This window comes from Hordeum vulgare, chromosome 5H (assembly GCF_904849725.1).
Source record: "Hordeum vulgare subsp. vulgare chromosome 5H, MorexV3_pseudomolecules_assembly, whole genome shotgun sequence".
NCBI classification, from domain to species: Eukaryota; Viridiplantae; Streptophyta; class Magnoliopsida; order Poales; family Poaceae; genus Hordeum; species Hordeum vulgare.
Genome location: NC_058522.1, coordinates 8,598,939 through 8,671,027, shown reverse-complemented (window position 1 = coordinate 8,671,027; position 72,089 = coordinate 8,598,939). Strand labels below are relative to the sequence as shown.

The 72,089-nt window shown below is 45.5% G+C and overlaps 2 protein-coding genes and 2 long non-coding RNA genes across 4 annotated transcripts; 2 read left to right on the top strand and 2 right to left on the bottom strand.

The window, feature by feature from the left end:
* Nucleotides 1–17,692: 17,692 nt before the first annotated feature.
* On the bottom strand, nt 17,693–31,211 carry LOC123396162 (alpha-copaene synthase-like). Its single transcript, XM_045091211.1, has 6 exons — nt 30,953–31,211; nt 29,984–30,359; nt 29,591–29,809; nt 29,279–29,417; nt 18,281–18,529; nt 17,693–17,983 (listed from the first exon to the last, which is right to left on the bottom strand). Exons 1-6 carry the CDS (start codon nt 31,194–31,196, stop codon nt 17,693–17,695), a joined length of 1,518 nt encoding a protein of 505 aa, XP_044947146.1. The 5' UTR covers nt 31,197–31,211.
* A 13,409-nt stretch (nt 31,212–44,620) lies between these two features.
* LOC123396902 lies at nt 44,621–45,328 on the top strand. The gene is made up of 2 exons (XR_006609931.1): nt 44,621–44,900; nt 45,133–45,328. It is a non-coding gene; the product is annotated as an uncharacterized LOC123396902 (long non-coding RNA).
* A 2,646-nt stretch (nt 45,329–47,974) lies between these two features.
* On the bottom strand, nt 47,975–48,366 carry LOC123398363. The gene is made up of 3 exons (XR_006610141.1): nt 48,319–48,366; nt 48,152–48,215; nt 47,975–48,066 (listed from the first exon to the last, which is right to left on the bottom strand). It is a non-coding gene; the product is annotated as an uncharacterized LOC123398363 (long non-coding RNA).
* Nucleotides 48,367–48,976: 610 nt separating this feature from the next.
* Nucleotides 48,977–51,147, top strand: LOC123398237. The gene is made up of 3 exons (XM_045092731.1): nt 48,977–49,269; nt 49,766–50,158; nt 50,247–51,147. Exons 1-3 carry the CDS (start codon nt 49,143–49,145, stop codon nt 50,936–50,938), a joined length of 1,212 nt encoding a protein of 403 aa, XP_044948666.1. The 5' UTR covers nt 48,977–49,142; the 3' UTR covers nt 50,939–51,147.
* The last annotated feature ends 20,942 nt before the right edge of the window (nt 51,148–72,089 follow it).

Below are 72,089 nucleotides of genomic sequence, written 5' to 3'. Positions count from 1 at the left end.
ATGTCAGCTTTTCCTTGCGGAAGTTCTTCTCGGAGCCGAAAACGACGTCCAACGCGATCTGGCCGACTGACTTGGCCTTTCGTCCAGGGAAGACTCCGTGGAACTGCATGCTGCTCTCGCTAAGTTTGGACATCGGAATGCCCATCCCCTTGAGAGTGTCGGCGTACATGATGTTCAAGCCACTGCCGCCGTCCATGAGGACTTTGCGCAGTCGGACTCCTTCTACCACCGGGTCGACGACCAAAGCCTGCCTCCCTGGGGTGGGCACGTGTGCTGGATGATCTGACTTGTCAAAGGTGATCGCAGTCTGAGACCATTTGAGGAACGTGGGGTTGGTTGGGGTGGCCATGTTCACCTCCCTGTTCACCAGCTTCAGTCGACTCTTGCTTTCCACGTCAGCAAAAATCATCAGTGTTGCATGGACTTGGGGGAACGGATCCTCCTTGTCCTCATAATCTTGTTCATTGTCCTTTTCACTCGGTTGCCCTTCGCCGAACCCTTGGATCAGGAGGCGACATTGCCGAGTGGTATGCTTCGGGAATATGGCGTTGCCTTCTTCGTCCATCTTCGTGTGGATTGGACATGGCTGATCCAGGATGTGGTTTCCGAACTGCTTCTTCTTGGGGGTGAACTGAGCCTTCCCCTTGCCCTTGAACTTGGCATTGGTAACGGCTGCTGCCTCTGCCTGCGGAGTGGACGGAGCTTTCTGTTTCTGCTTTCGAGTGTTGTTCCCATCTCTATCGGCGACTGCTTTATGCTTGCCGCTACGTATGCGGTCCTCTTCTTCGCCATTTGCATAGCGTGCTGCTATCTCCATCATCTTGCTCATGGAGATGTCGCCTGTCCGACCGAACTTCAGGTACAGATCTCTGTACCGCATGCCTGCCTTGAAGGCGCAGACTGCTTGGTGCTCTGTGACGTTCTCCACTGTGTGGTAGAGGGTCATCCAACGCTGGATGAAATCGCGCAGGGGCTCATTCTGCTTCTGTACACAGTGCAGGAGCTCCACGAGACAAGCAGGGCATTTGCACGTGCCCTCGAAGTTCCTGATGAAGACTCGGGCCAGATCTGCCCAGCTGTAGATGCTTGAAGGAACCAACTGGTTCAGCCACGCTCGTGCCGAGCCGTCGAGCATCAGGGGGAGATGTTTCATGACGACCTGGTCATCTCCGCCACCGATCTGGACCGCCACTCGGTAGTCGTCCAGCCACGTTTCTGGCTTGGATTCTCCTGTAAACATGCTGATCCCCGTCGCCAATCGGAAGTTGGGAGGGATGTCAGCAGAACGGATGGCCCGACTGAAACACTCGGGGCCAGAGACGATGGTCCTGCTTCCACTTAGACGGTCTGTGTCATGACCATCACGGTGAGCTCGACTCCCGTCGACCTTCCTCTGGGCGATGTACCCTCTAGCGTCGGGCCTTGGATCATATGTGTCACCGACTGAACGCCGATCATCATGATGTTGGGGCCCGTAAGGCTCACCCCACGGAGGGGTGCGTGAACGGCGACGATCTTCGGGATTCATGGAACGGCTGCCTCCTCTGCATCGCTGATGAGAATCGGGGCTGAAAACCGACCGATGCGTGTTCGCGTGAACATAACTATTGTGGATCCTGTTGTGCGACTGGGAGACCGCCGAATTCTGCTGCTGCGCCGTGTGCAACAGGGCACGGATCTGCTCGATCTCTCTACCAGCCTCTGAATTAGTCGGTTGGAGGGAATCGGCTATCTTGGTGGCGGCAGCGAGGTTGAGGACGGGTGTGCGGAAAACCTCCACGTTGCTCTGACGAGTGCGTCGACTGGCAGAACGGCGGGGCTGACGGCGAGCGCCGGATGACTCACTGACCTCGTGCTCGTTCCGACCAGTCTGGCGGGGACTTTCATGGGAATTGGCCATGAGAACTTCGGCTGTAGGCCCGCGACCCAAGTACTCGGAAGGCAACTCAGTCGGAACTGAGTCCAAGCACTGGGACGGTGGCGCGACCACAACCGACTCGAGGACCGCCACTTGAGAGGACGCGTTCTGGCGCGCCTGGGCGTGTCGCACCCAACGCTGGAGCCGCGGACGGCGGGACCGCTTGTTGCGGCGCGTGACGGGGGCGACGATCGACATCGGAGCCGATTGCTGGAGAAGAAGGACGCCGCGGGCACCGGCACGGAAGTGTGTAGCCCCGCGACTGGGAAGCGCCTCGACGTCGAGAGGCGCGTCCCGATGCCATGCCGATTCTTCGGCGATGAAGGAGAGTGTGCCGAAGAGGATCTCATGACCCATGCACAAATCTCCACCAGACGACATGATGAAAAGATGAAGTCGCAAACTCGCTGGAAGTCGCTTAGACGCCTGCCCCACGGTGGGCGCCAACTGTCGTGGGTATAAGTGTGACAGTAGATGTGAAGGGTACGAAAGGATGGGCAGAGCCTTAGCTACGTCGAGGTTGTATGAGTTCAGGCCCCTCTACGGTGGAGGTAAAAGCCCTACGTCTCACTGCTCTTGGGAGCTTGATGTCGAGTGGAATATGGATTACAGTAAATGCCAACCCCTGCACCAGTTGGGAAGGGCGGCTTATATAGAGTGCGCTGCCCTTCACAACGGCCCGGTGGACAGGGGTGGAGTAGTGGCGAATAAATGCCTACGTTACAGGTAACGTATGCCTTAAATGCTAATAATGGTGTATGAAAACGTACGACCGTTGCCCTCCAGGGAGGTTACGATGTACAGAGTGGAATCCAGTCGGTACGTTTAATACGCTCCAAATGGTCGTCACCGACTGGATGATGGGAAGTCCTTAGTTCAGTCGGAACTGTCTAAGGGCCTTGTCTCTTATGAAGGGTAGTCCTTGGATAGGACCTATAGGGCAGGCCTATGACCCTACCCTGGGACTATAACCACATCAGGCGTTAAACAATAGCGCTTCTTAGGAGGCAACCCAATGAAAATATCTTTTTACTTTCTGTTTTGTTGCGTCCACACCATCATAATTCTGTTGTGATTGTCTTTTTTGTGTTTTTTTGTGTTTGAGCCAAGCAAAACCTTTATGACTAGTCTTGGTAATGGTTGTTTGATCCTGCTGGAAAAAGACAGAAACTTTTCGCTCACGAGATGATTTTTCATTTTTATTCAGAAAGATATTTTGAGTTGATTCTTTTTTATGCTGGTTGCTATGCCTTTTTCCCAGTCACTCGTAAGTTTCCAGAATTTTTGAGGTAACAGAAGTATATGAAGTATACAAATTGCTTGACACTGGTCTGTTTTTGACAGATTCTATTTTTGTTGAGTTGGTTGCTTGTTTTGATGAAACTATGGATAGTATCGGGGGTACTAGCCATGGAAAAGTGAGAATATAGTAGCCCAACACCAATATAAATAGAAATCTAGATTGCTACAGTACCTAAAGAGGTGGTAGTTTGTATCCTTGTGCTAATGCTATCACGAGTTTCTATTTAAGTTTTGTGTTGTGAAGTTTTCAAGTTTTTGGTGATGTTCTCATGGAAAAAGAGATAAGGAGTGGAAAGAACTAAAGCTTGGGGATGCCCAAGGCATCCCAAGACAAATTCAAGTACACCAAAAAGCCTAAGCTTGGGGATGCCCCGGGAAGGCATCCCCTCTTTTGTCTTCAATCCATCGGTAACATTACTTGGAGCTACATTTTTATTCACCACATGATATGTGTTTTGCTTGGAGCGTCTTGTGTCTTAGGAGTCTTTTATTTTTGTTGTGTTACAATCATCCTTGCTGCACACCTTTCTGAGAGAGAGCGACATGCACTCATCGTGATTTTGCTAGAATGCTCATAGTGCTTCACTTATATCTTTTGAGCTAGATAATTTTGCTCTATGTGCTTCATTTATATCTTTTAGAGCACGGCGGTGCGTGACTTGGTAGTTGGCTTATGCTATGAAAGTAGTCCCAAATGTGATAGGTACCCAAAGAGGATACAAAAACCTCCATCTTCTTGTGCGTTGAGTAGAAAGAGAAGTTTTGATTCATCTCAATTAGTTTTGAGACGTGGATTTGGTAATATTAAGAGTTATGTTAGTAGGATGTTGTGAATCTAGAAATACTTGTGTTGAAGTTAGTGATTCCCGTAGCATGCACGTATGGCGAACCGCTATGTTAGGAAGTCGGAGCATAATTGATCTATTGATTGTCATCCTTTGTGTTGAGGTCGGGATCGCGCGATGGTTAATACCTACCAACCCTTCCCCTAGGAGTATGCGTTTAGCACTTTGTTTCGATTACTAATAGAAACTTTCACAACAAGTATATGAGTTCTTCATGACTAATGTGAGTCCATGGTATAGATGAACTTTCACCTTCCACCATTGCTAGCCTCTCTAGTGCTGCGCAATTCTCGCCGGTGCACAAACCCACCATATGCCTTCCTCAAAACAGCCACCATACCTACCTACTATGGCAACCATTCCGAGATATATTGCCATGCAACTCCCACCGTTCCGTCTCATGACTTGTGTCGTCACTCTCATATTGCCATTGCATGATCGTAATATAACTAGCGAGATGTTTCAATGTCATACGCCAAGCTAGATCGTTGCACATCCCAGTACACTGCCGGAGGCATTTCCTATAGAGTCATCACCGTTCTAAGCTTTGAGCTGTGAGTAAATAAAAGTGTGATGATCATCATCATTAGAGCATTTTCCCAAGTGAGGAAATAAAAAAAGAGGCCAAAGAGCCCAAATAAAAAAAAGAGAAAAAAGAGGCCTAGGAGCCCAAATAAAAAAGAGAGAAAAAGAGAGAAGGGACAATGCTACTATCTTTTTCCACACTTGTGCTGATGGGGTTATAGTCCCAGAGTAGGGTCATAGGTCTGCCCTATAGGTCCTACCCAAGGACTACCCTTCATAGAGGACAAAGCCCTTAGACAGTTCCGACTGAACTAAGGGCGCCCCCATCATCCAGTCGGCGACGATCCACTCGGAGCGTATCTAACGTACCGACTGGAATTCACTCTGTGCATCGTAACCTCCCAGGAGGGCAACGGTCATACGTTTTCATACACCATTATTAGCATTTAAAGCTTACGTTACTTGTAACGTAAGCGTTTACTCGCCACTACTCCACCCCTGTCCACCGGGCCATTATGGAGGGCAGCGCACTCTATATAAGCCGCCCTTCACCACTGGTACGAGGGTTGGCACTTGTTGTAATCCCACAATACACTCGACACAAAGCTCCCAAGAGCACTGAGACGTAGGGGTTTTACCTCCACCGTAGAGGGGCCTGAACTCATACATCCTCGCCGTAGCTAAGGCTTTGCCCATATACTTTCGTACCCCATACTTCTACTGTCAGACTTATACCCACGACAGTTGGTGCCCACCGTGGGGCAGGCGTCTAAGCGACTTCCGGCGAGTTTGCGATTTCATCTTTTCGTCATGTCATCCGGCGGAGATCTATGCATGGGTCATGAGATCCTCTTCGGTGCACTCTCCTTCATCGCCGACGATTCGGCATGGCTTCGGGATGCGCCCCTCGATGTTGAGACGCTTCCGAGTCGCAGGGCTACGCACTTCTGTGCCAGTTCTTGCGGCGTTCTTCTTCTCCATCCATCGACCCCGGTGTCGATCTTCGCCCCCGTCACGCGCCGCAGCAGGTGATCCGGTCATTCGCGGCTCCGGCGTTGGGTGCGACATGCCCTAGCGCAACAAAACGCGTCCTCTCAAATTGCGGTGCTCGAATCGGTTGTGGTCCCGCCGTCATTCCAGTGCTTGGAGTCAGTTTTCACTGAACTACCTTCCGAGTATCCGGGTCACGGGCCTACAGCTGAAGTACTCATGGCTGATTCCCACGAAAGTCCCCTCAGGACTGGTCGGAACGAGCATGAGTTCGGAGAATCATCCGGCGCTCGTCGTCAGCACCATCGTTCTTCCAGGCGACGCACTCGCGAGAGCAACGTCGAGGTGTTCCGCACACCCATCCTCAACTTGGCTGCACCCGCGAGGGTAGCCGATTCTCTCCAGCTGACTGATTCGGATGCTGGTAGAGGAATCGAGCAGATCCGTGCCTTGTTACATACGGCACAACAGCAAAACTCGGCGGTCTCCCAGTCGCACAACAGGATCCACAACAGTTCCGTTCAAGCGAACACGCATCGGTCGGTTTTCAGCCTCGACTCTCACCAGCGACGCAGAGGGGGCAGCCGTTCCAGGGACCCGAGTCAGAATCCGCTTCCCATTCGGTCTCATCCTGAAGATCGTCGCCGTTCGCGTACTCCTCCGTGGAGTGGGCCTTACGGACCCCGGCATTACGATGATCGTCGTTCGGGCGGTGGCGCGCATGATCCAAGGCCTGATGCAAGAGGGTACATCACTCAAAAGAAGGTCGATAGAAGTCGAGCCTACCGTGATGGTCACGATAGAGACCATCCGAGTGGAAGCAGCACCGTTGTTTCTGGTCCCGAGTGCTTCAGTCGGGCCATCCGCTCGGCTGACATCCCTCCCAACTTCCGATTGGCGACGGGAATCATCAAATTCACAGGAGAGTCCAAACCAGAAACTTGGTTAGACGACTACAGAGTGGCGGTCCAGATCGGTGGCGGAGATGACCATGTCGCCATGAAACATCTCCCACTGATGCTCGATGGTTCGGCTCGAGCTTGGCTAAACCAGTTAGCCCCTTCAAGCATTTACAGTTGGGAAGATCAGTCCCGAGTCTTCATCAGGACCTTCGAGGGTACGTGCAAACGTCGTGCTGGTCTCATAGAGCTTCAACACTGTGTCCAGAAGCAAAACGAGCCCTTGCGCGATTTCATCCAGCGTTGGACGACCCTCTACCACACGGTGGAGAATGTTACCGAGCACCAAACAGTCTGCACCTTCAAGGCAGGCGTTCGGTACAGAGATCTATACCTGAAGTTTGGTCGGACATGCGACATCTCCATGAGCAAGATGATGGAGATAGCCGCGCGCTATGCAAATGGCGAAGAGGAGGACCGCATTCGTAGCGGTAAGCATAAGTCAGTCGCCGATGGAGATGGGAACAGCAGTCAGAAGCACAAACAGAAAGCTCAGTCCACTCCGCAAGCAGAGGCAGTAGTCGTTACAAATGCTAAGTTCAAAGGCAAGGGGAAAGCACAGTACATCCCCAAGAAGAGGCAGTCAGGAAATTCCATCCTAGATCAACCGTGTCCAATCCACACGAAGACGGATGAAGAAGGCAATGTCATATTGCCGAAACATACCACTCGGCAGTGTCGCCTCCTGATCCAAGGATTCGGTGAAGGACAGCCGAGTGAGAAAGACACCGAGCAAGATGACGAGGACAAGGAGGATCCGTTCCCTCAAGTCCATGCAACGTTAATGATTTTTCCGGATGTAGAAAGCAAAAGTCGACTGAAGCTGGTCAACAGGGAGGTAAACATGGCAACCCCATCCACTCCCACGTTCCTCAAGTGGTCACAGACTGCAATCAAGAGGAAAGCAATCAGAGAGGAGGTGGCTAAACTTTTGGCATACAACTTCATTCGCGAGGTACACCACTCTGATTGGCTCCCTAATGTTGTCATGGTGCCCAAGAAGGACAAGTCTCTCCGTATGTGCATCGATTTCAAGCATCTTAATAAGGTCCGTCCGAAAGACCACTTCCCACTCCCCCGCATTGATCAAATCATTGATTCGACTGCGGGTTGCGAGCGCTTATCCTTCCTTGATGCCTATTCGGGCTATCATGAGATCCGTCTATGTGGTCCAGATGAATTAAAAACAGCCTTCATCACCCCATTCGGGTGCTTCTGTTACATCACTATGCCATTCGGTTTGAAGAATGCAGGAGCAACTTTTATGCGAATGATCCGAAAATGCCTCCTAGACCAGATCGGTCGAAATGTGGAGGCATATATGGACGATATCGTAGTCAAGTCACACAAAGGTTCCGACCTGCTGACTGACTTGGCAGAAACATTCGCCAACCTATGTAGGTACAATATCAAGTTCAACCCAGCCAAGTTTTCATTCGGCGTTCCCAGCGGGAAGTTACACGGTTTCTTCGTTTCCGAACGAGGGATCAATGTCAACCCCGAAAAGATCGGGACCATTGTTCGAATGGAGCGGCCGGTAAGAGTACATGATGTTCAAAAGATCACAGGTTGCCTAGCGGATTTGAGCAGGTTTATCGCTCGACTCGGCGAGAAGGCGTTACCTGTGTACCGACTCATGAAGAAGTAAGATACCTTCGAGTGGACAGACGAAGCCGAAATCGCATTCGACGACCTCAAAGCCCTGCTTTCCACCTAGCCGGTTCTTACTGCCCCGCTCAGTAAAGAACCCCCTCTTCTGTACATCGCGGCTACAAATCAAGTCGTCAGCACCATTCTGACAGTCGAACGCGAAGAAGAAGGCAAAGCGTACAAGGTTGAGCGGCCAGTATATTATGTTTCCGAAGTCTTGACTCCTTCCAAGCAGAGGTATCCCCATTATCAGAAGCTTATTTATGGGATCTACATGACTGCAAAACAGGTGGCTCATTATTTCCAAGACCACTCGGTATCTGTCATATCTGATGCTCCGTTGTCGGAAATTCTCCACAATCGGGAGGCATCAGGCTGAGTGGCAATGTGGGCAATGGAGATGCTATACTGCGACATCAAGTTCGAAGCCAAGAAAGCTATAAAGTCTCAAGCTCTTGCTGACTTCATAGCAGAATGGTTAGAACAACAGCAACCGACTCACATCTACTCGGCTCATTGGACCATGTTCTTCGATGGGTCCAAGATGTTGAACGGCTCCGGCGCCGGCGTAGCTCTCATATCCCCGAAAGGTGATAAACTCAAGTATGTGTTGCAGATCCATTTTGATTCTTCCAACAACGAAGCAGAGTACGAAGCTCTCCTTTACGGGTTGCGCATGGCCATCACACTCGGTTTCCGTCGCCTGATGGTCTATGGCGACTCAGATCTAGTGGTTAATCAAGTAATGAAGGAGCGGGATGTAAGGAACCCCACCATGACAGCATACTGCAACGCAATAAGGAAGCTCGAGAAGAAGTTCGAAGGTCTGGAACTTCACCATGTTCCCCGACTGAAAAATCAAGCAGCAGATGAATTGGCAAAACTTGGATCCACACGGAGACCGGTCCCGAGAGATGTCTGCCTCGAGCACCTACACCTCCCCTCGGTAAAAGAAGATCCTTTTAAAGAGGAACCTGTACAACCGAAGAGCTCAACAGATCAGACTAAAGTCGAGGTTCCCGCTGTGGTTGACTTGATCATGGAGATTCTAGCTGTCATTCCCGAATGGACTGTGCCATTCATTGCGTACATCATGAGGCAAGAGTTACCGGAAGACGAAGTCCAAGCTAGGCAGATCGTTCGAAGGTCGAAGTACTTCACCGTCATTGATGACCAGTTATACAGGGAAAGTGTTTCAAGCGTCCTTCAGCGGTGTATCTCTCCTGAGGAGGGGCAGTTAATTTTGGAAGAAATTCACTCGGGAACCTGCGGCCATCATGTCTCCTCAAGGGAAATCGTCGCCAAAGCATTCAGAGCTGGTTTCTTCTCGTTGCAGGCGAATGAAATGGCAAAAGATATAGTCGACCGTTGCGAAGGTTGTCAGTTCTATTCAAACAAGTCCCACAAGCCAACGTCTGCGCTGAAGACAATTCCTCTTGCTTGGCCATTCGCCGTGTGGGGATTAGATACAGTCGGACCATTCAGAACAGGCCAAGGAGGATTCACCCATCTGCTGGTAGCAGTCGACAAATTTACCAAGTGGATTGAAGCCAAGCCTATCAAGAATCTTGATGCCCTTACGGCCATCAAATTTATCACAGACATCATCGCCAGATACGGGGTTCCACACAGCATAATCACCGACAATGGCACAAACTTTGACTCGGACAGGTTCAAAGGTTTTTGCGCAGGCCAAGGTATCCGAGTGGATTTTGCATCCGTTGCGCACCCCCAAACAAACGGGCAAGCGGAGCGGGCGAATGGACTTATTCTTCAAGGGTTGAAACCTCGACTCCTGCGGGAAGTTGGACATGCCGCCGGCGCATGGGTCACCAAGCTTCCTTAGGTGCTGCGGGGCCTCCAAACAACTCCGAATAGATCGACAGGGCGATCCCCGTTTTTCCTCGTTTATGGAGCAAAGGCAGTCCTTCCGAGTGACTTGCTTCACAACTCTCCACGAGTCGAACTCTGCTCCGAAGCCGAAGTAGAGAAAGCCAGGCAAGACAGAGTGGACCTTGTAGAAGAGGAGCGCGAGATGGCACTGATTCGTTCAATAATTTATCAACAAGATCTGCGGCGATTTCATGCGCGGCACGTCAGGAGCCGCACGTTCCAAGCAGGCGACCTGGTGCTCCGAGTGGATCAACAGAGACCACACAAGTTGGCTCCCGCCTGGGAAGGAACGTTCATCATTTCTAAGGTGCTGAACAACGGAGCATATCGACTCTACAACCTCGACAGGGAAACGGACGAGCAGCGAGCATGGAATGGAGATCTACTGAAGCGCTTCTACACATAACCGCCGACAGAGACAATGTAAAGAATAGGTATCATCGAAGTAATACAAAGCAGATTAATTTCTTGCCGATTCAAAATTCTTCCGCGTTTGCACACTCCGGTCTAAAAAAATAACTCTGAGTGTGCGCCAAAAGTCACACTCGGGGACTTAGCTGCGACCCAGAGTCGCCTAAGTGAAAACTCGCTCCGAGTGTGCACTAAAAGTCACACTCGGGGACTTAGCTGCGACCCAGAGTCGCCTAAGTAAACAACTCGCTCCGAGTGTGCACAAAAAGTCGCACTCGTAGACTTAGCTGCGACCCAGAGTGGCCTAAGTAAAAACTCGCTCCGAGTGTGCGCTAAAAGTCACACTCGGAGACTTAGCTGCGACCCAGAGTCGCCTAAGTAAACAACTCGCTTCGAGTGTGCATGGAAAGTCACACTCGGAGACTTAGCTGCGACCCAGAGTCGCCTAAGTAACAACTCGCTCCGAGTGTGCACGAAAAGTCACACTCGGAGACTTAGCTGAGACCCAGAGTCGCCTAAGTAAAAACTCGCTCCGAGTGTGCACGAAAAGTCACACTCGGAGACTTAGCTGCGACCCAGAGTCGCCTAAGTAAACAACTCGCTCCGAGCGTGCACGAAAAGTCACACTCGGAGACTTAGCTGCGACCCAAAGTCGCATAAGTAAACAACTCGCTCCGAGCGTGCACGAAATGTCACACTCGGGGACTTAGCTGCGACCCAGAGTCGCCTAAGTAACAACTCGCTCCGAGTGTGCACGAAAAGTCACACTCGGAGACTTAGTTGCGACCCAGAGTCGCCTAAGTAAAAACTCGCTCCGAGTGTGCACTAAAAGTCACACTCGGGGACTTAGCTGCGACCCAGAGTCGCCTAAGTAAACATCTCGCTCCGAGTGTGCACGAAAAGTCACACTCGGAGACTTAGTTGTGACCCAGAGTCGCCTAAGTAAACAACTCGCTCCGAGTGTGCACGAAAAGTCACATTCGGAGACTTAGCTGCGACCCAGAGTCGCCTAAGTAAAAACTCGCTCCGAGTGTGCACCAAAAGTGACACTCGGGGACTTAGCTGCGACCCAGAGTCGCCTAAGTAACAACCCGCTCCGAGTGTGCACCAAAACTCACACTCGGGGACTTAGCTGCGACTCAGAGTCGCCTAAGTAAACAACTCGATCCGAGTGTGCATTTCAAGTCACACTCGGAGACTTAGCTGCGAACCAGAGTCGCCTAAGTAAAAAAGCTTCCTCCGAGTAGGCACTCGAGATACACTCGGAGGCTTAGCAGACCCCCATTGAGGCTCATGTGGATGTGAAGACAACTAACAACTACATGCTCCGCATGTTTGCCATTGGCTTCACCAGGAGACGCCCAAACAAAAACCACGAGCCAAAATCGTGTCAACAAAAAAACTCAGCGAAAGAAGACCAAAAGATCCGGTTCGAATTCAAATTGGTTCTACGATCAGTCGGCTCGGTGTGAATCAAGTTTATCCACACAGAGCCAAGAATGTAGCGGCCAACAGCAGTGGCCAAAGTTTAATACAGACTACACTCAGCATACCGAGGTAAATGTGCGTTCAGCATAAAGTTTATCAAGCGTCGCCGGGGCTGGCAGGCTCCACAAAGGTGTCGAGGTCGATTCCATCTGCAATCCGAGTGGCCGTGTCGAGGAAGGTCTCCATGAAATCTTCAAATCGAAGCTTCTTGGTGTTGGCGACCTGCAACGTCTTCAGCTTGTCTTCACGGGCTTCCTTGCAATGCACTCGGACCAGAGACAGCGCCACGTCCGCGCCACACCGAGCGGCAGACTTCTTCCATGCCTGCACTCTGCTTGGAACGTCCTCCAGTCGGGTCATCAACCCCTCTATCTCGTTTCGGGAATCATCTTCAGGCCACAACTCCTTGTCAATTCGGCCGACAACTCCTCTCAGGAGACCAATGAAAGGACCCACCTTGTTAAGGCGGGAATTCACCCGGAACATGTCCGGGTTAGCTTCATCATCGAGTGGAACATCTGCTTGCCCAAGTGACCGTTCAATCTCGGCAGATTCGGCTTCAACGTCCCGACAGAAATCTGCAAAGAAAGGACAGGAAGAAAATAAGCGCGGAGTGAACTCCAAAGTCAAAGAGCACTCGGCAAGCAACTTACCACCGAGCAGTGCGACCATCTTCTTCGCCCAGTCGCCGACGTAGTTCTCCTGCGCTCTGCACCGAGTGTTCATTAACTTTAGCTGGCCCATCCAGTCATATCTCCTTCTTCATTTTTTATACCTCGGCTACCAGTGCCTTGTTAGTCTCCCGAGATTCCTCCAAAGATTTTTCTCGTTCAGCGAGAGCCTTCATCAAGCCAGCCACATCATTCACAGCTACCTCCAAGTCGGCAGCAAGTTGAGTCTTCTCAGCCTTCAGAGCATTATAGGTCCATCCCATTTCACATGTCTTCTGTCAAAGAGACACAAAAGGAGGCTCAGCCAGATTCAACAAGGAAAAAGTCTTGACAGATATGACAAAACAATCAAAGCTCAAGATTCTTCAGACCCCTGCCCATGCAAGCAATCGACATCGGTCTCGGGGACTACACCCAGTGGGTTCACTGAGAGTGACCCCACTGGTATGAAGCTCGAACAGGTCGGTCCCATTGAGCTCCATAGCAAACCAACAACACTATGAGATTCCTATTACTCGACCCGAGTAACACTACTCTCGGGACTACACCCAGTGGGTGCACTTGACGTGCCCCCACTGGTACCATTCGGGCAGATCAGCTCTGATCTGTAGAGATTATGGAAAATACATATAAAGACAACTGTCGGTGCAAGCACTCGATAGAAGTCTCGGGGACTATACCCACTGGGTTCACTCGGAGTGAACCCACTGGAAAATCAACCTACTGTATCCGAGTATCTCGCTGAAACCCCCAATGGGTACCAAGAGGAATGTAAACACTTACTAGCGCACTTACTCGGATATCATCCCGAAGCTCCAAGCTCTTCTTGTACAGGGACGCAATGGAGTCATATGCTCCCTTGGCGTCGCCCACCATCAGCTCCACTTCCACCATGGCGTCCTTGGTGGCTCTACCTGATCTTCCGGGAGGCGTCGGGCATCATATTGAACAGCCGACGGACCCGGCGTGGCATAAGGCTCCCTGGGCATCCCGAGCTCTGCTCCAGTCGGTTCCGCCGTGAGGGCCACCGTCTCAGTCAGCGCCACGTTAATGGCGGGATTGGCAGCGGGTTGGATAACCCCAGGGACAAGCGCCAAAGCTGGTTCCGACCTCCTTTGGTCGTCGTCGTCCAGATGGATCACCTCCGAAGGAAGCCCGACTGAACAAAATAAAAACACAGAAAAAGGTCAAGACCAAAGACAACACTCGCGAAACGGTAATACAACTCTCGGAGTCGTGACAACGTACCTTGCTGGGACGTGGCGACGTTATCAGTGTCCATGGGATCATCATCCTGACGCGGCAGAGAGGTGGCTGAGGTAGCAGCTCTGTTGAGTAAATTCCACTCGACGGGTAAACATGAATTCCCAAAAAGAAGAGTCTAATCAGATACTGAAGGAAGATGGAAGAGCAAAGATACTTATGCTGTGGCGACTGGAACAATGATCCTCATTCGGGGCAAGGCTTTCCGAGGTTTAGACCCGCTAGGTTTAGCCACCTTGGACGGCTGGTTCACGGGCTCGGCAGAAGCGCCCATGGTTCTCTTCACACTCCGAGCACTCGGGGCCACGGGAGGAGCCGGCGGAGCAGCGGGGTCATGACGGCGCTTGGTTCGGTGTTCTGGTGGTGAGGGTGACGAGCTTTGCTCTCCACTCTCCTCCTCCTCCTCTTCTGTCTCCTCCTCTGTCTCCCCACTGTCAGAGACGTACTCGGTGCTATCCGCGCTGCCCTCCATGATGCCTTCCTCTTCCTCGACTGGATTCCCATTCGAGACTGTAGAATGCCAGTTCGTCCACTCCTGCACAAAACACAGTCAGCAACGTCAGTCAGGGAGACAAGAAAAGCGATAAAACTGAGAAGGTTAAAAGCACCCGACGACATGTACTCACCTCATTCGGAGGAGGATTTTCAGCGCGGAAGGCCTTCACCCGCCGAGCTCCCACGGGGTTATCACACGTTCCCGTGATGCTGCGGACCCATGCACTCACGGTCTCCTCGCTCACGTCTTCGAGATGGGACCGAGTGGTATCTGAAGGCCCCGTGTAATGCCACATAGCGTGGTCTCTGGCCTGTAGCGCTGGATGCGTCGACCCAGAAAAGTCTCCAGCACGTCCATGCCGGTGACTCCCTTCCGGACGACGGCCATCAGCGCCTTGACCAAAGGCTGGATCTGGGTTCTTTCTCCCTTAGAGAGCGCAAGCTTCCTGGGAGGGCCTGGACGGTCTAAACTGAAGGGTGGCAACCCACTCGAAGCATTCAGGCAGGCAATGTCCTGGCAATAGAACCAGGACGATTGCGAGTTCCTAACCGACTCGGATAGCTGAAGCGAGGGATAGCTACTCTTCGTTTTCTTCTGAAATCCTAAACCCCCGCAGAGCTGGAGGATGTGTGTCTTATCATCAGACTGGCTAAGCTTCTTAACAGTCTAGGATCTAGCGGAGAAAACATATTTGAAGAGCCCCTAGTGGGAAGGACATCCTATGAAGCACTCACAGAGGGTGATGAATGCGGAAAGATGAGCTATCGCATTCGGAGGAAAGTGATGGAGCTGCACCCCGAAGTAATTCATGATACCTCGGAAGAAAGGTTGGGGAGGCAAGGAGAAACCTCTCGCCACGTGGCTGAGCAGCAGAAGGCGCTCCCCCTCCTTCGGCGCCGGCTCCGTCTCGCCTTCCGGCAGCCTCCAGGACTTGTTGACGACCATGTCGTGCTCCACCAGCTCCAGCACGTCGTTCTCCGTCACCGAGGAGGGGAGGATGTCCCCATGGATCCAGCCCGCCGGCAACGCCCGCTGCCACCGCTGAGTGGAGGCCGCCCCCTTCTTCTTCTTCTTCGCCTCGAGCTTGCTGGTCTGCCCCTTCGTCATAGCGAGGGCGACGGATCCGCAGAGGAGGAGGGGAAGGAGGTGGCTTGGGGTGTGCAGGGAGTTGTAGGGGAGGGCGAGATTAACGGGAGGAGGACGAGCAGCGCAACAGGAAGGTCCGTCGGGGAAGCTTTAATAGGCCTCCGACTGAGTCACCTACAAGTGGGCCCACGATCTTATCCCCCCAATCGGCCGCTGCAAGATTAGTGGAGAAGATAATGGCGCGGTAATCAAGGAGGCAAAATCTACTCGATGGTGACGTCGTCATCCCCGCTGAGCGCGCGGCAACCGAAATTTGAGGATCCCGGAAAATCCGGCGCTGTCAGTATGACCGGTCACGTCGAAAGATTCCGCGGAAGCAATCGGTCCCTCACAGTTCGTTTCGCTTGCATATTCACTCAGATCGCTAGCCGCAAGGATAAAATGGATCGAGGCAGACAACGCTAAGATCACCTCAATACCAGTCGGCTCCAAACTCCGGACATCACTTCATCGTTCCAACCCCGATCCATTCGGGGACTAATGATGGGGTTATAGTCCCAGGATAGGGTCATAGGTCTGCCCTATAGGTCCTACCCAAGGACTACCCTTCATAGAGGACAAAGCCCTTAGACACTTCCGACTGAACTAAGGGCGCCCCCATCATCCAGTCGGCGACGATCCACTCGGAGCGTATCTAACGTACCGACTGGAATTCACTCTGTACATCGTAACCTCCTAGGAGGGCAACGGTCATACGTTTTCATACACCATTATTAGCATTTAAAGCTTACTACGTAAGCGTTTACTCGCTACTACTCCACCCCTGTCCACCGGGCCATTATGGAGGGCAGCCCACTCTATATAAGCCGCCCTTCACCACTGGTACAGGGGTTGGCACTTGTTGTAATCCCACAATACACTCGACACAAAGCTCCCAAGAGCACTGAGACATAGGGCTTTTACCTCCACCGTAGAGGGGCCTGAACTCATACATCCTCGTCGTAGCTAAGGCTCTGCCCATATACTTTCGTACCCCATACTTCTACTGTCAGACTTATACCCACGACACTATTCAATATCCGAAATTGTACCATATTGCACAACATCGACAAGCGTTCACTGCATCAATATTTCGCGAGATACCTCTAAATATTCAATTCTGTAGATCCTTAATTGGTGACAGATGGATTACCTGGCTACATCTTGTCAGAAGGTTGATGGACGTTAACCTCTCTGACAGACCCGATCGTGTTCACTGGAAGCTGACCACGAATGGAGTCTTTACGGTCAAATCTATGTACTTAGATCTCATAGATTCTACACCTATTCCAAAATCACTGCATATATGGAAGATCAAAGTTCTCCTTAGAATTAAGGTCCTCATGTGGTTTTTTCACAAAGAGGTTGTTCTAACGAAGGATAATCTTGCCAAGAGAAATTGGAATGGTAATCCTAGATGCAGCTTTTGCCCGAGGATAAAAAGTATTAAGCACCTTTTTCTAGATTGTCCTATGGCTAAACTGGTTTGGCGCTCGCTTCACATTGCTTTCAACATCACTCCTCCTAATAGTATCAACTCGTTATTTGGGACGTGGTTACAAGGAGTTGATGTTCAAACTGCTAAACTTATTCGTGTGGGATCTTGTGCACTATTGTGGGCTGTATGGAATTGCATAAATGACTTAGTGTTTAACAGATTACGCGATATTCACTTTTTGCAGGTTATCTTCAGGGCTACCGCACTGATCCGCATATGGTCATTACTCACTCCTGTGGCAGCCAGGGAGCCTATGGTTACTGGGTGTGTCCGTTGGGAGATGGTAGCACAGGGTATCTTCAACCGGTTTGGATGACGGCATATTAACAGGATAGGTGTTTAGTCATCTAGGTCTTATTGTCATCTCCGGTTTGGACGCGAAGCACGCCTTGTATCTTTTTATGCACTTTGTTGCTAGACCTTTCATGTACTCTGCTGAGAATTGCTTTTGTTTTTAATATATGGCTGCATGCATCGCTCGATGCAAAGGCCGGGGCTTCGCCTCCTTTTCGAAAAAAATGTTGGTACAAACTATAGTAGTTGTACATAATAGAATCCATAAAAATTAATACTGAACGCCACCTTCTGGTCCAGCATGGTTTATCTCATATACCATCTATTTTTATTGTAGTGATGGGAATTTTCATGGGGTTGTAGCCTAGAACGTCATTGGCTGCTCAAGCAACAGAGATGTCCGATTTTTCAGTATCGCCGAGTCTGTGTACCCATCAATCTCCTTATACATTGTCTCCATCATCCTTGCAAGGTTTATTACACGGATAAGCAGTGAAGATGGTATGTCAGTCATGGTGAGAAACTCCTTGTTCATATCTTTCCATGCATTCTCCACAACTTCCCAAAGCGATTCACTTGCCACCTCTTTTGTTGTTCCGTACTCTTTCATGTAGCAAGTTACAACAGTGGCAACATTGTTTTTTTCTGTTTCAAGCTATAATACACATGTGGTTAGAACAAAATCCAAATGACATGCCATTGTAGTAGGGAGACTAGCAAACAGCCATATGCTATAATAAATCCAACACATTTTACATCATCATAAATTCATAAAGCGAAGGGCTCTACTACATGAAGAAATATTTGATCACGAGTACACAATGTTGTTGTGTGAAAAATATACTTTTTAGATGACATATTTTGTAAAATAGAAATATTATTGGTTCCTACAGTAGAAAACATAAGTAGTTATGTATTTGTTGTTTATATGAATCATGTAGTGGAATATTACCTCATGCGCAACAATATCATCCATTAGCCGCGCTACAATACAAGAATCCTTTACAATTTGAGGAAACTTAGACATCCATTGTAGAACCTCCTCTGTAATGTTCTCTTCAGATACAACAAAAGCAGTGCAACTAGTAGCCCAATAAAAGCTTGTAACGAGTGTCACCTTCAAATGATCTTCCAAGGGAGGTATGTACTTGTTATCTCTCCAATAAATTTCAGTCAAATAGCCTTTGCATACTTCATTAATCTACAGTAAAATAGATATTTTAACTAACGGGCTTATGAGTCAGCTGAAATGAGGTGCTTCAAAAGATATTTTAATTAACGTGCAGCTGAAATGAGGTGCTTCAAAAGATGTTTTAATGAACGTGCTAATGAGTTACCCAACCGCGTTAAAACAATCTGCAGGCTGTACACAGGGCCGACTCTGAGAAGGGCGCCCTGGGCCCCCCAAAGTGGAGGGGGGTCGTATGTATATCTCTACACAGTAGGCCTTCAACGTATGTTACGGTAAAAAACATTCACATATTGACTGGGCGAGATGAAGCATCTGCCGTATATCCCGTAACACACGCATTGACTGTTGGACACAGGTCCGACTCGACGAGTACTTTCGGTCGAGACGATCTCGTACGCGTAGCCACAGAGAGCAAGCAAGCACGTAAGCCGCCGGTGGATGGATAATCACGTAACAAAGCTAAGCAGCCAAGCTAGTAGCTGAATGGTTTGTTCACGTGAAGCTAGCTAGACGAGACTAGCAATCAGACGGATGCAAGTCGCCGTAGATAAAATACGTACACGAGAGACAAGTTCCGGCGTGTGTTGGCTCGAGAGACAAGTTCCGGCGTGTGTTGGCTAGAGACCCATATCGAGCCTTTAATTGTATTGCTTTGATCTGATTTTACAACTTAGGGTATATCTATATTTATACTAGTACAAAGCTAGCTAACCCAATCCTACTCGGATGACTGTTCCTAGTCCATATCGGACAGGACTCGTGGATTATTCCAACAATCATCCCCCTAATCACGATGTCCTCACTTCACAGTTTGGACGTCGATCCTTCTCCGCATCTCTGTAAACTTCTGTCGTCCCAAAGACTTGGTCAGGATATCTGCAAGCTGGTCGTCGGTGCAAACATAATTGACTTCAATCTTACCTTCTTCTACGCATTGTCATATATAGTGATACCTTATATCGATGTGTTTGGTCCTGCCATGATGCACTGGATTCTTACACAGGGCAATCGCAGACTTGTTGTCAACATTTAGCACCACTCTTTCTGGTTTCTTATCTGTGAGGTCACCGAGTAGCCTTTCTAGCCACACACCTTGACCCGCCGCGGTTGCAGCTGCTATATACTCTGCTTCACAGGATGATAACGCGACCACCTTTTGCTTTTGTGATAGCCAAGTCACTATGCTTCTGCCCAAGAAATATGCTAGACCCGAGGTACTTTTACGGTCGTCCACATCTCCTGCCAGGTCGCTATCGCTGTAGCCAAGTAGCTCCACCATCTTCTTCTTCTTCTCTCTCAAGTAGACACAACCGAAGTTTATTGTCCCTTTGATGTACCTGAGTATATGCTTGACAGCTGCCCAATTTTCAGTCGTGGGCGCTTCCATGAAGCGAATCACTATGCCAACGGAATAGGCCAAGTCCTGTCGTGTATTCACAAGATACCTTAGGCTTCCAACCACACTTCTATAATTCGTTGCATCAACCGCAGGGGCTTCACTCATTTTGCTAAGTTTATGCCGAGGCTCCATTGGAACATAAGTTAGTTTGCAATCCTCCATGATACAGCTTTCAAATATCTTCTTTGCATATGCCTCTTGACATAGTGTGATCCCATACGGCTTTTGTTGTACCTCGATCCCGAGATAGTATGTCAAGAGCCCTAGATCACTCATCTTGAATAGCTCCTTCATTTGTAGCTTGAATCTTGCAATCTCCTCTTCGTCTGCTCCAGTTATCAAGAGATCATCAACATAGATGCCCACTAAGAGACGATCCTTGCCTTTACCTCGCTTGTACATAGCATGCTCGAGTGGACTTTTCTCAAAACCAAGAGAAATCAATGTACGGACAAGCTTGATGTTCCATGCCCGAGGAGCTTGATGTAGCCTGTACAATGCCTTGTGTAGCTTCAACACCTTGTGTTCTTCTCCTTCTTTGATGTACCCCGATGGTTGCTTCACGTATACTTCTTCTTCCAACTCCCCGTTCAGAAATGCGGATTTTACATCCATGTTATGTAGCCTCCAAGATTCTTGAGCCGCGAGAGCTATAACTAGCTTCACTGATTCCATCCTTGTGACTCGAGCGAACACTTCCTCGAAGTCCACACCTTGCTCTTGCACGAATCCTTTAGCTACGACCGAGCTTTATGCTTGACCAAGTTCCCTTCGGCATCTTTCTTAACTTTGTACACCCACTTGAGCCCTATGGATTTGTGACCGTTGGGAAGATCAGCGAGCTCCCGTACTTTGTTGTCTCGTATTGATCCCAACTCTTCATCCATAGCACAACGCCAACACTCCTCAGTATTTGCTTCTTCAAATTTTGTCGGTTCCTCGACGCTAAGGAAACATTGTCGTCCTCTTCTTATAATTTTGACAGGATTAATAGTACAAAGTGATTCCTCCTGATATAAATCCACCACTAGTCGAAGACGAACTGGTGTCGGCGGACGTTCCCTTGTCTCATGTTCTGTCGAAGACGGGGAATTTTCATCTTGTGGAGTTGCCAAACCCCTGTTTTCTGACGATCCAAGTTCTCCAGAATTAGTTGCACGTACATGTGAACCTTCAAGTCCACGTGCATGGCTTCCTGTCTCACAGCTAGCTTGAGTTGGAGCCATATTCTGGCCACGCCCAGGCCGTGGACTTCCAGGCGTAGCTCCCAGGCTCCTCCCTTGTGGTACGCAGCAACCTGGCCGAGCGCTTCGAGCACTGCTCGGTGTGCTGCACGAGCCATCGCGTGCGTCGTCCGCTGCGTCCTGGTGCGTAGCTTGGGGCGCCTCTATGGTTGCTTTATCTGGCGTGTTCAGCTGCATTCCGATGTCCGGAGAATTACTCGGCGTCGTTGTAGTCTTCGGTTGATTATCTGCATGCTCGTATTCGTTGTAAACAACGTGAAAAATCTCATCGGATATCGGGTATACCGGCTCGGTGGAGTTCCAATTCCATGACCTTGCTTCTTCAAAGACCACGTCACGCGTCACAACCACCTTATTGGTAGAGGAGTTGCACGCACGGTACGCCTTCGTGCCCGCTTCATAGCCAACCAATATCATTGGAGTACTCCGATCGGCCAACTTACTTGTATGTCTGGCCACCGTCTTCACATGCGCCACGCACCCGAAAGTACGGAGATCATCAACCGCGAGCTTATATCCGTACCATGCTTCGTACGACGTCATCCCAACCACACTCTTGGTTGGAGCCCGGTTCAGCAAATAAACGGCCGTATTGACCGCCTCACCCCAAAACTTGCCCGGAATCCCTTTGCTCTTCATCATGCTTCGTGCCATTGCCACCACGGTTTGATTCCTCCGTTGCACAAAACCGTTTTGCTGCGGTGAATATGGCGCCGTAAGATACCGCTTGATCCCATGTGCTTCGCAAAATTCTGTGAATTCACAAGACTTGAACTCACCCCCCCCCCCCCGATCGGTGCGGAGGGCCTTTAGCTTGGCTTCGGATTCTACCTCGGCCGCCATCTTTAATTTCCTGAAGGCTTGCAAAGCTTGGTCCTTCGTCTTCAACAACAAAATCCACATGTACCAGCTGGGGTAGCTGGTGTAATGGGTCCGCACAAGTCTTCATGCACCAACTCAAGAGCTTTACTTGCTCTAATGTTTCCCTCTCTCGGGAACGAGGCCCGCCTTTGTTTCCCAACAAGGCAACCATCACACACCTGCTCAACATGATCAATGCACGGTAGGCCATGTACCATCTCCTTTTGTCCAAGTTGCCGAAGAGAGCCTAGAAATTTAGATGACCGTAGCGTGCGTGCCACTTCCATGCTGAGTCCTCCATGCTTGACAAGAGACACACTGGATCCACATGATCCAAGTTGATGACGTAGAGTCTGTTTGGCGACCTCTGCACCTTCATGATCAGCATTCTCTGACGGTCATACCCCCATAGATAGCCATCTTCGAGCACAATCTTGCAACCATGCTCCTCGAGCTGGCCAAGACTTATGATGTTGCTCTTTTTAGCTTGGGAATATAGTACACATCAGTGAGTACCTTGTGACCGCCATTCTTCAGCTCAAACAGGACAGTACCTCACCCGGTGATGTCAATGGTCCGCTCGTCATCGAATCGAACCGTGCCTCCAACCGAGAGATTTAGCTCAGAAAACTGGTCCTTGTCACCGGTCATGTGGTTGCTTGCTCCCGTGTCGAGGTACCTCACATGCCTCGCCGTGTTCACCCTATTCTTGTCATGAAGGTAAACCTTCTCTTCGTCGACCGTGACAACCTCGGTAGCCGGTGCCTTCATAGCTGGACCATCCTCATCCATAAGCTCGCATACTTCGACCATGAGCATCGTATCGCTATCATCGCCTCCCTTGGCCATGAGAGCTCTTTCCTTCGGTAGATTCTTGCAATCATACTTGAAGTTACCGAGGATTCCACAATTGTGACACCTTACTTTTTTTATATCAAATTTTCTCCTTGGTTTTCTAGCCTTTTCTTCCTATCCAGCGAGGTCCTTTTTCTCGGCTTTCTAGGCTTGGTTTTCTAGGCTTTGCTTCTCCTTTGCTTTACTGCCGCTCATGGACCCACCTTGCTTTCCTTTCGACAGGGCCATCCATTGTGCCATTGTAAGCATGAGATGCTCACTCTCCTTCGAATCGCCGAAGCTGAGACGAATTCTCTCGTCGTGGGCCTTGAACCTTCCGACATGATCCTTGACCGTGAGAGTGTTCAGGTCAAAACATTGCTCAATCGACGTGACAATTTGGATGTAGCGTGCCGGCGCAGCGCGCAAAAATCGTCGGACGATCGCAACTTCTTCTAGGGTTGAACCATAGTCGCGTATGCCGTTGACGAGGTTCTTGAGACGGGCGGCAAACTGATCAACCGTCTCGCTTTCCTCCACCTTCAGGCACTCATAGCTTCTCATCAGGGACTGAAGGTGTGCTTATTTGACACGGTCATGACCCTGGTGCAGGATCTTGATAGTCTCCCATGCCTCCTTCGTCGTTTTCTTTCCGACGAGGTGTTGCAGCACATCCTTCGGCATGACGGAGTAGATCGCCGTTAACGCCTGACGATCCGTCAGGTACTTTGCCGCGCCCTTCGCGTACTCGGTGCCGAAGGGATCGACAACTTCCTAGAACTCCGCTCCCTCCATCGCGACCTCCATGTTCATCGCCCGTAATGCGTAGTCCTCTCGATGCAGCCGGGGGGAATTGCGACCCCCAACCATCGGCATCGGTGCTTTAGCTCCCGCCACAACGATCTCCTTGCCCAGGTTTGACATGATCCTTCAATTACTTTTCAAATATCACGCCAATAAACCAAGCTCTAGATACCAATTCTTGGATACAGGTCCGACTTGATGAGTACTTTCCGTCGAGACGATCTCGTGCGCGGTAACCATAGAGAGCAAGCAAGCACGTAAGCCGTCGGTGGATGGATACTCACGTGTAACAAAGCTAAGCAGCCAAGCTAGTAGCTGGATGGTTTGTTGACGTGAAGCTAGCTAGACGAGACTAGCAATCAGCCGGATGCAAGTCGCCGTAGACAAAATAAGAGACAAGTTCCGGCGTGTTGGCTAGAGGCCCGTATCGAGCCTTTGATTGTACTGCTTTGATCTGGTTTTACAACTCAGGGTACAATTATATTTATACTAGTACAAAGCTAGCTAACCCAATCCTACTCGGATGACTGTTTCTAGTCCATATCGGACAGGACTCGTGGATTATTCCAACATTGACTGGGCGAGATCCACTACCTTGGAGCGAGGCGTTACGTAGGTATCACCCCTTCTTTTCAACTCCCAACCAGACGCGGTGGATGAATTGGGATGCCCGACCACAAGAGATGCCGCTCCGCGCCGGAGCTCGATGGCGGACCGATGTTGTGTTGCCGGCCAGTCGAGTCATCCGCTATTTGTATTACTAACCTTCAGTTTCTGTGGTTTATAGTGATGTTTTCTTTGTGATGGAGGATTAGTAGTGATGTTGTCATGGTGCAGATGTGAAAAGATCAAGACAAAGAGCGAGGTCTGGATGATCATGACAGATTTTTTTCCAGATGAACTGAGGGATGACAACACAAATGGGGTAAATAACTGTTGATTTACTCATTCACACAACTAGGTAAGAATAAATTTGCACTATGATGGCACTGTTGGTATACTTTTTGAAGATACGAAGGGATTTTTTTACCTCACCCATAAGGCCGATCTGCTCTTTTATCAAAATTTGTATTCAAAGTAACAAAATCCAAGAACTAAAAAATGTGCGTTGCAACTCAGCATTTTGAATGGAAATTTCATGTAGGAGTATTCATGGACTCACATCTCCAGTGGAAGAGCTAGGCAAAAGGTTCAGGGAGGGGGGAGGGGGGATGATCATGAAAAATCTAAGGGGCCAACGACTATTTTTCTATGAATCTATGCATGTTCAGAAGAAAATCTTCACAAATATTTCAAAGTTGACCATACCCCCTCCCAAATCAACATAGCTCCGCGGTTGCACACGTCTATGAACCTTTTTGTACCTAATATATACTCCTATAGTTGCAATAGAAGCCTCACAATAAGCATCGCTATGCATTTCCGACAATACCTTTGTGATAGACACATGCACATTTTTCTACTTCCTCTATACTCTCTCCGTCTGAAATTACTTGTCGTAAAACTTGATAAGAATGGATATATCTAGAACTAAAATACATCTAGATACATCCATTCCTCCAACAAGTAATTCCGGACTAAGGGAGTACGCCATTGTTTCGTTGTTTATGTTGAGGGCCTCGGATTTTAGTTTCGTCTCGGGTCCCCGAATTCTCAGGACCGGCCCTGACTGTACAACTTAATCAAATGTGTATCAAACTGCAAAAAAGTTGATTCCCCTACTATATCCCATGGTACCTCTTTACATGATAGATATTCTCCATTTAGTTGACACTTATGTTGATTGTATAACATGAAATATTCTGGTATTGATTCTAAGACATTTCATTATAGTTTTAAAGTAACCGCAATGTTGTAATGAATGCAATATTCAGTCCCATGTTTTGCAGTTAAAATTTATGTTGTGAAGTTCTCTTGTTGTAATATAGTAAACTAGTTTTATTTCTATATATTGTTGGTTACCAAAATTCTAGAATCACTACTGAATTTTGGAACTTTGCCTAGTGCCCAGGGCAGCCAGCAATGTCCAGAAAACACTGGGTAAAGTGTTTGCAGAGTTCACTCGGCGAATAATGTTGGCCAAAAAAGAGTAACTGCCGTCCCTTGCCGGCGTGTCCCACGGTCATAGGGAAAAAGTCGTTGGACTCCGACAGGTAGAGCACAACATCCTCTACACCTCTCATGACACCCAACATCTCATAGGAAAAAAGCCGTTGGACCGGGTAGTCGTGAGGGATGCCATGCTCAACATGACCTTCACGGCCATTTACGAGATGCTATTCGGACCACCGAAGGGTCCACATAAGCTGGAAACAACTACAGAGCAATAGCATGGACGTAACGCAATGCTCGCGGTGCCACTCAGGCTTCATGGAACAACCTTCGATAGAGGAGGTGCGACTGAGCCCTGTACCGCGTAACCATACTCCTACTCCACATTGTCATGGAGGAGCTGGAGGAGCAGATGGTTGGCACGGTCGGTGTGCAGGATGAACTGTCCCTGCTCTTGATCCATGCATGTTGTTAGAATAATCCGAGGCAATCCGTCGATCTACCGAGGACCAAGCAATCACACGAGCAAAACCCCAATATTTGTTAACGAGGTTCACCGATATGGCTACATCCCCGGGGCCTGACTACGGACGCTCCTTCCCGTGACACCGTCACAATACCTCACCCCGACCGCCCGGGCGCCGGCACACGCCGCCGGCTCCCCCGCATACCTGTGCTATTATGTTGGCATAGGTTACATTGTATGTGTCTACCCCCGCTATATATGAGAGGCCTAGGATACAAGTGTCCTATCAGGACACGACTCCATATCCTGTCTAAACACAATACTACTTAGAGTCCAACTGTAACCTACCTTGTACAAGAATATTCGACACAACTATAACACATGTATACCAAGAAGAACCTTGGTGCCGTTGTCGTGGTAGGCTTGTTGCCGGAGCCACCCCTGTTCAGCCTAGACCGACACCGCTTTAGTGTCCTCAACATGATTCTTTTCCTCGCGGCCTTGATCGCCGCTATGTTGTAGGTGGACATCGACCTACTCAAGATAGAGTTGTCCAAGGGTGGAAGATGTTGGTCGGGTTTGATGCAAGATGGCATGCATGAAGGCGGGATCAGCCGGTTCAAGGGCATTGGCTTGGTGAAAAAGAGATAAGAGAAGGAGGGCTTTAAAGAGGGAGAGAGATGTGTGGTTGCATGTTGCCACATCATCGATCTATGGCAGTACCTCCCAAACAATCACATGCCACATGCTTTCTCTCGGCAAAAGAAAAGCCGTCCTAGTGTTTTTAATCAAACACTTGGCAAACATGTTATTCTTTTTTGTCTTGTGTTTCTTTATTTTATTTTTTATTTTTTATCGTTTTCTTGGATAAAGCCTAAACATAGACTGATAAGACAAATACTATTCTTTCTAACCAGTGTAAAATTTTCGTGCACTTCCATTTCGAATTTGAACTGATTAACTAAATGAATATAAATGCATTAAATGGCTTAAATATAGAAAAATAAACTCCACAAAATACCAAATTTTGACATGAAACATGTAACAATGTATACTCAATGTGGGAAAAAAAATATTAGGGCCAAGAAATGAACAAACTGTCACTTCGCCTTGAAACTTGACCCACCTTTGTCGAAACTAGGACTCTTCCTCGGAGATGGTCCAGTTTCTAGGTAGTGTACGTAAGTGATAACTTTTGTGAAACCTTCTAAACTTTTTACCACAACCTATATGAATCATATAATCATATCATGCCAAGTTTCATATTTTCCAGAGTTTTTTCGCATTTTCTATAATTAAAAAAGAATTAACTTTCATTTTCCAGTTCGACTCTTCGCACCGAGATTTGGAGTTCCTTTTCTTTTCTTGGATAAGGCCTAAACATAGGCTCAATAACGTAAATAAGTTTTTTAACCAACACTTCCCAACAATTTGATGCACCATCAATTCATATTTGAACTAATTAATTAAGTGAGAAGGGATGCACTAAATGACTCTAAAATACCAAACGGGCCCCAAAATGCCAAATTTTGACATGGAGCATGTAATGGTATAACTTCAGTATATAAAAAAAATTCAAGGTGAACCGATGAAGCTACCTATACTTTACTTCGAACCTCACATGTTCCCTCTTGAACCTAGGATTCTTTCTAGGAAATGGCCCAGTTTCTAAGCGATGTATATTCCAGGTGTTGTGAAAAAACATAATTTTTAACCACAACATGTATGGACCACATAATGGAAACATGCCTAGTTTCGTTTTTTAGACATCGTTGCACTTCCGGAATTAAAAACCCAATAATCTCCATTTTGCGGTTTTTTCCTAGCACCATGAGATTTGGTAACAAAAATAAGATTTTCAACGCAATTTTGACAAAATTTTCATGCGCTTGAAATTCAAAGTTTAACCGTCTCCATCAAATAACTAAAATGCACAAAATAACTTAAATATAGCAAATGAACCCCCAAAAATGCTTATTTTTTTACATAACATGTGATCATTTATATTCAGCGCAAAAAAAACACAAAGGTAAAAATATGCAATTGTCATTTTAAAGTCCCTCTTGAAACTATGCTCTTTCCGGGAATGATCTAACTTTTAAGCAATCTATGAAACAACTTTTGTAAAGGCAGTTCAATTTCTATCACAACCTATATAGGTCATAGAGTGGTACCATCGCGAGTTTAATATTTGTTAGACTTCTTTGCATTTTCAGAATTAAAAGAGAAATAATCTCCATGTTTGGGATCCAGTCTTGGCACCCAAATGTTTGTAATTTTTTTTTCATTTCTTGGATAAAAACTAAACGTAGACTAAAGAACACTAATTATATTTTTCAACCTAATTTTCCTAATATTGCATGCACTTGCAGCTGAAATTTGAATTATATCCACGAAATGCCTAAAAGTGTAGTAAATGATAGTAAAGAAAAATGAGGGTGAAAAAAAGGAAAAGAATAATAATGTAGAAACAAAAAAGCATAAAATGCAAAATAATAATAAAAATAATGTACAAAAAAGAAACAAAATAAGGGAGTGGAAAAGTATAAAAATGGAGAAAATGTGCCTAGTGGAATTTGGCAAAGCATGCATCTGCCAAGTGGCACATGGCATAAACTTGGCAAACGTGTGGTTTGATGAGTGTCACTCTGTTGCCTAGCTTTTCCTTCCTGATACTCAGCAAGGATCATGTTCGACTAGTAGCCGACGAAATGCACCCGAACAAATAATTTGCACTATGTGGAGTTCTAGATTCCAATAGTGAATGATGATTTTAAAATTCTCATTCAACTAATAATGTAGCAAGAAATATGTGCTTTGCAAGGCATTTTGTTACTCTACAAAGGTTTTATACTTTCATGATTTTAGAAACACAACACATAAAATCATAATGCCGCTATACAATTACCGTGAATTATTATGTGTCCAACATAATTATGAAATGTTGTCCTACGTTGAAAGTAAGCATGTTTGGGTTGCAAGAACATGAGATCCACTGGGCATTACCACCACTACATCTAACACCAATCCATGCGTACTCAAACCAAAGACCGTATAATGAAATTGAGTGGAGCATAAATATAGAGTTGAGCTCGTACAATATTTTTGATAAAGTTAACATTTCTGGTTGCTATGTCTTTTGGAAGTGCGTTCTCTATTTCAATCATGGTGCCAAACATAAACCGTGCATAATCTTCGTAGCATTCTCCGAGTTGTTCAACCTCCTTCATGTCCCACCTACAATAATAATCACTATTAGGTGGTCCTCGTATATGGAAGATACATTTCTAGGTACCTAATCATAAAACAAGTGTACATTTAACTAGCCATAATTGCTTCAACTTGAAAGGTCGCAACACCACCTTATCAGATTAACTTGCGGTAAATCTTTTAAAATTAGTAAAACAAACCTTTGCATGACATTAGCGAAAGGTTGCAGCTCTTCCCACACACCATAATTGTCAAAAGTGTCATCATATGGTGTAATTGTTGCTATAAATTTTGCTAAAAACTTTCTAGCCTTGGCATATTGTGGTTCATAATACACCCCGAGTGCCCAAAAGTATGATTCTACTGGTCTGTGCCTTGCATAAAATAATCTCCGTGGGGATTCCTTTTCATAATACCACCTTCACGAGAAACAAAGATTGTCAACCATCTTATCTTTCAGTGCAACTATTTAACGTAATGATATATACTATGTTTGAAGATAAATGAACGTCTCAGCAAAATGAAGAAAAGTTATTATTTACTATGAACGTGATTACTCTTAAAAATTAATGACTTCATTATGTTCGACTTACTCGCATATTTCCCTCACTTCTTCCCTGTAAAGGCGTTGGAGAAGATAAAAATTCAGTTTTGCGAGTTCATCTAGTGTTTCATTGCATTCTTCTGTATCTTTCTGGTATAGAAGGATATATAACCTAGCCTCCAATATTTTCATCCTACGGAAGCATGGTGTCTCAAGAGCATGTTTCACTTTATCTGCAAGTGGTTTTTCAAGACGGTCAATTCTTGATTTTAGGAGACTCGTTGTTTTCCTTTGAGCATCTTCGAGAAATTGCTCATCTGGTGTGCCAAGATGAGTTGCCTCATAAAGTGCAAGTAGAGCTCGTGCATCACGTTGCATTGTGGCCTCAAAGTCCTCTTGGTTTTGCATAAAGCTTTGGAATACATCTGATAACACGAGAACATTAGCTAACTGTTGTGCAAAATATTGGAAACGTATTAAAGCATACTTGAATAATATTCGGACAAATTTGAGTATGAAATATATATGATGTGTCAAAACAGGTTAACATCGCATCATTTCTGCGAACAGTAGAAAATTGAGTAAATGTATTACCCAGGTATGCCACTCTATGATTAATCACATATAATTGTAGTGTATTTTCTACGGGAACTAGCTACATGCCCGGAAAGTCCAAGTTATCGTTTAACTAATCATACGTTGAATATCTTGTGTACACGATTTATATATTGCCGCAAAGTTTCTATAGATAACTTCCATATTTTGTAAGTTATTTATAATCATGCAGCCCAATATCCATACAACAAAATTAAGATATGTATTTGTTACACGAGTTGATGTACAACACAAGCAAGCGAGTTCATGTCCTCAAGCTACCACAGTTTTTTCAAAAGAGAAAACAAAGTTAAACTATATCTAATGTTTATGTCACAACGAGTGTCGATGCATGTCTATGCGTGTAAAGAAACCAATTATCTTGATCAATTGAATGAGCTGAGATTGACAAGAAATATATTACCACAAGACATGTAACACCCGTCTTGCCTCAGCAACCTAAACTGAAGGGAGATGCCATGAAGGTTCTCACAGTCAAACTTCTGTGAGGAAAGCTTATGTAGTTTCAAATCGATTTCCTCTTTGAAATGGTAAGAAACTCCGAGACGCTGGAGTGCATCGATCATCTTCAGCTCAGCCAATGGATCACATAAGGTGAGTAACTTGTCCCTTGCTTCGAGTACTAGCTTGTCCCGTCGTTCAGTCATCCATTCTATTGAGTTCTACAAAAGAACAAGGTAGACCGAGGTGGTCACACATGAGCTCTCAGTATATACGAAGATAGACTGCATATTCATATATACATCTCATCACAAATGTTCTTTTTTAATTATTCTGACCATCTTCTTTCCGCAAATGTTTAGACTGGTTTATACATAACATCGTTGCAGTTTTTACTGTAAATATTTTTATAACACCATAAATTAATAACTTTTTGCTAAAATCAACTGGCATTACATCATAAATTTATAACTTTTTGTTAAAATCAACAATATTATGCGGTATTAGGTTAATACGGAAATCATACGGAACATCCTACTCCGAATCATGTGTTTTGCCTTTATGAGAGTTTATGACAAAAAACATGATTTGATATGGCCGTGTGCATCCAAGAATACGAAGGTCAAGAAATTTAAACTTATTTAATCATATACTTTAGAGTTAATTCCCTTTTTGCCACTTGGTTTGGCATTTTGGCAGGTTTACCGCATTTAAGCCAAAATCATGCATTTTAATTGATTTATCCAATCATTTGTAAGATTTAACCACTTTTAATCTTAATGGCGTTTTGACAAGGCAGATTCTTATGTGTGTGGGAAAGGGGTAGTTTTGGACCATGAACGGTGATCAACCAGTTTCTTTGGAACTTAGGCCAAGATTGCATCAGAAGTGATGAGCATGTGAAGCTATTATATACTCCCTCCGTCCCAAATTACTTCATAGTGCTAGATACATCATTTAAGCACACATATGTCAAAGCGAAGGGAGTATCAAATAATTTTGCATCAACACAGGAGTACTCCCTCCGTAAAGTAATATTTTTAACAATTACGTAGTGTAGGTACCTGGTGGGTATGTGGGAGCGCCGGGTTGCGGATAAAGTAGTCCCCCCACACGCTCAGGCGGTAGTCCACCGCATGCCGTCGCTCATCAAGCACTGTGTAGCCCTGGGCGATCACTCTGCCGTAGCCGGCCTGTCTCTCGCCTCCGGCCTTAGCCATTGCTTGATTTCTTCTCTCCTTCTCTCTCTATCTCTCTCTCTCGCACACACTACTATACCAGTAGTATACAAGTTTGCTCTGCATGTTGAGTGCTCTGCGTGGGCTCCGTATTTATAAAAAACAAGCAGGAGTACCTGCATGCTTTGATCAGCAGCAGAGGAGGTACGTGGTGCGTGTTAAATGTTAGTAGTTATCAAATGCATGCATTATCCTCCATCATCAAAATACAATGCTAGTCCCCGGTTCGAAAACAGAATTTCTTGTTGTTAAGGGCAACTCAGACACCGGCCTCAAACCGTCCACATCCGTCTGGATAGCCTTGTTCGGACGCATCGATAACTTTTTGATGGGGGGAGGGGTTATTGAAAAACACACCTCTAATAACTTATTTGTAAATAGCATGGTAAAACACATCGTAGACTTTATAACCCCTTTATGAACACCGTGTGTATGTTTTGGACATGGGAGAGGGTCTGGTAAAAAAACATAACCCCGATGACTTCTCTGCAAATAGTGTGGTAATATACACTATGCATGCATGGTAATTTTCTTATACAACAAGTATGTTTTTACAATAAAAAATGTAGGATGACATTAACTTTTTGTCATCTAGTATATGCATGCATGTTTATGTGGGAAGAAGGTTGAAGAACCAATGTTTATGCCCTGATAATTTATAAATAAACAAGATGATAACTTATGTTCCACAGACGTGACAACTTACATCGCACACCTGTGGTAACTTTTTGACTGAAAAAAACTTGCCGGAACATATCAACATGGGATTTCATTTCGAAGCTCTTGTCGCGACGTATTTTTTATGTAATGTTTTTTTGATCGGACCAATAGTTGGAGCTACAAAACATTTCAAAGTTTTGAAACACAAGAGAATCTATAATGACGTGATCAATTTTGTTTTACATACATGCCTGTGATTAGCCTTTTCAATTAGTATGATGCATATGCATATGCATGTGGAAGAAACAATAAATACGCACTTGCATGGCTCGCATGCTGCACTCGCATGGTTCGCATGCATTCAATGGCCTTCGGATCTGATGTTAATAAGAATAGAGTCCTGCTACACGTACGACGAATTTCATACGATTTCCATACGACAGTCAGCAGCGGCCATTCGTTGAACCACACGGACGAGTGAGATCACATCGTATACAAATCGTACACAGCTTTGTCGTATGCACAGCATTTTCGATATCGTTCGAATGTTTGGCCAGGCTATATATCATGTATGATGGTCCTTTTATATGTAGAACTCACTGGAAAACGAGAAAAAGAATGTTCTTGGGTGCTTCCGGCCCTGCGCCGACATCTCAGTTTGGGCTGCCACCGGTATTTCAAGCTTACTGCTAGGACAATCTAAGGCAATAAATCAAGTCCAGCAAATGGCAATCCGGTCGAGGCTCCTGGCTGCTGGTTTTGTGACTCGACACACTGCTTGCACATGTACTACCGTTAGTGCAGCTATCTGTGATTCGTATTTTTTGTCACCGAGAGCCATTGGTTTATACTGAACTTACACATAAGGCAAAAGTACTCTTCGTCTCTTCGCCTAGTATATTTCGTAGTCAGCTTCATTTAATTTTTATGTAGTGCATGAAGCAAGAACAGTTGATTGGTATGTAAAAAAAAACTAGGGATTCAGGTTAGCATTACAAAACAAGTCTACATGCATGTTATTATTTGCTCAAAAGGCCCATAAGAACATTCATGTGAATGTGACATGAATAAGATTTATGATATGAGTTGTCTAGCCTAATGCATGTAGAAGGTAACAATACGAGTTTTCTAAGAAGTGGTAGAAAGGAAACTCTTTTAGCGAGATCCTGAATCTTTTTGGCGTCAATCATATTTTTCTTATCAATAAACAAAATAAATAAAACGTAACCAATAAGAAAAAGAACAAAAATAATAATTAAAACTGCTACTACTGTCCTAAGGTAGTATGAAATGAGGTCATCGATTTACCTTATTGTAAAAAAACAGAGAAAATAAAAGCAGCTACATGTTGTATGCATCGAACTTGTAGTTCCCCACTACCTGGGCGACCGCCCCGGGCCCCCGAAATCAAGGGGCCCCCAACCTGGGCCTCAACCGTTCAAAGGCCTACTCGCAGTAGCAGCTAGAGAACAATGCAGGCCTCGCGATCGTTTTTTCTTTTCTTTTCTAGCCAACTGGTGACCAGGCCATATCATTGCGGCTTGCGAACCCTAGCCATAGTCAGTAGATGAAAAAACATCTTATTTCATTTTTAAGGAGTCGTTGCCGGCCCACCTTCACAGGCATGACACAAAAACTTAAACTCAAATGATTCACCTAACTACGAATCATGAATCTGAGTCTTCATGGCACAAACGACGTCGACGAAAGGCCGGCGAGCAAACCCTAAACGTGTGGATCCTTTCTTTCTTTATGGGGAAGAAAGAAAACCGTTATAATGTTTTTTTAAACGTAATGGTTGGCTGTCTTCTCTATGCATGCACGCACATCTGGCCGGTACGTATAAACTTCCATTTCTTCTTAATTAGCACACGTATATATGCCTCCAATATATGCTCTTTTCATCGGAATTAGTTGTCACAGAAATTGATGAAAATGAATGTATTTAAAATTAAAATGTGTATATATACATCCATTTGACAAATAATTTGAGACAGAGTTAGTATTTAATAATCCTCAACTCGAGAAAGAAAACCAACAATTATTTTCTGTGAATTCAAACTGGGATACCAATTCATCCCATTACTGGTACCGTCATGCAATTAAATCTTTTTTGTCTCTCAAGTTATGAGTTAAATTCTAAATGATTTTTAGAATGTTTTACGAGTTTATTGGAGTGATTATATGACTTGAAGCACCGGGACCACCCTGATAGTTTCCTCCAACAGTATTTTTTTTTGTCCACAACTCGAGAAACAAAAAGAATAAATTTTAATTTGTAATCAAACTGGCTATGAATGAGCTCATAATAACTGTTGAGTAACGTGGTTGTTTAGGAAAGCATAGATAGACTAGGGTTTGTTCCCGCCTTGACTTGTACTCCAAGATAATCATGTACTCCTATATATATGCTCACAAGGCTCAAGCAATACATCAACTATTCCACCAATCCTATTCTCCCATTCAACATGGTATCTGCCGCAAGGTCCTTGACCTAGCCGTCGCCGCCGCTTCCGCACCGCGCGCCGCCCCCGGGGCGGTCGGCCTCCATGACCGCCGCCGGGGGCCGTGCTTGCTTTTTCTACTAGTATATCGGTGTTGTTCGGTGTGAACCGATGACCGAACCGATTTATCGGTGCACCGAAGCCGCGGTTTGTCAGCTACTCGTTAAGTGATCGGTCAGCGAATTGTTAAAACCGAAACTCTATAGAAACTGAAGAACCGCACCGATCGGTTGAGTGGAACCGAACGCCCAGTCTGACAAGGTAGGATACATAGAGGCTGGGTGGATCAATACCATCCTTAGCACTACAAGAGCAACCGGACACTTCAACTGTGAATACGCCATCGCAAAAAGATGAAGCCACATATGGAAAACCGTGTCCTTTAAGGTGACGCGTTTAGGAAGGTTACGATACAGAAGCGCCGCCACCACCGAACCAAAGTTCAAAGTTTTTCCTACAGCAAAACAACAGGCAATGAAAATCGAGGCGACGCCTTTAAGAAGGAAACGAGCTTCACCATCCCCGGATCGCCCCAAGACAGAACAGGTTTTCACCTCACCCAACACTCACCGTGACCGAACATCACACCCATGAGCACCGCGCTACAATAACCAAAACCTTGACACCACCTCATTAGAGACCCGTCGCTACCCCAACAAAAAAGATGAGCGGAAAGGTCCCGCCTTTCACACCCTGGGGCAGCCCCACCGTGTATACCCAATATGCCGAACAAAATTTAAAATGGGGAGATAGACAGAAGAGAAAATTTTCTAGCACATGTGCTCAAGGTCGAAGTTTCCGAGGTTCCAAAGTGGATAATAGAGACATGAACGTATGCAAATCAAACTGATCAATGGGTTGAATCAAATATATCGATAAACGATCATGGATAAAAGCATGACTGTTTTTCTTACCTAGTACTACTGGCGAGCTTGACGCGTTTAAAAAAAATCCACTGTTTGTACCATGTCTTATATACAAACCATGGGACAGAAAAACTGAAGCCTTTATTACTCTATTACTCACGAGTTGAAATACAATACAATTCCAAAATAAGAAGTCACTCAGGAGTGCAAATACAATACACTCAAAAATTCAGCTTCAAGACACATGGCGCCTTGTTGAAAAGCACATGGCCATAATAAAGACATGCAGATTGATTGTTAAAACCCTGATGGTTGAACCACCAGCAAATTACACAAAGATAGAATAACTTCTTCTTAGTGGACTAGCTTTGGAAGGCAGGACTGTACCTTGATCTAGGTATTATTGTGCAGAATTTGTGCGCAGGCCCACTATCATTTCCGGTAATCTGAGTTTCAGAGTCCCTATGGTTTCTTCTTCTTCAGATTAGGATGAAGGGAACAATTGTGACGAGGTCGTCACCTCTCATGCCGAAAAACTTCACCAACATTGTTTATGACATTGTGGTGCATGACCCCTTAGCAAGTGACCCGCCCAACACTTTGTTATGACATCCAACTTCCTGTGGCGATCACGAGCATATGGCTGCATGAGATGATCATCTGGTCATGGAACCCATAGTCACGTTGTGGTGGCAGGTTTGGATTCTGGGGGAGGTATACACAACGATTGTGAATACATAAGGGTGCATGCTACACTTACGATTATTCCTGGTGCCTTCTATGCCTATACATATTTTTTTTGTTTTTTTTTTGGAAAAGGAGGAACTTAGTCCCGGGCCTCTGCATCAATCGATGCATGCTGCCATCTTTATTAAAATAGTTTCAAAACATAATCTTAAATCCACAAGGTCCCGAAGCTCCAGAATAAAACAAAGATAAAATGACAAGATGACTACCATATTCGGCGTAGCTAAAAGCAGACTACGATGCCTATATAGCTAGCCTATTATTAGCACGCCATCCAAACCGGCTGAAGATAGCCCGTGCGAACATCCCCCATCGGTTGCACCAAATATCCATAAGCTTTCTGGAGTCCGCATGGCTGAGTAACGACCACGTACGGATCCAAGACGTTGTTCTGAAGATAACCTGCAAAAGGTTATTAAAGTTCTTTCCATTAAAAATCATATCATTCCTGGTATTCCATATAGCCCAAAATAAAGCACATACCCCAATTCTGATAAGTTTCGATATTTGAACATCTACTCCGTTGAGCCACGTTGTAAATAGCGAGTTAATGCATGTGGTGGGGTAACATTAAAAGTTATATGAACAGTGCGTCATAGTAGTTTTGCAAGGATGCAATCTAGAAATAGATGTCTTATTGTTCCATTCTGATGACAATAACAACATTTATGTCTTCCTCCCCACCTGTGTTTTATCAAGTTATCTTTGATTAATATCACCCCTTTGTTTATAAACCACGTCAAGATTTTAATCCTTAGAGGCACTTTGATATTTCAAATATGTATTGATTGGGTGTGGTGTCAGAAAAAGGTCTTGATAACCCACAAGTGTAGGGGGTCGTTTGTAGACTTTTTTGATAACTAAGAGTATTGAATCCAATGAGAAGCTAAAGGTAGAATTAATATTCTCTCAAGTTCTATTGACCACCGATACAACTTCACGCATCCTAACACTTACTTTAACTAGAACAACTACTTTACGAGAATAAAAGTAGAAGTACTCAATAGGTGTAATAGATAGTTTTGCAAAATAATAAATAACACAAAAATAGAAGTTAGGTACTGTTTTATATAAAGATTAAATAAGTTATACTTGTTTAGTAGAAAGCTAATTAAGGCCGTTCATAGCTTAAAAAGGATCACTAAAGCTAATTTTGCCCGTTTCAGATGCACATTAATTGGTAATTCTCTGCTCTATGCAACATTTTAGCGACTCCGACAGTAATAACACAACACATGGTTCTGCATGGCAAAGTCCCTTCTGTGAAGCAACTGCTTGCAAGACATCGGCACGCAGATGGAGACATTCATTCACTTTGCCGAAGACAAGGATTAGGTGATATGTACTTGGGTCTGTATTAGGTTGGTGGCATCCTTAACCACAAACACAAGCGAATGAACTACCAAAATGTGAATGGAACTTCACCTGCATGACATCAAAAGTTATGCTTTTGTGGTTGGAGCGTTGATCGTGACCCCACATGATAACTTACTAGGCGATGCTGGTTTTACTTGCTTTATTATTTGCCTGTAAGGAAGGAACGGTAGCTGTAACTTTGTTTCCATGAACTTTGGACAACAAAGTGTGTGTTTGATAGGTGCATTGATGCAAAGGTTAGGAGATCAATGAATTACAGCCTTTTCAGAAAGAAAAGGAAAGTAAATCTTTGACCTACCTGAGTACCAAACTCACAACGAAGGGATCCTGGGCTAGTGAATTCGTATCAATTCCTACCATCCAAGCCTTTTATAAAGAGCAAGGATTCCCTAGCAAAGGATGAAACCCTCATCTCTCATTTCTTCTGTCATAGAATCATCTGATATCATTAGATGTATTATTTGTTGTTGTTTTCCGAAAAGGAGGTTATCCCCGAGCCTCTGCATCAGAACGATGCATGCAGCCACTTTATTAGAAAGGAAATAGTTCAACAAAGTCTCCAAGACCCAACAAATAAAAACACTCACGTAGAGCTGGAAATAGGGAAAAGGGATAGCCACAACCGGCATAGGCATAGGCATGGAAGGCATCAGGATTATAAAGGTAGAATGAACCTGTTTGTCGAGACAAACGTTGTTTATACCTCCGGGCTGTTTAGGCATAGGTAGTTTCTTCTGCCTATGCTGCGCGAGCTGCAGGTGTGAGGGAAATGCTCAGCAACAATGCGAGCAAACTCCCCTTCTTTAAACTTTGCTGAATGATGCCTAGAGTTTCGCATCATTAGCAGCAGACCCCCCGGGCTGTTCATGTGGGTCAGACCCTTCTTGCCCTTTCTGTATCTGAATGTTTCATTCAGGTACCCATGGTCATTCTCTTCCAGCTCCAGCAGTGTGTCGTACATAGATGAGAAAGCAGAAGCACTCTGGTGTTCGTCCATCAGATTGATATGATATTTGATTGTTTCCGAGACTTTGCACCATTTCATTTCTTACCGCTGTCGCTTGTGCTTTCCGTAGACCACTGCGCTCTCTTCTTCTTGTGTTCCCAGAGATGAATGACAAAGTACGTAGAACGTGGTATATACGTCATCAACGAAAACAAGCGTTTATTTCTCCTCGTTTCGTTTCGAGACTTGCATCAAAAATGCTCTATGCAACATTTCATCTCCTCGTTTCTCCTTTTATTAATTCCGCCCCAAGTAAAAAACTCGTTTCCTTTTTCTTTTTCTTCCTTCCTTTCCTCGATTCGGTCCACGACATGAGCCAAATCTTCTTGCGGGTTCTCGATGTTATTCTTCTAAATAAATCAAGGAGCTAGCCGTTCCGATGCTGTCTCTCTAGCTGATGATGCACCATTATATGATCTGTCAAAATTTGGCGTATTTTGGGGTCCGTTTACTATATTTAAGTCATATATGTATTTTTAGGTATTTACCGAGTATAATTAAAAAATTATAATACAAATGGATGAAAAGTTTACCTATAATGTCTTAATAAGTCATGTTTGTTATTGACGAATCTATGTTTAGACCTTATAAAAAAAACAGTGCGAAGCAAAAGTAAAAATACATAAATTGCATGGTGTTTTTTTTCTGATCGGTCAATATAGACCTTCCACGGATATCGCGTTATGACCGTTGGACCCCGTTTTGATCGGACGGCCCTGAATAGCTATAGTATCTCTTCCCATGTCTCGATGTCCTCATCTCCTCTCTTTCCTCCGCCACACAAACCGGCAGGCGCCGTCGCTCCTCCTCCCGCTTGCCTCGCCGCCGCTACTCCCCTCGCTTGCCTCGCCGCCCACACTCATGTGACTCGCCATGCCGCCAGTGCTCCTCCTCTCGGCCAAGCTGGTCCTCGTCCCCTCTTTTCTCCTCCTCCTCCTCTCCACCTCTTCCTATCTTCCTTCCTCACAAGTAGCAGCAGCAGCGGAGCAGCAAGTAGCAGCATTAGGGAGTAGCAGCGGCGGAGTAGCGTCGGAGTGGCAGCAGTGAGCAGCAAGTAGCAGAAGTAGGAAGCAGCAGCAGCAGAGGAGCAGCGGCGGCAAGCAGCAATGGAGCGGCAACAACGAGCAGTACCAGTAGTCCACCACAACGACGACCATACCGACCCTTTTTTTGAAGTATCACTATAGGAATCATGAAATTTGCTAGATCTTTCTGTCACCTTTTCATGGTGGTTGATGGCAACGATCAATTTTGTCATCAGCAATTGACGACAAAGTATACTAGACAACAAAGATGGATTTCGTCGTCCGTGAAAAAATAATTGACGGCAAAGACATACTTTGCTGTGTGTAAATAAAATAACAGACGGCAAACAGACATTTTGCCGTGTGCGAACAAATAATAGATTCATGTTGCCGTCTGTTATTTGTTCGCAGACGGCAAAATGCATGTTTGCCGTCTATTATTTTATTTGCAGACGGCCACGTGGATTCATCATATGGATTGATGACATGGTAAGATCTCATCCGCACATCTGAAATCCACAACACACCCCGCCGTGTGACCAGCCCCACGTGACGTCTGACTAGCCCCTATCCATTCCAGCCCCGGCCTCGTCTTCCGTCGCCCTCGCCGGCCGACGTCCTGAGCGTCACCTCCCGTCGCCCCCGCCGGCCGCCATCCTCGGCCTCACCCCCATCGCCCCGGACGGCCATAAGACCCGGCCTCTCTCCTTAAGCTCCTGTCGGCCGCCACCTCGCCCTACGAGCCCGACCCCGTCTCTCGTCTCACCTGCCTGCAGCCTCCCACCGCTGCATGTGCTCCGCCACGAGGAGCTCCATGGAAAGACGAGCACCACCCCTACTCCAAGTCCCTACTTCCTGGCGTAGGAGGAAGCCGAGCGCCTCGACACCTCTTCTATTTCCCTTGTTTTTTTCACTCTGTAATCTTTTATGTGGATTATTTTGTAATTAGCTTCGTGGTGAAAACTACTCTACATGTGACAAACTTTGTAATTAGCTGTTTTTGTAATGAGCAAGAAAAGAAAAAGAAATCATATGCCTTTGACCATTTACGACCTGTGTTTTATACGTGGACTATTGTTTCATATTTTTTAACTAAATCATTTTCTTTGCCGGCTAGGTTATGGGAGGCTGACGGCAAAATTGCTTCTCTTTGCCGTTTGTAAGATAAACGAGCTGACAACAAAATATATTCATTGACGCTAAAATCTTTGCCATGTGCCTGAACGACATCTGACGGCAAAATTACATTTGCCCGCATGGTGTATGCTGACATTGGCTGACGGCAATATCTTTGCCATAAGTAAACCTTTCTTTGCCGTGTGTAGCGTCCTGACGATAAAATGCTTGATTCCTGTAGTGTATCTTTGTGTAGTACAAGCATCAAGATAATTGATTCTTGCGTGAAGAGCACACGTACATAGCTCTCGAATCTGATTCTTTTCGTTTATTGTACACGCACGCACACACAAAACCGGTGTATTGCTAGAAGCTCAAATCGGGCCTGCTGCTTCTCGTTTCTTTTTTTTTTGCAGGGAAATTTGGAAGTTCTTTATTCAACACAAACAGCTCCAGCATAATTAGGTGAGAGGCTGGTTACAAGGAGACTCGGTGTAGAAGTGAGCCAACATTTCGTGACCTGAGCCAACATTTCGTGACATCTAAAATGCTAACTTGCTTTGAACAAAGATAAGCAGAAACATTAGCCGACCTACCACCATGCTGAATTAAAAGGACTTAAAGAAAGGAACATGCTCCCCAATCTCGAACAAGATAGACACCATCGCAAAGAGCTAGAGCTTCCGTTATAAGAGGATTAGTGATTCCCGGGTAAGGTTTGCACCAAGTAGCTAAGAAAGAATATAGGGTCCGCGCGACCCCACCTGCTCCGCCCCTTCTAGCTTCCATGGCAATGCTGCCATCTTGACCCAGCCCTCGTCCGGTGGGCGCCAACCATGGCCCGGGAAAATCCGAGCATGGTCCCGAGGTAGCTCGAGCACAACTAGAGCCTCTAGCCTCTTCTGCATGCACAGAGTAGGATCAAGCTCTCTCTTGTCATGCGCAGACTGACTTACTCCCTGGGCGGTTCATGGGCAGCCTAAACAAGAATAATCTTGGTTACCACTACTCACTTACTCCCTCCGTTCCTAAATACAATTCTTTTAAGAGTTTTTGCTAATGGACTACATACAGATGAACATACATTAAAGTATAAATTCATTTATTTTGCTCCGAATGTAGTCCCCTAGTGAAATCTTTAAAAGCACTTATATTTAGAACAAAGATAGTACAAACAAATATTATGGTGCTTGTGATGCCACCAAAGATATACTCTACAATAAGATAATCAGTATCCCAAGTAATGGGTAATTAATTGCATTACATAGATTTATGTTGCTGACAAGACTGAAACACATGATTAGATGTGCTACATGGGCGCTTAACTTGCTGACCGCATAGTCTTCTCATCCTAGCCAGAAATTAGCAATGTACTAACATATCTTATAAATTATAGTTTCACCAAAGCATCCACAACTGCCTTGGAACACCAACTCCCACATCCACGAGTTGACAGTTAGTGGGGGCTGTGGCAGAGAAAACAATCTTTTATGGACTAATCTCGACATTGGCCTGAATAAAACAGCTTTCCACGAAACCTTCAACTGCAGCTCGTAGGAACCATAAGTGCAAAACTCCTCCTCACAAGGGTATTGCAGAGAGACCACAGTGCCTTCGTTTTCATCATGGCTATCAACAAAGCAGACATTGAGCACCATTTCTCCGTCATCCTCGTCGATAGGGACAGCTATCAAATTACGAGATAGCGCAAGCGAGCCATCGTCTCTGACTAGTCCCTGACCACCTGCAACCTCTTCACTGCTTGGCCCTCGAGAAGGTTGCCGAATCGATCCAGCTTCCGTGCAAATACCAAAGCCTGGGCTGCACCTAGATCCATCCTTACCAGAACAAACTCATGCTATGCAGCTGTCCATTCGCAGGTTCAGAGTGCCTGATCGCAAGCGACGTTCCGATGCTCTTGTCTCATCTCATTATTGACAACTTTCTTCTGTTCCTAGTGAATGTCTCAATGCAAACTGTTTCATTTTCTTTTTTTATTGTTAGGACACATGAAAATCAACCACAATAAAGGGAGTAAGATTAGGCATGCAGCCTAATTATTTTATCTTCTAACCTGAGCTTAAATTGCTTGTCTTATAAACTGTAATTCCGATAGACGTTGTCAAACAAGATTGATGTTATAGTTGCTTGTAGCATCTCTTTGTCCACATGTCATTATTATGCCCATATGTACAGCATGTTCTATTTGAATTCACTTGCAAATAATCTAACCATAGCAGCGATTTCAGTAATTATATCATCACTGCCTTGTTCTGAGATTTGCACAAAATTACTTGATGGCCAATATTTCATCACAAAACGCTGAATCAGAATGTGAAGTGATTTTATAGTTTTCTAGGGTTCTATTCACTAAAGGACTATCTATCTACATTTGCCTTTCTATAAACTATTAAGACCTTTTGCTAGAGCCAGGGCTCCCCTTCCAAGGGCCCTGTTGATTGTTTTCTTTGGAATGCATGTTTTGTATATAGTGGTTATTAAGCTCATCAAAATATGTCATCTGTCAGCATTATTGATGTATGGCAACACCGATATGGCTTTTTTATAATAGCAATTATATATTGTGATGTTCAAATACATTTGTTGCTGGTTGAACATGATCCTTGGTTCTATATAAAAGTAGAACTGTTAATTGCAAGTTTAATGCTGCAGCATTGATAACACTTCCTTTATGCTTGCCGTCTCACACCTTGCTCACTTGTTCTTGCAGCCTCGATGAAGCCATGATGCTTACCTTGCTGGAGGGCATCAAACCCGACCATGGCACCCAGGGGCGGACCCAAGTTTAACTGAGTGGGGGCCTAGGCCCCCACTCAAATTTTTGAATTCCCTTTGTATTTGTGCACATTTTGAAACAAAACACTTCAAAATGAGCAACTTTATAGAAGGTGTGCCCCAGTCAAATATAGCGCCCCTAGTCAAAATTTTGTCTGGGTCCGCCCCTGATGGCACCACATTCTTAGTCTTGAGGTAACTGCACTGCAACCGCAACTACGTTGTCTTCTCCAGATTAAATAAGTCGAGTATGTTGTAATTGATAACGCCCTGTTATCTTACGTTGTTTGCGTGTGCTCAATGAACCATCTAAGATTGAATCATGTTATGCATTCAACGACATCTAGAACCATTCTCGTTATTTTGGTATTCATGCAACAACTGTTATTTCTTGTTTATAGCGGTGTATCGTGATGAAGTAACTCTTGTCCTTGTCTATCAGCTTGAAGTGTCCTCAGTCAGGAGAAGGCTCCAATAACTTTATGGTTGGTGGATCTACACCTGCCCAAGCAAGCCCAGTGACATGCACTGCGGCTCAAGATGCTTCGACCTGCACGCCACAATGATCACTCGAGGTAGTTGTCTATGCTTGTGCATTATTCATGCTTGTGTCTTGTCGTTGGTTGTGTCTCTCAATTCCCAACTTGTGCATTGCTGATAGTAGAGCCCAAAGTGTTGATCCTTGTATTATTCATACTTCTTAGCTTTAATTTGAAACTTATATGTTGATGCTTGTTGACTCTTGTGCCTTATCGATCATTTGCAATTTAGCTTTGGAAACTCATGCGTGTGGTAATGAACTTACAGGTTTGCATCACGAATGCCGTCGACGGTGGGCATACATGATGCGGTGGACACTCATTGCATATTGTAGGTTGAACTCATGCTTTCGTTTGTGAACTCTTGTTGCATATGTAATGTTGTTGTGAACCCTCCTTGAATATGTATGCATGCTTTTGTGAAACTATATTGGATATGTATGAGTGTGTGGACTTTGAACTCATCATCGGTTTGTTCTTGTTGTGAACTTGTAATATATTGGATATGTATGCATGACCGTTTTGGTTGTGAAATCTTGTTGCATATGTACGCATGCTTTTGTGAAACTATATTGTTGTTGTGATCTATTGGATATGTAATATATTGTTGTTGTTGTGATATATGGATATATATTACATATATATAGTTATGTTGTTGCAAAAAAAATGCTATTGCGCGCTATAAGCCGTGTGTCCCAGGCATTGACACCCGACTTATAGGGCATCCATGGCTTGGTCGTTTACAATTTTAGCCGAGGGCTCGGCCCTCGGTTTATATAGAAACGGTGTGTCTAGCCTAAGCCCTCGGTTTATATATAACCCGTGTGTCCAGGCTCGGCCCTCGGCTTACATATAAACCGTGTGAGTGTAGGCCCTCGGCTTATATAAACTGTCACGGGGCTTGTCGTTAGTACCATGTTGCCGTTATATATAAATTTTGTGCCGAGTGTTTTCGCTATTGCTCTCGGCTTACACCGGATGAGCCGGTCCTTAGTAAGGCGTGTGTTATAAGCCGGAGAAAACACTCGGTTTATATATAAACCGAGTGTAAACCGTTGTAAGCCGAGTGTTTCGGGCACTCGGCTTATAAGTTATTTCCTGTAGTGCTAGTCCCTGACCACCTGCAACCTCTTCACTGCTGTCATCATCGTAATCAAATAGGGTCATAGGATTCTCTTCGAAGTCATCGGTCCAAGCAATCACTTTGCCGCGGAAAGGCACACCACGAGGTCCCTCCAGAATTTTGACTTCAAGGGTGGCCTCCACATGATGCCAAACAGGGTTGCATAACAATTCGATTGTGCTACGCCAACTAGTCAGACAATCAGCCATAGCTCGACCACCATAGCAGTTGAGATTGTGCTCCACTACACCTTTGCTAAAATCTCCTTCTGCAACCCCAGAAACCCCCTTGATCTTTAAGTTGATCTCGAAAAACATGCTATCTCGTGCAATAAATGCTCGACTTGGTCCTGTCAAAGTTAATTCATCCTCCTGCACATAATACGTATACTAAGTTACTAAACAAGCTATATCAAAATATAGTGTGAAACCAAGTTAATTTGACCAATGTAAGTTCAAGGGACTCCAAGATAATGCTAAACTAGCTAGGGTAACATCACCTCTCCCTCTTACCTCTCGCAAAGAAAATTCACATGAGACCAAAAGGCAAACAGTTTGATGAGACACGGTGTGATTCGACAATTGGGAATTAAAATATAAAAACTATGGCAACGGAATTATGGCTCAGAAGATTAGCAGTCAGGTGCAAAAACTGTCGTGTTTTCAAATAGAATGGTAATCTCTCCAACTTTTACATCCGCAAAGTTTGATGAGATCATGTTGATTGACAATTAGGAAGAATATTTATAGGAACTATGACAACAGAATGATACCTCGCAACATAATGGTGAGTTGCTAGAAACCATCATTTCTCCTATTACAATTATAATGCACAAATATAAAAGCTTTTACATCAACAAAGTGTATACTGTACGAAACTGGTTTTCTGAATCATGATATTCGCAACTACAAAGGATGTCAAGAATTATTTCAGTTAAAATAGATATATACAAGCTGTGCATCACTAGAGAAAGTAGAAGAACCTAGCATATATGTTGGGAGTATACAACTATTTACGTGCTATGGTACAGAACGAGTCTACAGACCTAGAATTAATATGAAAACATACTGTTGTGACTATTCATTATGGCAGTGATCAAACAAGCACTCTTCTATCCACAGTTGATTAATGGTGAGGGCAACATTTAGACTTGATTAGCATGTATCAGTATTCAGTAATATACAGTAGTAAGCAAACACTACGGAGACTGAGGTAGGACGAACGTATACATACCGAAGAGGTGATGAGCTGGGGATCATCACTTTCACGCTTGAACAGATACACACATTTGTAGTCGACCGCATCCCTTGCGAGAACAGTGCCAAATACCCTGATAGGGTAGCCCACATCGGATTTAATAACCTTCAAGTACACAACGTTGACAGATGATGGCACAGTCTTGCTCCAGTCACAACAAGGAAGCTCTTTAAGCGGCGGTCCATGGATAGCGTCAGCTGTAAATTAAGGCCAGCGGCCAAACAAATCAGAACCAACAAGGGGGCGAGATGCATGAATTATTACTCCAACAAATGGATACCTTCCAGTGGGAAGGGAAACTGAGATAATATAAATCTAACCCCATCCAAATCTATGCCATTCTAGCTAATGAGGGCATGCCAATTGAAATATAGTAGTTGTGGATATACTTACACTCTTCATCAAGGTCGTAGAAGGCTATGTTGAACTTGTGGACGCGGGTAGGGACAAGGGCATTCCTCTTGGGGTCAAGGTCAGCCAACCCTTTGCAGCGAAGTATGTGAAGAACCTGCCATGTCTTCTCCCAGAATGTTAGCTCCGGCTCAAGCTCTTGCTCTGGCTCGGACTCAAGGTCTTCCTCTGGCTCCGACTCCGACTCCGACTCAAGCTCTGGCTCCGGCTCGGACTCAAGGTCTTCCTCTGGCTCCGACTCCGACTCAAGCTCTTGCTCTTGCTCTGGCTCTGAGTGCGGCGGCGGTGCAATCTCCTCCAATGAGACCTTCAGGTTCAGCAGCAACGCTTTCTCTTGCAAGTTGAGCTCCACCTCAGGCTCAAGCCCCCGCTGCGGCGGCAAGGAATCGTCGTTTCTATAGTCCAAAACAACTGCAAAACAAGGACGCGGTTAAGTAGTCTTAGCCCAAAAGGACCAACAAAGACGGCAGACTTGCTCGTCGGTCCGCAACCATACCGCCGCTGCTGTAGGTGCAAGGATGAGTATGCTTCAACTGCTCATTATGGTCCTCAGACAAGATCTTGCAGCCACCAAACCAAAAAATAAGGAATAAGAAACTGCAACGCATCATATATCATATTCATAGGAGAAGGGATGGAACGAGAGCAGACCAGGGGGGGTACCGTGGTGCTGCTGGATCGTGTGGCATCCGGAGTGGTCTCAGGTTGGCGTAGCAGGTAATCCGCTTCCGACGTCATTCCTGCACACACGCACGCACGCACATTGGACGAATCCAAAATTCAGATTGCGTCGGAAGGAAGCTCCGACCGTGAATCCAAGTCCAGGAGGCTCTCTGGCCACGACTCCCGCCGGCGCGAAACCCTCGGCCTCTCCCTCCACTCCAACTTGCTATATACACATATAAATGAAATTGGGCCGACTCCGAGTCTCCAACTCGCAGGGGGGGATCGATCGAGGAGAGGAGCGTACCGTCGTATCCGGTTGGCTAGCGCACCGCCTGGCGCTCGCCCTCGCCCTCGCTCGCCGGCACCAGCGGCGAATTTGGGAAGCTGCCGCCGCAGAGGCTGTCTAGGGTTTCCCGTAAAAAAGAAAAAGAAAAAAAGAGGCTAGCTAGGGTTCCGGGAGGAGGAAGAGGAACGGAGGATGACAAGAAACAAAACGGATCGCTCAATCCTAAGGCCCTGTTCGGGATGAAGGATTTTTTGGAGGAATCGTACAACTTTCCTTACCTGTGGATATTTTCCTTTCGAGGCGTTCGAGACAAAGGAAAGAGCGCTACACTTCCCTTAGGAAAGGCAACTTTCCAGCGATTTTCACGGGAAACAAAAAATCTACCCAGACCTAATGGAAAGGCAAAGGAAACAGAGTCTCAGCCGCTCCTCTCTCTCTCAGCACTCCCGCCTCCTCTCTCTCAGCACTCCCGCCACTCCCCCCAAATCCCCCATGGAGAAGAAGGAACCCTAGTCTACTTTGGCGCGAAATCTACATGGAGAATCAGCGGAGCACTGTCGGCTGGCGAATCCACCCTCCTCCACCTCCTCATCTCCTCCCTCCATCCACACAAGGCCATGACGACCAAAAATTTGGGGGAAGTCAGGAAATCTCCCTAGAAGGTAAGCATCCAAATCTTTTCGATTTATTCTCCTAAAACTTTACTAGTACTTGTTGATTTCTTCTCCTAAAAAATATTTCTACTTCAGATTTTATAGGCTTGTAAAAAATGAGAATAGGTCACACAGATTCAGAATGTCTATTAGATGCATATAAACGAATAGAGATTATTTCTTGTGTGTTTAAGTTGTTACAGAGAGAAAGATCTATTTCTACTTGTTCATGTACGATATATGCTAGCAGGAAGTGTTGCTAGCCTGCTAGGTGAGTTCCTGTATAGTACTTCCGTGGTGTTGCTCTCAATAAATCAGAAAGTTTAGTACTTGTGTGGACTGAACTTTCTGGTAACATATGCTACAGAATAAGAAAGGCTTGGCTGTGTGCTTGTAGTAAAGAAATAAAACTGAATCGAGGTATTTTTAGGATTAGGGAATAGACCTAATATGCACAATATTAAAAAAGCGCTGACCTATAAAGCTGCACTTTTCATATTGCTAGGTACCTCTAAGAATTCTGGTAGAGCCAAGTGGAATCATCAAATGAAGGCATATCTCATTGAACTCCTAAGAGACCACGATGTTCCCAAATACCGGACACAAAATGCATGGAGTAAAGAGGCCTGGACAAGTATTGTTGGTAAATTCAATCAAAGATTTGATTTATCCTTCACGGTAATTCAAGTGAAGCAAAAGGAGCAGGATCTAAAGAGAGATTTCAAAGCTATAAAAGACTTAATATCTGAAAGTGGTTTTGGCTGGGATCATGATAGAAAGATGGTGGTGGCTCCAGATAATGTTTGGGCTGCACTAGAGGCACGCAAAAACAAGGACGCCCTCACGTGGCGAGGAAGGTCATTTCCATACTATGAAGATCTTTTCGCTCTATATGATGGTGAGCATTAAATCATTGACTTAATTGGCCCAGATTATTTTTGGCTGATTCTTATAACTGTTCTTTTTCTTTTACATAATTCATATAGGACGCTATGCTCAGGGAAGGAGTTGTCATGGCATGGATTATTATGCGAACAAAGCAACACAACCCTCACAGTTTCCAGCATCACATTCACCACAATTGCAAGGGCTAGAGGCGCATTTGCACACACCTACACCAACGATACATGCTCCTGGTGATTCATCCATGCAATTTCACATTGAAGAGGATAGTGAAAACACAAATTGGCTTTCTAGCAATAATACATTCAGTCAAGTGGAGGTAAACTCGACCCAAGGAAATGACTTGACATTACATACTCCACAAGTTGAAGCAATACCAATTTCTTCACAACACGTTGGACAAACCTTGCATGAAAATCCACAAGTTGCACATCGCAATCCTCGACCATCTAGCTCAGGTCCTGAGGCTAATAGCACGAGGAGGGCGAAAAAGCAAAAGACGACCAGTATTGATGATTTCCATGAGAGATACCTGAAACTCAGAAGGGAAGAAATAGATAGGTATGCAGCCATTGAGGAGAGGAAATTAAAGGACCCTTTCAGCATCAAGAAATGCATCAAAGCACTTGAAAGGTTGGAGGGTCTATCGATGGCAGATATGCTAAAAGCAGCAGACATCTTCGCCGCCAACAAGGAGAACAGAGAAGTATTTCTATCATTTTCAAGTAACGCATTACGGTTAGGTTGGTTGATTGGAAAAGTTCAGAATACCTAATATTTCGTACTAGGGAAGGTCTAGCTTAAAATTGAGATATATTTTGTACATGTGCATCTCTGGACACATGGTTATGATCCTTTTGTCATAGTTAATTTATAGTAGGTTGTGTATGTGCATTACTGGGCACATGTTTATGGAAGTGGCAAACTCATTCAACTTTTTATGTAATATTAAATGGATCTTAAATCAATGCTTGTTTGCTGTGTTTGGATAAAATAATCATATTAAGTGAGTGGAGTACATTACAACCAAATAATTACATAACTTAAGAGAAAATTACACAATACATATGCTTATCTTCTAGCAATGTAATCTGCCCACATTTGCATTGCCATGGCATCTCGCATCTCATTTCCAGCTTGTCTCAAGTTGTTAAATAAAATCACATCTTTTTTGTATTTGGCATCACCATCTGGTACATCCTTCATATTGCTTTTATTAATATCCATTGTAGCTCTGTCAGGCAGTGTCATGTCTCCATTATGTAGCATTATGAAATTGTGCAATACACAACAAGCTACTACAGTATCAACTTGTGTGTCAATATCAAACATTGTAGTTGCCTTTAGTATGGGATACCTTGCTTTCAGTATGCCAATAATTCTTTCGACATGATTTCGTAGTTGAGCATGTCGAAGGTTAAATAACTCCTTGTAGCACTGTGGCCTTTGCTGAACTCTTCCTTGCTCTTGTAAATGATATCTAGTTCCTCGGTATGGAGCAATGAATTGGGGTGTATTTGCATAACCAGCATCTACAAGATAAAATTTTCCAGGTGGTACATTGAATCCATGGTCTAGTGCATCTTGTAAAACCCTTGCATCTGATGCAGATCCTTCCCATCCACCATGTACATGCACAAACTTCATGTCAAAGTCACATGCAACCATTACATTTTGTGAAAGACCTTGTTTTCTATTTCTGTATGGATCTTGTTGCCCAGGAGGAATAGTCATGGGAAAGTGAGTACCATCAATAGCTCCAATACAGTTCTGTTGATTTAATTCTACAGTTAGATATATAAATGTAAGCTAGATTTACACAGTACCAATTCAGCATGATAGGACTTGAAAACAATACCTGAAAGTATGAAAACTTTTGTTGCCTTAATATGGGATGCTGGTATATAGAAGGTTGTATGTAGTTGCATGTGAGTCGAGTAATCGCGTTGAGCACGGCATGGAAATAAGTACTAACTGAATCCGCACCATGCTGGAATCTGTCTTGCAATGTTCTGTTGGTTGCATTCTTTGATATTGCATATAAAAATATGGCTACTTGCTCTTGCACAGAGATATACCTTGCATCCTGGAGAAGGTGCTTTTCATACAGTTTTTGCACTAAAACTTGAAAGATTGATCTCTCCATATGACACCGCCATTCACATAGAACCTCGTGGCCGGTAAGAGCTTCATACACGTAAGTAGCTCCATTCAGGATGGATGTATGTATCGCTCTCCTCTCAGATGATTGGGATGAGCTACCTCGTAATGTAGGGAGTATGAAATGTACAAAATCATCTTCGTTTCTTGACCGCCGGCTGTAGTTTTGATCCATTGAGCTTCAGGAATGAATGAATTTTGGGGTTAGAGGAATGAATGGATTGCTACTACAAGAGTGGACTATGGGTTCCTAGAGAAGTTCTTACAGGAGAGGAGAAGAAATGACAAGCAAGTGGTTGGTAATGCATTGTGTGTGTTTATATAGCAAGAGAAAGAAGAAGCAACGGCTAGACAAATCAACGGCAAGAATACAATGCCCAGGCACATAACGGCTAGTTCTGTTTCCTAGAGAAGTGTGCAGATTTCAAAAAAAAATCCTTTGTTCAGAACACCCCATCAAATTTCCATTCCTCTTTTTGTAATCCTGTAGGTTTCAGTTTGAACTCCATCCCATACCTATGCATGTTTCTTTTCCTCTGTTTTGTGAACCCACGTCCCGAACAGGGCCTAACTATAAGAACCGTAGGGCCCGTTCGGACATGGGCCAGTTATTTTGGGCTTAAAAATAAGTTGTCTGTCCCACCTTAAAAAAATAAGTCGTTCTTTAAATTTGTAGAGTCTTGTACTCCCTCCGTTCCTAAATATAAATCTTTGTACAGATTTCACGAGTGAACTACATAAGGATGTATATAGACATATTTTAAAATATACATTCAATCATTTTGCTTCGTATGTAGACATCTAGTGAAATCGCTTAAAAGACTTATATTTAGGAACGGGGGAGTAGCTTATTAAGGACAGTAAAACTGAACTCCTTTCCTGCCCTCTTACACCATCAGTGCTCACGACCGTTCGTTTTTTTTACGATCGGAATGTGTTGGCTGTCCGATCTATGTCTAATTACAGTCTCCTTTCCGCCTGGGCCGTGAAGCTTTTCTTTACGAACGGATGAGTTATGTTGGGGCGCTGTCCTTGAGGGCCGCTACTCCTGTGGCCGAATCCGAGTAATCTGGTTGCTCGGGATTTTTTTTGGCACAGAGGGCTTGATGCGCGTGGGTGATCGATGCTTTGGACTGAGAGGACGAATGGATCGTTCGCTGACAGGGAGGAAGCGAGACCATGCAGACAGAGAGGCGACACGGCCGCGGACCAGCTTTGTGCGGTAGGTCTGGTCAGGACCTCCGGACCAAGTGCCGTTGCACATCCACACGAACCATTGCCTGGCTGTTCCCCTGTTCCCACAGCGAAACTGCTCCGCTAGGGTATGATGGCAACAATCATATTCAGTTTCTATTCAGGCATTCATGGCGGATGATGTGCGCCACTTGCCAACGGTGATTAATGGATGTCTTTTTGTTTTCTCGTTGTTATGCTGCTTCAGTACAGGTACGTGTATATATACTTCTTCCACTACCGCTCTCAACTCACCCTTTTCACTATAGCGATAGGACATCCATGAGCATGGTGCTTTGCTAGGTTCCCTTTATATCTTCCTTTTTTCCAATCCATATACTATTCCTTCTTCCACCCACTGATTATGCCGTGCTAATATTCTCCTGATCAAAATTTTGTACAGGTATTGTTCATACTGAAATTGAGTCGGGCAAATCTTGGATATTGATTCTCGTAATTTTTTACCTCTGGAATTCTTGAGCTGATAATATCCAATGGTTCTTGGTCAGGTAATAACAATTATTCCATAATCGCTTCAATCGATCTCCGTACTCTGCCCGTTCGTCTACGTCCACCCCCAACACCGTTATTCTTGGAAACTCCAACGGTGGCGGTGGTGCCTGTATGCGCCCTTCAATGTCTATAAGCACATCCGCGGCACCGAGGACGACCGATCCTTCTGTTGTGGTCGCTGCAATGTGTACCACAAAAGTTAGGTGGTGCTGAATTGGTTAAATAAATTGGCTCTGGCATAGTGTAGCGAAAAGTTCTACACTTGATAAAGCTATAAATGTTTTTCTTAATCTGTACTCTTTAATTCATTAAATTACCTTTCTCATAGGGATATCAAAAAAGCAATTATATTTGTAGAACATAATGGTGATCTCAAACACTACTGGAAAAACATAATTTGCCGACAGCTTTAAGCTTTGCCGTCAGCAATTTCACGGGGCCAAAATAGATGCTGACGGCATAGGAGAGGCTGACGGCAAAGAAAATCTATGCCGTCCACTTTATCTAAGCCGGTAGCCAGCTGACGGCAAAGGACAAAAAAGCTGTCGGCATAGGAAGGCTGACGGCATAGGGGGCTAACCCGGTTGCCGCCTCGACGAGTGCTTAACGGGGGCCGTCTTTGCCGACAGCCAGCTGAGGGCAAAGACTAACGGCTTTCTTTGCCGACAGCTGACTGAGGGCAAAGACTAACGCCTTATCCCCCCCGTGCCACGACCTCTTCTCTCTCTCACGTACCTCTCCCACCCTGCTCTCCCGACCCGCCCCGCCCTGCGCCGCCCCGCGCCGCCCCTGCTCGTCGGCGCCGCCCCGCGCCCGCCCCGCCCTGCGCCGCCCCTCGCCCGCCCCGCCCTATGCCGCCCCGCCCCGCCGCCGCCCCGCGCCAGCCGTCGGTGGACTTGCCGGTGAGCTCCTGCTCCCCCTTTTTTTGTTTTTTTTAGTTTATTTTTTCTATGTTAGGGCCTCTTAGATCCTATGAAACTTTTGAAATGGAAGCCTTAGTTAGCATTAGTTAATACTAGTTTTAGTTAGATTTTTAGTTAGATTTAGTTAGCAATACATGTAAGTATTAGTATTAGTTAGTATTAGTTAGCATTAGTTAGTATTAGCTTTAGTTATATTTTTAGTTAGATTTAGTTAGCAATAGATGTTAGTACATGTAAGTATTAGTATTAGTTAGCATTAGTTAGTATTAGCTTTAGTTAGATTTTTAGTTAGATTTAGTTAGCAATACATGTTAGTACATGTAAGTATTAGTATTAGTTAGCATTAGTTAGTATTAGCTTTAGTTAGATTTTTAGTTAGATTTAGTTAGCAATGCATGTTAGTACATGTAAGTATTAGTATTAGTTAGCATTAGTTAGTATTAGCTTTAGTTAGATTTTTAGTTAGATTTAGTTAGCAATACATGTTAGTACATGTAAGTATTAGTATTAGTTAGTATTAGTTAGTATTAGCTTTAGTTAGTATTAGTTAGCATTAGTTAGTATTAGTTAGCATTAGTTAGTATTAGTTAGTAAGTGCAATAGAAAGAAAATAATAAGAAGAAAAGAAATAGAAGAAGAGAAGAGTAACAAAACTTGGATAATAAATTATTAATAATAGATGTTAGTATTAGTTAGCTTAATTACGGCGAGTGCGTATTTGTGTTGATTGAGTGCATTTAAATGTGCAGTAGCTTCTCCGCGAGGGATTGGTTTTCGACGACCTCCCCTGCATTCGAAAGTGAGCACATTTGTTAACTCCTCCTCCACCCCCTTTATTTTGCTCTGTTCCGGCCTTCGTGTTGATGACACTATCTAGCTAGGTATTTTTAGTATTAAAATGCAAAGGTGTTGCGTAACCAATATGTGTCTCCCGTTCGAAAGGGTTCCTGTCATAAATATGCATGCATTTACATATTTATAACGGTGATTCTTTCGAATTGTCCAACGTTATCCATGGACAACCCGGGTATGTGTAGATTGGGTCGTTTCCCACGCTTTGCTCCGGATCCCATGCAGAGTTTCGACAGCTCCTCCTTGTTGTTCTCCGGGTACACATCCTCTCGGTTAGTTTCCGAGACGTGTATCAAGAGAACAGCGGGGAGGTGCTGCCGAAATTTTGCGTTGGGTCGGGAGCAGAGCAGTGGGAAATGACCCAATCTACACATACTCGGGTGGGATTAGGACCCATCTTTACCTAGTAGCTGGTAGGTGTGCATGCCGTGCATCCCAATGTATTAACCATGATTAAAAAATGGCCATAATTAATTTAACATACATGATGAATTGATAATTTATATTGTTTTATATGTGGATACTATGTAGCTAGCTTGCCAGAATGACTGATCGTGAATGGATGTACACCGGTCACCATAGTCAGAGAGATATGACCGATGAATGGTTGAGAAAAACCTACGAATTCGTGGAAACGGCGTTTTCTAAAGGCCAGCCAAAAACATGGTGCCCCTACACTAAGTGCAAGAATTATTCGCGACAGACAAAGGATGTAATGGGTAAACACCTGCAGATGCATGGTTTTACTCCCGGCTATACCTTGTGGACATTTCATGGTGAGTCGGCCCAACGTAACAGAGACGAGGTGTTGTGTCGGCGCACCGATGATCATGGTACATGGATTGAAGACATGGTGAATGACTTTGATGATGCTCGGAACAAGGACGAAGAGATGGAGGAATCCGCGAAAGCCTTCTATGCCATGTTGGAGTCTTCAAAACGTCCTCTTCACGAGCACACTAAGATTTCTCAGCTAGATGCCATCGCACAAGTAATGGCTCTGAAAGCCCAGTTCAACATTGGAAGAGATCTGTTTGACTCAGTGATGACCCTATTTGGGCGCTTTCTACCAGAAGGTCATATTATGCCTTCAAACCTATATGAGTCAGACAAAATCCTTAGTGCACTCAAGATGCCGTATGAGCAGATACATGCTTGTGAGAAGGGATGTGCCTTATTTAGGAAAGAGTATGCGGACGAAACATATTGTCCATTTTGCAAGTCCTCCAGATATGTTGAGGTAGAAAACGGTGAAGGTGAGAAGAAGCAGAGCAAAATCCCCGTGAGTGTCCTACGGTATCTGCCGATCCTACCAAGACTTCAACGACTTTACATGCTTGAAGAAACAGCAAAACAGATGACATGGCACAAACATGGAATTAGGAAAGAATTAGATGAACACGGAGTTCCGATGTTGGTACACCCTTCAGATGGTGACGCATGGAAGGCATTCGATAGTATGCATAAGAAAAAAGCTAAAGAACCAAGGAATTGTCGAATCGCCATCAGCCTCGATGGGTTCAATCCTTTTGGTATGATGGCTACCCAATATAGTTGCTGGCCTGTATTTGTCATTCCCCTCAATCTTCCACCATCATCCATTATGCAAAGAAAGCACATATTTCTGACGTTGATAGTTCCAGGGCCAAAATACCCGGGGAAGAATATGAGTGTGTACATGCAACCGCTGATGGATGACTTGAAAGAAGCTTGGGTGAATGGGGTCAACACATACGACGCAGCTAAGAAAGAGAACTTTCAAATGTATGTTTGGTACCAATACTCGTTGCATGATCTGCCAGCATTTGCTCTTTTTGTTGCCTCGTGTGTGCATGGAAGGTTCCCATGCCCACAATGCAAGGCAGCTCTTAAGTTTCATTGGTTGCCGGCGGGTGGGAAGTATTCCTGCTTTGACTTGCATAGACAGTTCTTGCCTATGGACCAGCCATTCAGAAAAGACAAGAAGAATTTCATGAAAGGTAAAGTTGTCAAACACTCTGCACCACCTGCGTTGACGGGGGCACAAATTAATGAACAGTTAAAATCTATGGAGCCTGATCCAAACCGTCCAGGGTATTTCTTGGGTTATAATGAGGAACACGCCTGGGCCCACAAGCCATGCATCTGGGATCTCCCCTACTTCGAAGACCTCTTACTTCCACACAACATTGACATGATGCACACTGAAAAGAATATCGCCGAGGCCCTTCTCGGCACATTTTTCGGCACTGATAAGGGCAAAGATAATACAAAGGCTAGAGTTGACCAGGAGACTCTGTGTGATAGGCCATCACTAAACATGCGAGAACCGAAAGGAAGAAAAAATTGGTCCAAACCACCTGCCTGGTACAATCTTGAGAAGGGAGCAATAAGGGAAATCCTCTTGTGGGTGCAAAAAAAGTTGTTGTTCCCCGATGGGTATGCTACGAATCTAGCGAGGGGAGCGAGCATTGAAAAAATGAAAATTTTTGGGCTCAAGAGTCATGATTGGCACATATGGCTTGAGCGGATAATGTCGGTGATATTGCGTGGATATATCCCCGAGGCTGAATGGCTAGTATTGGCCGAGTTGAGCTATTTCTTCCGTGTTCTTTGTGCTAAAGAGTTGTCGCGTGCCTTGATAGATGACATGGAAGAGTTGGCGCCTGAGTTGCTCTGCAAGTTAGAGAAGATTTTTCCACCGGGCTTCTTTAATCCGATGCAACACATGATTTTGCATCTCCCAACCGAGGCAAGATTGGGTGGCCCTGTGCAAAATCGTTGGTGCTACGCAACTAAAAGAATGCAGAAGACACTTCGAGGAAAATGTAAAAATAAACGTAGAATTGAAGCATCGATGGCCGAGGCGTTCATTACCGAGGAGGCGGCAAACTTCGTAACAGCACACTATGATGCCACTATGCACAGCTTGCATAATCCTAAGCCTCGGTACAATCTGGTCGACCCCAAACGACGTGAATCCAATCTCAGCCTTTTCAAAGGGAAGCTCGCACCTTCTGGTGTGGGAAAACCAAAGTTGTTGTGCGTCGAGGAGTGGCGCACACTAACGATGTATATATTGAACAATTTAACAGAAGTTCGGCCATACATCGAGTAAGTGCTCTGTACATTGTTTTGCAACCTTTAACAAGTTTTGTGTCTAACAACTATTATTAATTGATACAGTCGATACGTCGAACAATTCTCGAATGGTGTTGCAATCGAAAAAGAATCCATTCCCGAGTATGAACTTCTTGAAAAGACAGGAGGCGGCTATCCCGGTTTCATCTCTTGGTTCAAAAAATGGTACCTCCCTTATATATAATAAGTGATTTCCTTTATTGCTATTACTCATGAGTAACACACCAATCTCTATCTTTTCTTAACTTCTAGGCTAATTCAGATGAGCAAGTCGGCGTACACAAGCATGTCCGCCTACAACAAGATGACGTCTTATTCTGAGGTGGTCAAACAGCTGCGCGGGCCTGACTTTGACCCGAGCCAGAATCCTATCGATCCAGAGGCGTTAATGATCTCTGGTAGCGGTAAGAGTCATGGCACGCTGGCCATGTGTGATGGCTTCGTCCCTATCACTGAGACTCTATCTCAGATCAAGTCGAGGCAAACGAGCTCCGCTCCTGCAATACGGCAACGCGCGAGGCCAATTGATCTTGCCATCTGTTGGAAATATGCCCTAGAGGCAATAATAAAATGGTTATTATCATATTTCCTTGTTCATGATAATCGTCTATTGTTCATGCTATAATTGTATTAACAGGAAATGGTAATACATGTGTGAATAAATAGATCACAATGTGTCCCTAGCAAGCCTCTAGTTGGCTAGCTCGTTAGTCAATAGATGATCATGGTTTCCTGATCATGGGCATTAGATGTCATTGATAACGGGATCACATCATTGGGAGAATGATGTGATGGACAAGACCCAATCCTAAGCCTAGCACTAGATCGTATTGTTCGTATGCTAATGCTTTTCTAATGTCAAGTATCTTTTCCTTCGACCGTGAGATTGTGCAACTCCCGGATACCGTAGGAGTGCTTTGGGTGTATCAAACGTCACAACGTAACTGGGTGACTATAAAGGTACACTACGGGTACCTCCGAAAGTGTCTGTTGGGTTGGTACGAATCGAGATCGGGATTTGTCACTCCGTGTGAAGGAGAGGTATCTCTGGGCCCACTCGGTAGAACATCATCATGAGCTCAATGTGACTAAGGGGTTAGTCACACGATGACGTGCTACAGAACGAGTAAAGAGACTTACCGGTAACGAGATTGAACAAGGTATAGGTATACCGACGATCGAATCTCGGGCAAGTTCTATACCGACAGACAAAGGGAATCGTATACGGGATTGATTGAATCCTTGACATCGTGGTTCATCCGATGAGATCATCATGGAGCAAGTGGGAGTCACCATGGGTATCCAGACCCCGCTGATGGTTATTGGCTAGAGAGGTGTCCCGGTCATGTCTGCGTGTCTCCCGAACCCGTAGGGTCTACACACTTAAGGTTCGATGACGCTAGGGTTATAGGGAATTGTTATACGAGGTTACCGAAAGTTGTTCGGAGTCCCGAATGAGATCCCGGATGTCACGAGGAGCTCCGGAATGGTCCGGAGGTAAAGATTGATATATAGGACGGATGGTTTCGGATACCGGAAGTGTTTCGGGCATCACCGGTAACGTACCGGGACCTCCGGGACCACCTGAGGTGGCCCCGGGGGACCACCGAAGGGGGGAAACGACCCCGGGAGATAAGGTGGGCCAAGTGGGGGTGGGAACCAGCCCCTAGGTGGGCTGGTGCGCCTCCCCACTCAGCCCATAGCGCAAGGGAGAGAAAAGGGGGGGCAAACCCTAGGCCAGGTGGGCCTAAGGCCCACCAAATGGTGCGCCACCCCTCCTCCCCCTTCTGGCCGCCGCACCTCCCATCTGGGGGGCTGCCGCACCTCCTAGGGTGGGAACCCTACGGGTGGCACCCCCTCTCCCCTCCCCCTATATATATCGGGCACTTTTGGCCATTGAGACACACGGTTTTTCCCTCTCTCTCGGCGCAGCCCTGCTCTTCTTCCTCCTCCTCTCCGCCGGTGCTTGGCGAAGCCCTGCCGGGAGGCCTCGTCTCTCCATCGACACCACGCCGTCGTGCTGCTGGAGTTCTTCCCCAACCTCTCCCTCCTCCTTGCTGGATCAAGGTGCGGGAGACGTCACCAGGCTGCACGTGTGTTGAACGTGGAGGTGCCGTTGTTCGGCACTCGATAGGAATCACTACGAGTACGACTCCATCAACCGCGTTCTGGCAACGCTTCCGCTTAGCGATCTTCAAAGGTATCAAGATGCTCTTACCCCTCTCTCGTTGCTGGTCTCTCCATAGGAAGATCTGAATAAGCGTAGAAAATTTTGAATTTATGCTACGTTACCCAACACCATCGAGGTTAGTTTTCTTCATTATTTCTTTCGTTCTTTTGTCCCTAGATGGATGATGAAAATTCCTTTTGAGGAGTGGTTGCAGGCCGCACTTATGAAGGAGAGGGAGGCCACCAGGCTCTTGTTGGAGGAGAGGGACCGGAATACGCAGAGGTTGCTTGACGAGGAGAGGGCACACAATAATGCCCATGCGAAGGCCATGCATGACTTCGTTGCGGTAAGTCAGTTGTGTGAGAAGCAAGGCTATGTGTGAGACGCAACAAGGCTATTTCTTTGACTTCTCGAAAACTAATTTGCAGGCTATGTGTGAGAAGCAAGGTTTGCCGCCCCCTCCGCCGATGCCTTCTCCGGTGGGAACGGTGAGTTCCCTTTCAATGACCAACCTTGCACGGTCTTATACCATTGTCTGTCGCCGTGCTAACCACATATTTTAACTCTTGCCTTGTTGCAGCATCATTCAAGAGTTGAATCCCACGATCCCTTTACTTCTCCTGGTGAGAGCCCTAGCAACCCAGCGACCAACGGAGATGCAGCTTCTCCTTCGTTTCTTGGCATTCGGTAAGTTATTCCTCTCCTTCTTATTCTTCTTATTGTTTAGATCAACTTAGATTATGCCAGGCTTTAGTTACTTAGTAAATTCTAGTTGATATTAGCCATGGTTTAGTTAGCTTAGTAAATTCTAGTTGATATTAGAGCTCAAAAATGACATAATTAGTTTAGAAAGTTTTAAAAGAAACCAGAAGAGAAGAACAAACAAGAGATGAAGAAATAAGAGAAGAAGAAAGAGGAGAAAAGGATAACTTCTCTTCTTTCTTTTTCTCTATCTTCTTCTTCTTCTTCTTCCACTTCTTCCACTTCTTCTTGTTCTTCTTGTTCTTCTTCTTCTTCTTCCACTTATTCTTCTAATTGCTTAGCTTAATTTAGATAACTTCTTTCTTATTGTATTCTTCTTCTAAATTCTTTCTCATTATGCAGATTTTGATAAAGCAGCATGTCATATGGATGGATGCTCGAGACTTTGTAATGCACTTGTGTAGTCCTAGATGAACTTTGTAATGCAATTGTATTTGTGGATGCACTTGTGATGCTTTGTAATACTTTGTGATCTTGTTTGCACTTTAATGACATATATTCATGCTGTTTGCACTTTGTGATGCACTTGTGGTGCTGTTTAGGGGCAGATTCAATATATATATGTTGCTATTTGTATCTATGTTTTGCAAATGCAGGGAATTAACAGAAAACAAATATAAAAAAGCAGAGAGGGTCTTTGCCTACAGCTTACTGACGGCAAAGGCTTTGCCGTCGGTGGACTGACGGCAAAGAAGACACGTGGCGGCAGCCTGTGTATTCTGGCAACTCTAGGAATACGAAATTTTTGGCTTTGCCGTCAGCTGGGCTCCAGCTGTCGGCAAAGAGGCGGCCAAGGGGACCCAGGGGTAGGCTTTGCCGTCAGCTGGGCTCCAGCTGTCGGCAAAGAGGCGGCCAAGGGGACCCAGGGGTTTCGGCTTTGCCGTCAGCTCTTCTACGGCTGTGGGCAAAGAGGGGAGGCTTTGCCGTCAGCTTTTCTACGGTTGTGGGCAAAGCCTGCCGTTAACCTTCTAACGGAGCTCGGCCTGCGCCGTTGCCGCCACTGCTCTTTGCCGTCAGCCCGTGCCAGAAAGCTGATGGCAAAGTCTTTGCCGTCGGTCGAGCTCCGGCTGTCGGCAAAGAAGGTGATTGCCGATAAAATCTTGGCCGGTACCTTTGCCGACAGCACACTGACGGCAAAGCCTTTGCCATCAGTTAAACTGTTCTTTGCCGTCAGCTCTGGCTGTCGGCAAACCAACAGATTCCAGTAGCGAAAGGAGCAATTATACTATACCATGTCAGCGATATGACATTTCTTATATTTTTATAGTCATTATTTTATTTAATATGTATGATATCATGCATGTGTCATTTACTCGGCATACACATCTATCAACTTCTTTAGAGGTAGATCCTATGGGGTGGAGCAAGGCTACTGATGGTTTTTCATGTATTCCCCCTTGTAAGTTGAATATAAAATAATGTCTATTCATTTTTCAGGTTATCGAATTAGAAAAAAAATGATATAGGGGTATCTATCAGTCTAAAACCGGTAGCAACAAAAAAATGTGTTACAAATTGTATGGAGTTGTATGGTTGTATTTCAAGTAAAGACAAGTATGGAGTTGTCATCTTATTGGAAACTGATCACCTCTATGGGTTACAAATTGTAGGATGAGAAACTGTGACAGCCCGAGACCGACGCCCCAGAAGATTCTCCCATTTATTCCGTTTCCGTCGTGTGGCTATTTTATTTTGTTGGTTGCATCATCATATAGTTTGCATCGTCACATCATGCATGACATCATGGCATCTGTGTTTTGTCGGTGTTGCTTGTTGCTCCGTGTTGTTAGGTGTTAGAGCTTTGTGAGTGTGACGTCGTTTGTTGGCATGTTGAGAGTGGGTGCGTGAGAGCCACCTCAAAAACCCTGTTGCACCGCGGACCTAAAACCCTCCACTCCCCTCCTAATTTGTTTTTGTGGTTTTGCTAAAGATTTCACACTTAACCCCTCTTTTAAAAAAAATCGTCTTCTTTTAAAATGTCATTTTTATTAAATGTGGGGGCAACCCTTGGGTTTTCATTTTGTTTTTCCTTTTGATTATTTTTAAACCGTCTCTTTTTCTTTTCTCGTTTAAAAAGCTTTTATTTTATTCTTTAAATAAAAAGAGGTTTTATTTTATTCTTCAAAAGGGGTTTATTTTTGTTTGTTTAAAAAGCCCAATCTATTTTTAGAGTTGGGGTTTATTTTAAAGGAGCAAAGGCATTTTCTTTATTTTATTATTTATTATTATTTTCTTCCTTTTCTTTGTTAAAATCCTCTTCTTTAGTTAAAACTTGTCTCATTTAAAAAAAGGTTATTAAAAAAAACATAGGGGCAGGGAGCCCAGCCGAGCCGGCCGAGGCCGAGCAGCTCCCCCCAACCCTAGCGAGCATGCCGATCCCCTCGTCCCCCCGAGCGCCGTCGCAGCCTCCCCCTCGTCCCCGTGTTCCTCCTGCCCGATCCCTGCCTCCCTCGCCGAGCCGCCATGGCCCCTCCTGCCCCCGCCGGCTTGCCCAGCAGCAGGGCCTCCCCTGCACCACGCGCCGCCCCGCCATGCTCGCCTCCCCGCGCCGCGAGCCGCCGTTCCTGCACTGCCCCCCGAGCGCGCAGCCCATGCGCGTCTGCCTCGCCCTCGCCTCCGTCAGCCCCGCGCCGCCGGCGGCCTCAGCTGCGTCGCTGCTCGCCTCCCCGCACTGCGCCCCGCCGTGCTCGCCTCGCCGTGCCCTGCCGCCATGCTCCCTCGCCCCGTGCTGCAAGCTCTGCCGCCATGGCCTCTCCCCGTCTCCCGCGACGCCCCTGGTCGCCCGAGCCGCCTGTGCCCTCTCGCCGGAGATGCGACGCCGTCCGCCCTGGCCTCCTGCATTGCACCCGCCGGCCTCCTCCTCCGGTTGTTGTCGCCATGCCGTGGTGTTCGCCTTGCTGCTGCTGCTTGTGTCGTTGCTCGCTGCCTTTTTGTTGTTGCTGTCGTGATAGCTGCTAGGCTGTCAAAGTTGTTGCTATGCCCGACTAGGATGACACGTAGGATCATCGCTTCACCCCTTGCCATGTTAACAACATTTAATATTGCGTAATAAATAATTGGGAGTGAATTAAATAATTAAACGTGGAGTTTCGTCGATATGCAACCCGTTGCATATCGAGCTTCACTTAATGTGTAGAGTTTGCGTGAGATGAATTGCCATGCCATCCCTTGCATCTTTGAACTGATCATGCATCATAGTAGGTTATGCCTCATGTTGTGCATCGTGTGGTGAATATTTTTGTTGATGTTTGTTTCCGGTTTGCTCCGTTTCGATAGAGTTCCGCAAGCGTGTCGGAATGTGAGGACCCGTTCGACTACGATGATTTGCCGACTCCACCGAGTTGTTCTTCTTCCAAGCGGGATCTCAGGCAAGATGATCATTTCCCTAGATACCATTACTATCATTGCCATGCTAGTTTTATCGCTTCTATCGATTATGTCTCGTTGCCTAGCACATGTTAAATATCAGCCTCTCAACAATGCCATGATAACCTTCAACCTGTTCGACCTAGCAAACCACTGATTGGCTATGTTACCGCTTGCTTAACCCTGTGTTAGCGTTGCTAGTTGCAGGTGTAGTTGCTTCCATGTAATAACATGGGTTCCTTGTTATATCACCCTATTTAAATGCTATTTAATTTAATGCACCTATATACTTAGTAAAAGGTGGAAGGCTCGGCCTTTCTAGCCTGGTGTTTTGTTCCACCTTTGCCCCCTTAGTTTCGGCTACCGGTGTTATGTTCCATAAACGAGCGCTCCTAACACGATCGGGGTTGTTATGGGGACCCCCTTGATAATTCGTTTTAGATTAAAGCTGGTCCGGCAAGGCCCACATTGGTTTTACATTTGCCCAACATAATAATTTGTTAGCACTGAAATGCATAGGGCGTCATGAACCCGAGGAGTAATTTTACATAAACAGTGGGGCCAGTGCTGACGGTGTTGGTCCCAAACGGTCTGCCTGCGGGGCCACCACGAGGAAACTCGAGGTTTGGCACTCGTAGCTAGTTCCATCCGTCGTGTACTGAGAACGAGATACGCGGCTCCTATCGGGATCGTCGACACGCCGGGCGGCCTTGCTGGATTAGTTTTACCTTTGACGAGATATCTTGTTTATCGGGATTCTGGTGATGCTTTGGGTAATCTCAGAGTTGAGGTTTTCCACTAGGGAATCCGACGAGATCGCGAGCTTCGTGATTGAGGATTTCTATGCGGCTTGTGGTAATTTGTGATGGACTAGTTGGAGCACCCCTGCAGGGTTAAATCTTTTCGGAAAGCCGTGCCCGCGGTTATGTGGCAACGTGGAAACTTTTTTTAACACTGGTTCTAGATAACTTGAAGTAACTTAATTAAAACATGCCAACTGTGTGCGTAACCGTGACTGTCTCTTTAGTGAGTTCCTTCTCCCATCGAGGACACGGTGGGGTTATGTCTGACGTAGGTAGGTGTTCAGGATCATTCATTTGATCATCAGTAGTTCACGTCCGTTATGCGTAGACCTTCCCCCTCTTATTTCTTGTACTCGTAAGTTTAGACACCAAATATATGCTTAGTCGCTGCGCAACCTCACCACTTAACCATACCTCACCCATTAAGCTTTGCTAGTCTTGATACCTTTGGAAATGAGATTGCTGAGTCCCCTGTGGCTCACAGATTACTACAACACCAGTTGCAGGTACAGGTAAAGGTTACTTGACGCGAGCGCGTTGATTGTTCATTTGGAGTTGCTTCTTCTTCTTCTTCTTCTTCTTCTTCTTCTTCTTCTTCATCGATCTAGGATGGGTTCCAGGCCGGTAGTCTGGGATAGCAAGGATGGACGTCGTTCTTCTTTTGTCGTTTGTTTTCGTCTGTAGTCGGACCCTGCTCTTACTCTTGATGATTATGTAATGTACTGATGTGACTCTGATGTAGCTTGTGGCGAGTGTAAGCCAATTCTATATATATATATCTCTTCTTTTCAGTACATGTATTTGTAACGATATCCATTCTTGCGACACGACGAGATGCGCTTCTATCCCTGACGAGGCCTTCATGCCAAATTAAGGATAGGGTCGCATCTTGGGCGTGACAAGTTGGTATTAGAGCAGTACCAACCTAGGAGCCCCGTTGATTGATCGAACTTGGCCGAGTCGAGTCTAGTGAAAAACTGCTTTGAGTCTAGTTATATATCGGAGAGTAGGATTCTTTTTTCTCCTCTTCTATGCTCTGGTGAGGAATCTTGATGTAATAATTTATTCTACTCCTCTTCCCACTCAAAAAAAAATTAGGATCACGCGGATATTTTTGAGATCTATATGATGCCGATGTGATGGAGTTCTGCCTTGGTGCCTCCTATCTGCTCTAAGTCTCAGGGGAGTTGAGCTCCAGGGGATTCTTGAGCACATCGTTATCATTCAGATTTCTTAGTATCTCAGAACGAAGGATGTTCGTAATTGCTTCAATACTAGTAGTGGCGAGATAACCCCGATGTCCCCAGTACTGGTGCAGATTGTTCGGGAGTACTGCCATACTTTGTATCATTGTGATCACGAGGGTCTGTTGTAGATGAAGGTCCGAGATTCTGGTCGTGTGTTGACGGATGTGATACAGGTGACGGGTTAGTATAGGAGTTGTGTGAGATTACTCCTTGTATCCGTGTACCAGATTGCATGACCAGATAATTCGGGAATTCATAGGTGGGAATTCTAGTAGTTGCTTATAGGACATTCTTCCAACAAATGCATGATGTTAGGTTGGGGTTCGACATCTAGTGGATTCGTTTGTTCACGGTCGACTTACAGCGGTACACGTTGTGTCTTAAAGAGTCCTTGTAGCTTGCTACGACTCACGGACGCTTCGTATGTCGGGTGCACTGCCTTGCACTTGATGGCTGCTGTAAAATCGAGCCCGTGCGATCCTGTCCACGAAAATATTGGATGAAATCTCTCTCATGAGTTTGTTCTGGCTTGTTTCATAAGCCTCTCCCTTTGTTTTGTTGATTATTGCAATTCGTGTTGCTTCGATGTCAAGTGGTGATTTCAGATCTTTCCTAATCTGTGTTCTCATATTTTTATGTGAATGCAAATTCTTTGCTCAATCAGATTGTCATATCAATTTTGTCAACCGGAGTCATCTTATCAAATCCATTCAACCAGTGTGTTCCTCTCCAAGTCAATTCAATCATCTCTAATTTTGCAAGATCGTTCTCTCATTTATACCGGAGTTCATCTCATCTGTCCCAAGTTGTCTTTGTTTTTCCCTACCCTCCCGCCCTTTTTTCTCAGTGATTGATTTTTATCCAAGAGTTTTCTTTTCATTGTGCTTCCGCTGTCTGTTCTTTTCTCTCTTACCCGATGATTCGTTGTGAAGATTCTCAGGAGATTCATGTTCCTCTTTATTCATTCTTGTCATCTTTCCGATGAATTTAATTCAGTTGTCTGTGTTCATCATTTCAGCTTGGTGTCGTCATCTTATTTGTTCAAATCATGAGTATTCCCTTTCTGGCTATCCCGTGCATTTCTGAGTTGTTTTTATTCTCGATCCTCCGAAGGCCATCATGTTAGAAGATTCTTCGTTCTCAGCTTTCAGCTTTCATCCTCAATTCTTCTCCATTGTTGTCTCTTCGTTCGTCTCTCGGTTATTCCGGTGCCTTGTTCAAGTTTTCTCTCAGGTGGCTCATGATCTCTTCATTCTCATGTATCTCCATTAATTCGTGGTGTTCCCATTTATTTGTGAATTCTTGCCGGTGCGTCCTTCAATCATGCCTCAAGTGATGCTTATCTCTCCCCTCAATCATTTCTAGAAGAATAAGTTGTATGCTAAATCCGTTGCTGGTCATCAATTAAACTTGATGAAGGATAAGCATAACATAATTCTTATTCTTGTTCTTCCTTCTTCAAAGAGATTTCAATTCTTCTTTCGAAGTGGCTCGTGATATCAATTATTTTCTCAAGTGCTTATTTTTTTTCCGAAGTTCCAAGTTCTTTTAAGAATCTCTTTGTGAGGCTTCATCTAAATCTTGACAATGTCATAATCTGATTCTTTTCTACCTTCATATCTTTGCATCATTCATTTGTATACGGTGGTTCTTCTTGGTGGTTCATCAAGATTTCATTCATTCTGAAGTGTTCTTCAAGATTCCTGTTGGAGTACCTCAAGTATCCTTTCTCTTGCATTCATATGTGCAATTGTTCTTTCTTTATCATTTGAGGTGGTATTATAGCATTCTTGTTAGTGTAGGAGCCTCAAAGAGATTTCCTTTCAAGTATGAGATAATTAAGCCCACCAATTCTTTGATCCTGAGGTATTTCAACCCATGATTTCTTCATTGAGCTATTTTGGTTTGGATTTCACCTAAAGCTTTTCGTATGGATTGTTGCTATTATGGTGCTTGTCATTAATCCAAGTTCTCAATGTATCCTCTTGCTGTAAGAAGTTTTGATATCTTTGCTTTCAACTATCCTTGTTTCTTTTAGTGGTTGGTTGTCACCTCATAAATGTTGAGATGATCTTCATAAGCCCCTACTATCTTGTTCTTCGTTGTTGGTTTTCCAACTACTACGTCAATTCTCTGTCCGGAGGCTCTTCAATTCTATTGTGATGATAGTTGGCATTCTTTCTTCATTCTCTTCTTCCGCTTGACCTAGTTCCTATTCTATTGTTCCGGAGGCTTTGTGTTGTTGCTCTTTTGGGTCAATCTTGTTGTTCTATCAAGATCATGGTGTTCCCTTGCTCTATTTACTTGTTTGTTGTGAATATTGTCTAATTTTCTCTTCTTATCGAATTTTTTGTCCCATTTTCCTACCGAAGTGCTGCCGAAATTTTCCGTGAATTCTTGCTTCTTTCTCATATCATTCCTCATCTCTTTGCAACCCTCAAGGATCGTTGGTTTCACTCGTTTGTCAAAGAAGCGACTAAGTTGTTACCTCTTGTTCCTTCTCACCCTCTCCCCCTTTCATTCTTGGATCTCGGGGCGAGATCCTCTTGTAGTGTAGGAGAGTTGTGACAGCCCGAGACCGACGCCCCAGAAGATTCTCCCCTTTATTCCGTTTTCGTCGTGTGGCTATTTTATTTTGTTGGTTGCATCATCATATAGTTTGCATCGTCACATCATGCATGACATCATGTCATCTGTGTTTTGTCGGTGTTGCTTGTTGCTCCGTGTTGTTAGGTGTTAGAGCTTTGTGAGTGTGACGTCGTTTGTTGGCATGTTGAGAGTGGGTGCGTGAGAGCCACCTCAAAAACCCTATTGCACCCCGGACCTAAAACCCTCCTCTCCCTCCTAATTTGTTTTTGTTGTTTTGCTAAAGATTTTCAGACTTAACCCCTCTTTTAAAAAAAATCGCCTTCTTTTAAAATGTCATTTTTATTAAATGTGGGGGCAACCCTTGGGTTTTTATTTTATTTTTCCTTTTGTTTTATTTTTAAACCGTCTCTTTTTCTTTTCTCTTTTAAAAAGCTTTTATTTTATTCTTTAAATAAAAAGTGGTTTTATTTTATTCTTCAAAAGGGGTTTATTTTTGTTTGTTTAAAAAGCCCAATCTATTTTTAGAGTTGGGGTTTATTTTAAAGGAGCAAAGGCATTTTCTTTATTTTATTATTTATTATTATTTTTTTTCCTTTTCTTTGTTAAAAGCCTCTTCTTTAGTTAAAACTTGTCTGATTTAAAAAAAGGTTATTAAAAACACATAGGGGGAGGGAGCCCGGCCGAGCCGGCCCAGGCCCAGCAGCTCCCCCCAACCGTAGCGAGCATGCCGATCCCCTCGTCCCCCCGAGCGCCGTCGCAGCCTCCCCCTCGTCCCCGTGTTCCTCCTGCCCGATCCCTGCCTCCCTCGCCGAGCCGCCATGGCTCCTCCTGCCGCCGCCGGCTTGCCCTGCAGCAGGGCCTCCCCTCCGCCGCGCGCCGCCCCGCCATGCTCGCCTTCCCGCGCCGCGAGCCGCCTTCCTGCACTGCCTCCCGAGCGCGCAGCCCATGCTCGTCCGCCTCGCCCTCGCCTCCGTCAGCCCCGTGCCGCCGGCGGCCTCAGCTGCGTCGCTGCTCGCCTCCCCGCGATGCGCCCCGCCGTGCTCGCCTCGCCGTGTCCTGCCGCCGTGCTTCCTCGCACCGCGCTGCAAGGTCTGCCTCCATGGCCTCTCCCCGTCTCCCGTGACGCCCCTGGTCGCCCGAGCCTCCTGTGCCCTCTCGCCGGAGATGCGCCGCCGTCCGCCCTGGCCTCCTGCGCTGCACCCGCCGGCCTCCTCCTCCGGTTGTTGTCGCCATGCCGTGCTGTTCGCCTTGCTGCTGCTGGTGGTGCCGTTGCTCGCTGCCTTTTTGCTGTTGCTGTCGCGATAGCTGCTAGGCTGTCACAGCTGTTGCTATGCCCGTAGCTACTACTGCCTAATGTGTTTTGCTGTTGCTTGGTGCCGACAGCCGCCGTTGCTCCTGTTGTTGTTGTCCGATGCGGTGCCGCTGCTGCTGTAGTGCCTTGCTGCTTGCTTGCTCTGCCTCGCTGCGCCTTGCTGCTGCTTGCTATAGATGTTGTTGGTACGGCGTGCTAGTTGCTATGCCTGCTAGTTGCTGCTGTTGCGTGTGCTGCATGTTGTTGCTGTTGACTGATGGTTGTTGTGCTTGCTGTTAGCTGGCCGTAGCTGCAAGCCGTCGCTATTTGTTGCCTTGCTGATGTAGCGTGCTAGCTTGCCTTGCTGTTGCCACGTGCCTTTGCTGCTAGAGTGTTGCTGCTAGATGCTAGCCGCTGCCGCCAGCTAATGTAGCTTGCTGCCGCGTTGTTGCTGTGGTGTTGACTGTCGTCGCCGCTTAGACCATCCCCGCCACCATTGTTTGTTGACAAGATCGCGTGTACAACTACGTCCTCGACGACCCCCGGAACAAGTTCGACTACCGTCGCCGAAGACCGTGAACCACGACGCCGAGTACGACTACCGTCGACGAGACCGAGTACCTCGACTTCCACGACGACCACGACCTCCACGACGATCGTTGATCTCCTTCACCGACCCGACCCCCTCCGATTCGCACGCGTTGAAGGTATAACGATGAGACGTGTCATGTACCGTATGCATGTGTTGTATGAGTTGAATGTATGTTTGCACCGTATGTGGCCCGTTGCCCGTTGTCTTCTTTTGTCATGCCTCGACACATGGGAACCCGATATACGGGATCACCCCATTCTTATTTAGCGATCCCCCACACGCTTCCAGATCGTTGGCACGATATC

Bases quoted from the DNA above. Each gene is read 5' to 3' on its own strand.
- LOC123396162 (XM_045091211.1), bottom strand. From the start codon at position 31,196: ATGACTGAACGACGGGACAAGCTAGTACTCGAAGCAAGGGACAAGTTA. The intron at 29,418-29,590 runs GTTTGTTTTACT...TTATTATTGTAG, and splicing joins TTCGCTAATGTCATGCAAAG to GTGGGACATGAAGGAGGTTG. The intron at 18,530-29,278 runs GTACGAGCTCAA...ATTTTACTGTAG, and splicing joins TTAACTTTATCAAAAATATT to ATTAATGAAGTATGCAAAGG.
- LOC123398237 (XM_045092731.1), top strand. From the start codon at position 49,143: ATGGAGAATCAGCGGAGCACTGTCGGCTGGCGAATCCACCCTCCTCCA. The intron at 49,270-49,765 runs GTAAGCATCCAA...TCATATTGCTAG, and splicing joins TCAGGAAATCTCCCTAGAAG to GTACCTCTAAGAATTCTGGT. The intron at 50,159-50,246 runs GTGAGCATTAAA...TAATTCATATAG, and splicing joins TCTTTTCGCTCTATATGATG to GACGCTATGCTCAGGGAAGG.